At 44.6% G+C, this 72,089-nt stretch overlaps 1 protein-coding gene across 1 annotated transcript; it reads right to left on the bottom strand.

Annotated features, from left to right (window-relative positions):
- Positions 1-20,206: 20,206 nt before the first annotated feature.
- ETAA1 (ETAA1 activator of ATR kinase) lies at positions 20,207-50,853 on the bottom strand. Its single transcript, XM_073672175.1, has 6 exons — positions 50,492-50,853; positions 45,796-45,936; positions 45,207-45,283; positions 35,712-35,818; positions 32,732-34,515; positions 20,207-20,537 (listed from the first exon to the last, which is right to left on the bottom strand). Exons 1-6 carry the CDS (start codon positions 50,712-50,714, stop codon positions 20,413-20,415), a joined length of 2,457 nt encoding a protein of 818 aa, XP_073528276.1. The 5' UTR covers positions 50,715-50,853; the 3' UTR covers positions 20,207-20,412.
- Positions 50,854-72,089: the final 21,236 nt, after the last annotated feature.

Here is a 72,089-nt window from a genome sequence, read left to right as displayed (position 1 = left end):
TTCTCATTACGCCGTTTACCAATTGGATTTATTCTTTTTATACACTGATAGATCAGGCGATTCTGAATGCGACGATACCAAATGTGTATATTTGATTTTTTTTTTTATTGTTTTATTTTGAATGAGGAGAAAGAGGGGTGATTTAAAATTTTATATTTTTTTAATTTTTTTAATATTTTTAAAAACATTTTTTTTTACTTTTTGAATACTTCAATAGTCTCCATGGGAGACTGGAAGCTGCGATTATCTGATAGCCTGCGTGTAGCAGAAATGCTCACTGACTATGAGCGCCGACCGCTGGGCGGCGCTAATAGCCTCCCAGCAATAACAACCGTAGGGGTCTCCTGCAGACCCTGAATTGTCATGCAAACCCATTGGCGACCTGCTGTCATGTGACACAGGCGCCGATGGGCGGGACTAGTGATGCGGTCATGTTAAATGCTGCTATCAGAAATTGACAGCGGCATTTAACATTTTAACAGCTGCGAGTGGAACGTGATTCCACCCGCGGCTGCTAGGGGCACATGTCAGCTGATCAGATCAGCTATCATATCCCCGGAAAGGTCTGGGCTCATCGCCGGAGCCCGCGCCAAAGGGAGAGACCCGACATGTGCCGTACATGTATGGTACATGTGGAAAAGGGTTAAACTCACTGCTTTTTTATCTTCTGCAGAATTTGCTGCATAATCTAGAAACAGGCAATGCTTTAAAAATCTTGCAGAAAAAACAAGGGTTAATCTTATGCTAATTTATTTAATCTTGGCTAGTGGCTGAATGAATTCCCACCATTATAGCCAAGGAAGCAATGCTCAGCAATTTTTTGTCTTAAAGGGGTTGTCCGGTCCAAATCAATAAGTCTGCAGTCACTTTGTATGACTCATGAATCCTTCCAGTGCACAAACTGTGCGCTGTGGGGTTTCGTCGGTTTCTGAGAGAGGACCGGAGGGTATGCATGCGTTATGCGTACTCCAGGCCAATGGGCACAGCCTCGCTCTATACACTTGTATGGAGCAAGGCCATGCCCTTTAGTTGGCCACACCCACTTGATGGTGACATCACTAGATGGGGCGCGGCCTCGCTCAATAGAAGTGTATGGAGTAAGGCTACGCCCACTAGACGGGCCCTGGCCGGGAGTATGCATAACGCATACATATCCGCCGGGCCCGGCTCAGAAACTGGCGAATCCCCGCAGTGCACAGTGCATGCGCTGGGGGGATTCATACGTCTACAGACACACAGAGTGACTGCAGACTTGTCGATTTGGATAACCCTTTTAATACTGACAAGGCAAAGAGGGGAGGCAGCCAATTGTCTAACAGGTACACAAAAGAGAGTAAGGAGGAGAACATGTCTGAGGTCCTCATATGCACATAAAAACAATTTATTCATATATTTCTCATTTTTGGCTGTAATATAACACTAAATAAGATTAAAAAAAAATAGAAAATTATCCTCTTGATATTACCCCATAATAATTGTTAATTAGAGCTCCATGATGGATACATATGCCATGCAGATACACATAGCTAAGATACTACTGAAACTGCAACCATCAATAATAACAGGTAGCCTGGCATTTTAACTTCTTAGATGCCACGGTTAATGGCAGCCGCAGCATATAAATAGTTGCTATTGACCGCTGTTTGTTATTTTATACTTTACTGAGCCTATTTATTAATAATCTTTGAAATGAGAAAAGCCCTTTAAAATATTCTCAGATGAGTGGTACAAGATGAAAAAAAACAATGATTTAGAGATATTTTGTTGGGAGATGTTTATACTATATATGTCTATGAGTGGCTACTCAGTTATTGTGAAGGCAGTGCAACATATTAAAGGCTTTGGAGGATCAACACCCCAAAATACCGTGTCTGCAAATTGAGATTCTGATTTGACTTTTATTTCGTCATGTTGCAAGGCTCATTAAAGGGTTGATACTGACTTTTAGGATTTCTATTTCCAATAGGTGGCACTAGAGTTCAAGTCTGCTTCTTCTGTGAAGAGGAAATATGCATATTTAATTTCCCAGAGGAACATTGAATGGCCTATAAGTCTCCGTACACTTGCATGCCAGGCATGTCACTCTTCACAAGGAGATATGTTACCCTTTAGATGCAAAGTTGTTTTATATTTATTTGGGAGATAATGGAGGACTCTAACCAAATTCAAGAAAATGGTAAGAGTGCACTTATGAATAAAATTGCTGTACTAAAAAGAATAAAAAAGTCCACTAGCGTTAAGTCAAGGTAATAAAAACCTACTATTGTAAGTGTATTTCTCAACCATTTCTGAAATATATTACATAGATTTTTACTGCACTTCTCTATACTCTTTGGAAACACACACTAGGATCAATATAGCAAAAAAAAAAAACCAAAAAGCAGCAGAGAATCCATATAGAACTTCTAATGTAGCAGCAGAGGGTTTTGTTTAATATTTTTCTTTTTCTATTGTTTTCTTTAATATTTTCTTATTGATTTACTGGTTATACTCCAAAGACTACACAAGATCAATGAGAGGTGATCTCAGATCTGCTTACGTGTCACTGTGTACATTTCCTCTTTAAATTCCTCATAAAATCCCAGCAGGGTTTTGCTGAAGTAAAAATTCCAAACTAATCCACCGTCCACCAGTGTAGAAAAATATGGAGGGCCAGATACAGTGCCTACAAGTAGTATTCAACCCCCTGCAGATTTAGCTGGTTGACACATGCGGAATTAACTTGGCATTGTGACATTTGTACTGTAGATCAGCCTGGAAGTGGGAAATGCACTGCAGCAAATTTTTTTTTTTTTTTTTTAAAACGTTAAAAGTTAATTCAGAGTGTCATTTATTATTCAACCCCTCAAACCACAAGAATTCTGTTTGGTCCCCCTAAAGTATTAAGAAGTAGTTCAGGCACCAAGAATAATGAGCTTCACATGTGTGGATTAAAGATCTCTTTTGCCAGCCTTTTCTGACTATTTAAGACCCTCCCCAAACTTGTGAACAGCACTCAGACATGGTCAACATGGGAAAGACAAAGGAGCATTCCAAGGCCATCAGAGACAAGATCGTGGAGGGTCACAAGGCTGGCAAGGGGTACAAAACCGTTTCCAAGGAGTTGGGCCTACCTGTCTCCACTGTTGGGAGCATCATCCGTAAGTGGAAGGCTTATGGAACTACTGTTAGCCTTCCACGGCCAGGACAGCCTTTGAAAGTGTCCTCCCGTGCCGAGGCCAGGCTTGTCCGAAGAGTCAAGGCTAACCCAAGGACAACAAGGAAGGAACTCCGGGAAGATCTCATGGCAGTGGGGACATTGGTTTCAGTCAATACCATAAGTAACGTACTCCACCGCAATGGTCTCCGTTCTAGACGAGCCCGTAAGGTACCTTTACTTTCAAAGCGTCATGTCAAGGCTCGTCTACAGTTTGCTCATGATCACTTGGAGGACTCTGAGACAGACTGGTTCAAGGTTCTATGGTCTGATGAGACCAAGATCGAGATCTTTGGTGCCAACCACACACGTGACGTTTGGAGACTGGATGGCACTGCATACGACCCCAAGAATACCATCCCTACAGTCAAGCATGGTGGTGGCAGCATCATGCTGTGGGGCTGTTTCTCTGCCAAGGGGCCTGGCCATCTGGTCCGCATCCATGGGAAGATGGATAGCACAGCCTACCTGGAGATTTTGGCCAAGAACCTCCGCTCCTCCATCAAGGATCTTAAGATGGGTCGTAATTTCATCTTCCAACAAGACAACGACCCAAAGCACACAGCCAAGAAAACCAAGGCCTGGTTCAAGAGGGAAAAAGTCAAGGTGTTGGAGTGGCCTAGTCAGTCTCCTGACCTTAACCCAATTGAAAACTTGTGGAAGGAGCTCAAGAATAAAGTCCACATGAGACACCCAAAGAACCTAGATAACTTGGAGAAGATCTGCATGGAGGAGTGGGCCAAGATAACTCCACAGACCTGTGCCGGCCTGATCAGGTCTTATAAAAGACGATTATTAGCTGTAATTGCAAACAAGGGTTATTCCACAAAATATTAAACATAGGGGTTGAATAATAATTGACCCACACTTTTATGTTTAAAATTTAATAAAATTCAACTGAGCAACATAACTTTTTGGTTTGTAAGATTTATGCTTCTGTTCATAAAACCTACTCTCGTTTGCAGTTTGAAGGCTCTAACTTATTTGCATCTTATCAAACCAGCTAAATCTGCAAGGGGTTGAATACTACTTGTAGGCACTGTACATGACCATGGAACCACCAATTATGTAGTCAGTTATCATGTTCTGGAGGGCAGGTGGAATTTGTAAGGTAGTGAAACAACAAGTGTAAGTCATATTAATGAATTAAAGTAAAGAAAAATAATTACAGACATTCTCTTCATAGGAGATTACCATGATAAATGTAGAATTCCCTTCAGAAAAATCTCAGTGTCTCTCCTTGGTGGCTTACTTAGCATATAATTGTTCCATCATGTTAAATGCACTTACTGATGCCTGACCCATGCTAGTATATTCGTGAAAATGACTAACTAAGGCTTTGCTCACATTAGCATCATGACTTCCATTCTTAATAGTTTGTCTCACGAACAAAGTACATTTTAATTAATAGATCTTGGAATACTATTATGTTAGACAATTAGATGTGTTAAACAAATTCCTGTGTTGAGATAATCTTATAAATGTGACTCTGTTATGCACTGTGTAATGGCTGTGTCCCACCATGAAGAGCTGCTCCAGGTCATGGTTGGTGCATACCACAGCTACTGGCAAGGGGAGAAAAGCATAATAGAGCATACAGACAACACGACGGACTCACAGCTGCTTCTTTCTGTAAGGTAGCACATTTCCCTGCATGTTTTTATCACAGGAGTGAGTATTTCTGCCTTGTCACCAGTCTTGTGAGCGCATCCTATATCAAGTCAGTGACATAGGAGCCCGCCAGAGCTCCTATGTCACTGACTTGATTTATGATGAGTTCAGAGGGTTGAAGACGTGGTAGAAACACTTGCTAGTGTGGGAAAACCACAGGCAGAGAAATCTGTTACCTCACAGAAAGAAGCATCTGCTGTGTTATCTGTATACTCTCTTATGCCTTCTCCAATGTCTAGGAGCTGTGGTATGCATTAATTATGAACTGGAGGAGCTTTGTATAGTTGGATACAGCAAACAAGACAATGCATTGCAGAGTCGCATTTATAAGATTATCTCAGGAATATTTTTTTAACACATCCAATTATGGAACTTATATTATTCCAAGATCTATTAATTAAATATACTTTGTTTGTGGCACAAACCATTTAAAGTGCATATTCACTTGTGAGCTCATCTGATGATTACTTGTTATTTCTTTCCTCACTTTACGTACCTTGTCTGTTTTTACGCTCAACTCCTGTTTCACTGCAGGGCCTAAAATGAGTCTGATTTGGTCAAAGACACACCTCCTATCTCATCATTGGATCAGGCTGATCCGATTTGCAGCTCTGCCTCCTGTGATTGGCTGCTGGGAGTAAAAACAAAAAAAGTTTATTTCAGGCTAACAAGGAAGTTTGTGCATAGAAAATAGATTTTCACAATAGCAAGGCGGAAGTTTGGGAAAATCTACAGCATTTATATAATAATATGTGCAACAAAATCTAAAAAATAATAATAATAATAAATAATAATAATTGTTAATATTGTTGATTTGAATTTCACTGTGCAGAAGTTCAGCAATGGGTAAGTTTCATGTGATCTCACCCTAAAAGTTATACTCACAACTGGAAAAAAATGATAGAGTTTATGTTCTTCAATTAGTCCTGAAAAACCCAAATTGCAGTTCTGTTAAAAGTCATTTGAAGGTGGAAAATTCCTTTAAACGGCTAATTTAATATTCCAATCTGGAGGTTTGATTTACATTCTTTAATCTTTTCTGCTTTGTTCCACTTTAATGTAAAAACAGATAATTAGAAAAACAAGGCGCTGGTAAGTGTTTTGTTTCATGGATGCCACATAATGAAGATGATTCTTGAGACTAATTAATCCTTGAAATGATCAGTTGATCTATCTCATTGAGACCAATACATTTTTAATTGTTCATTTTAGTCAAGCATCATTTGAACAGAACTCAATTTGCAATTTCATTAGTGTACAAAAAAAAAAAAGAAAAAAAAAAAGGAAAAGGGCCCGGGGTCTATTCCTGGTAAAGGAAAAAAAATCTTTGGCAAAATTTCATAGCGGATGTTAATCCTGTAATTAATTCTATGTATCAAGCAAGAATTAATGTGCCTTTCAATTTCATCATATTTCATTGTGCCAAGAACTGCATTTTGTCGTACCTTCCCTTTTAGATTTTTTTTTTTTTAACAAGCTCAGCGGCACAATATCCAGGCAACTAATGATAAGCTTTGAAACAACATTCACAGACCATTTGCTTTGATGGCATTTCAAGGTTTCTTTTCCTCATTTAAAGCCTACTGTATGCAAAGGGAGAAATAGAGATTGTTAAACAGCTTTTAAAAAATGAACACTCAATGCGCCTTCCCTGTTATCTACAGACATTTGTGGAAGGAGCAATCCTGTATTCCTAACAGGTCGCGACTCATTTACAATATGTAAATGTAAAGGACTCGGAAAGTAGAGTGATTCCCTATCTTCTATCATTATAGGATTTTTAAGTCACAAATTCTGTGCTGATTAGTTTCTCAATATATGGACAAAATCATAGTGACACCTACACCTTACACCTAGGCGAGATTCTATGACTACCCATTCTGAACTATAGCAAGGATGTCAAACTCAAAATCACAGAGGGCTAAAATAAAAAGCTTGGACAAAGTCGAGGGCCAACCCTGATATTTGTTAAAAATGTCTACAATTGAGGAAGTTTTTCCTTCTCAAATATAACGATGAACCTTTTCATAGGGAAACAAACTTAAAGGGGTTGCCCCTCCAACAAAATACATTTTAATTAAAAGATCTTAGCATATTGGAATAATATAATATGTTATGTAACCGCAGTAAAAAGCATATGGCTTAATGGTCCAATTTAACCCCTTTACCCCCGAGGATGGTTAGCACGTTAATGACCAGGCCAATTTTTACAATTCTGACCACTGTCACTTTATGAGGTAATTACTCTGTAACGCTTCAACGGATCTCCCTGATTCTGAGATTGTTTTTTCGTGACATATTGCACTTCATGATTGCGGTAAAATTTCTTCGATATCACTTGTGTTTATTTGTGAAAAAAATGGAAATTTGGCAAAAAATTAGAAAATTTTGCAATTTTCAAAATTTGAATTTTTATGCCCTTAAATCAGAGAGATATGTCACACAAAATGGTTAATAAATAACATTTCCCACATGTCTACTTTACATCGGAACCAAAATTTATTAGGGGGCTATAAGGGTTAAAAGTTGACCAGCGATTTCTCATTTTTCCAACAAAATTTACAAAACCATTTTTTTAGGGACCACATCACATTTGAATTCACTTTGAGGGGTCTTTAGGACAGAAAATACCCAAAAGTGACACCATTCTAAAAACTGCACCCCTCAAGGTACTCAAAACCACATTCAAGAACTTTATTAACCCTTCAGGTGCTTCACAGGAATTTTTGGAATGTGGATGAAAAAAATTAACGTTCAACTTTTTTCACACAAATGTTACTTTAGACCCAATTTTTTTTATTTTTGCAGGGGTAACAGGAAAAAATGGACCCCAAAATTTGTTGTGCAATTTCCCCTGAGCATGCAGATACCCCATATGTGGGGCGCACGACAGGGTTCGGTGAAAATTTTCACATTTTTTCCGCAAAAATGTTTTTAAGCCCCCAATTTTGCATTTTCATAAGGGTAACAGGAGAAATTGCACCATGCAGTTTGTTGTGCAATTTCTCCTGAATAAGCAGATACCCCATATGTTGGGGAAAACCATTGTTTGGGCGCAAGGCAGGGTTCGGAAGGGAAGGAGCACCATTTGACTTTTTGATTGCAATATTTGCTTGAATAATTAGCGGACGCCATGTTGCGTTTGGAGAGCCCCTGATGTGCCTAAACAGTGGAAACCCCCCACAAGTGACACCATTTTGGAAACTAGACCCCTCAGGGTGAGCACCCTGAACCCCCAAGTGCTTTACAGAAGTTTATAACATGGAGCCGTGAAAATAAAAAAATCAAACTTTTTCCACAAAAATGATGTTTTAGCCCCAATTTTTTTATTTTCACAAGGGTAAGAGGAGAAAATGGACCCCAAAAGTTTTTGTGCAATTTCTCCTGAGTACGCCAATACCCCATATGTGGGGAACATACAGTGTTTTGGCGCACGGCAGAGTGCAGAAGGGAAGAGCACTGTGTGACTTTTTGAACTCAAAATTGGCTGGAATCGAGAGCAGACACCATGTCGCGTTTGGAGAGCCCCTGATGTGCCTAAATAGTGGAAACCCCCCACAAGTGACCTCATTTTGGAAGCTACACCCCTCAAGGATTTTATCAAGTGGATAGTGAACAGTTTGAACCGAGGTACGACAGAATTTGATATTAGGTCATCATATTGAATAAGTTGTCATTAGTTTTGAGCGCAAGTGCTCGCTATTTGAGTTTGCATCGGGTACTCAGGTATGCACCATGTATCGCGCGTGCTCAAGTGACATGCTTGAGTCCCCGCCCGCATGTTTCACGGTCACTAGACACCCAAAAAAAAACCATGATCAGTGCATACCCGAGCACCCAATGCAAACTCAAGTAGCGAGCTCTTGCGCTCAACACTAGTCACCATATCGTCATCTTTTTTTTTTTTTACTTTTGAAAAAAATCCCAACCCTAACCCCAACCCTAACCCCAACCCTAATACAACCCCAATCCTAACCCTAACCCCATCCCTATCCCAACCCTAACCTTATCCCAACCCTAACCCTAGCCCAACCCTAACCCCAAGCCCAACCCTAACCCCAACCTTAAGCCCAAGCCCAACCCTAACCCCAACCCTAACCCTAGCCCAACCCTAACCCTAGTCCAACTCTAACCCTAACCCTAGCACAACCCTAACCCTAGAGTTTATTTTTAACACCATTCCTCGTGCGGTACAAGTGATTGGACGACTTTATTCTTTGGGTCGGTGCGATTACAGCGATACCAGAATCATAATCGGGTTTTTATTATTGACAGCTGTCTCACACTAAAAAACACATTTTTTTGCAAAATCTAGTTTTTGCATCTCCATATTTTGAGAGCTATAATTTTTCCAGATTTTGGCCGACAGAGTCATGTGACAGCTTGTTTTTTGCGGGATGAGTTGACATTTTTATTGGTACCATTTTCAGGCACGTGACATTTTTTGATCGCTTTCTATTCCGATTTTTGGGAGGCAGAATAAACAAAAACGAACAATTCAGGAATTTTTTTTTTTTTTAAATTATGCTCTTCCGCGTGTGGTAAAATTGATAAAGCAGCTTTATTCTTCGGGTCAGTACGTTTACAGCGGTACAACATTTATATCTTTTTTTCCATGTTTTGGCGCTTTTACACAATAAAAGCTATTTTATAGAAAAAAAAATTTTTTTGCATCGCTTTATTCTGAGAGCTATAACTTTTTATTTTTTGGCTGATGGAGCTGTATGGCGGCTTGTATTTTGCAGGACAAGATGATGTTTTCAGCGGCACCATTTTTATTTATATTCGTCATTTTGATTGCGTGTTACTCCGTTTTTTGTTTGGCGGTATGATGATAAAGCATTGTTTTTTGCTTCGTTTTTTATTATTCTTTTTTGCCGTGTTCACTAAAGGGGTTAGTTAACGAGTGGAACGCGGCGATACCAAATATGTGTATTTTATTGTTTGTTTGTTTTTCAGAATAATATTTATTGATGGGTACATTATATTTTTATTTTTGGTGGATTATTTCCTTGATTTTTTTTTTATATTTTTATTTTTTTTTTTTCATTTTCTAACACTTTTCTAACACTTTTTTTACTTTTATACTTTGTCCCACTATGGGACTTTCACTTTTTTTACTCTGATCGCCTGTATAGCATAGGGATGGAGCACCATCCCTGTGCTATACAGGCTGTCAGTGCTGCAGATGCAGAAGATACTTTGGTCATGCACTGCGCATGACCAAAGTATCTTCCTGCTGTCTGGTGACCCGGATGTTGTCATGACGACATTGAGTTGTCATAGCAACATCCGGGAAGGCGTGGCAGACAGCTTTGGACGCCGGCAGGAGAGGTAAGTATCGCGATCACCCCCCCTTGTCCCCGCAATGCTGCGATCGACTTCAATCGCACCATTGTCGGGGTTAATGTACCGGGAGCGGTGCGGGACCGCTCCCAGCACATAGCACTGGGTGTCAGCTGTGACAATCAGCTGACACCCGGCGGCGATCTCGCCCGCACAGCCTGTGTGCAGGCGAAATCAACAGGGCATACTAACACGTACCTGGCTCTTAAGTCCTAGGGTGCAGATACATATTAGTACTTCCTGGGCTTTAAAGGGGTTAAATAAGTAATAACAAAGAATTAAAAAACCTTGAATGATGCAGATATGATGCCAACAAAAAGATAAAATATGATGCCAACAAAAGTGCCCCCCACACACAGTATGATACCCCCACAGTGAACTCCTCCATAGTAACCTCCACGCACACAGTATTATGACCCTACTGTACCCCCGAGCCTCAACCGACCTGGCAAAGTATGGTGACCCCAACACAGTATGATTTTTCAACTGCAATCCCCACAGCCCACCATACAGTATAATGACACCACGTAGTCCTCCATACAGTATAATGGCCCCACATAGTGCTTTATACAGTATAATGGCCCCAAGTAGTGCTCCATACAGTATAATGGCCCCACATAGTCCCCCGTACAGTATAATGGGCCCCACATAGTGTTCCATACAGTATAATGGCCCCACGTAGTGCTCCATACAGTATAATGGCCCTACGTAGTGCTCCATACAAAATAATGGTCCAGCCTGGCGTTTTGGGCCAGATATGCTGACCCTGAGGGCCAGATTTGATCCGCGGGCCAGAGTTTGACATGATCTATAGGCATTAATATGGAGTTAGCTTCCCTTTTGTAAATAGAATAACGTCTATTCTTCTGAGAAGGCTTTCTCTTTGGGTATTTTTACCCAGTCATCCAGAAGAGCATTTGCAAGGTCAGACACTAATGTTGGATGAAAAAGCTGGTGTGACATGTGTATTAGAGCCAGCTCTTCCTGTCTCTGCTTCTGTCTCCGGCCACCGCCGCACTCTTATTGCAGGAGAGGTAGGGCATGGGTTCTAGCTCTGTGTCCTCTGGGTACTTGTAGCTCTGTCTAGGCTGGGAGATATAGAGTTAACTTCTGTCAGTGTTGCTTCCTGCTGGGTGGGGCTGCAAGCTATTTAAACTCCTGAATTCCTGCCCTCCACTGCCAGTTATCAAATGACTTGCTATATTCCCAGTTGACATATTTGATTTTGACCTTGGCTCGTTTTTGACTATTCTTCTTTTAGGATTTTGTACCTACACCAACCTCCTGGTTCTGACTTGGCTTCCAGACAATTCTCTTGCCTCTGGTTCGCTCCTCTGGACAGCAGCTCTTCAGTGGAAGCTGCTGAAAAAAGGAAATGGACTGCACATCCAAGGATCATATGTTGATCTAATATCGCTGAGCATAACTGAAAATGAGGTTCTTCTTAGTTTAACATTCTGATCAATATTCTGAAGCAATCCACTGGACCCAGTGGTAAGACCAGATCCCTGTACTGGTTTTAAAGGCTGAAGACCGGGGTTCCTCTGGAAACTACCAGATGGAGTGACTTTCTCCAAGTGTGTGAGATAGCGCTTTTTAGCCTGCAGCCTCTAACAGATGTATCAGCCGGGCTCAAAATCTCCATTCTAGTTCATCCCAAAGGTGTTTGATGGGGATGAGGTCAGGGCTCTGTTTGGCCAGTCATGTTCTTTCACACCAAACTCACTCATACATGTTTTTATGGACCTTATGTACTGAGTACAGTCATAAGGAACAGAAAATGGCCTTCTTAAATGTCATGAAATGCTGAAGCATTAAATTTACCTTCCCTGGAGCTAAAGAGCTATGGCCGACCACTTAAAATTACCCCATTAGGGTTATTCTTCCTAGACTCAACTCTAGCATAATGTAGTCAAGCAGGTAACATTCTCATGGCATTTGCTAAACCAAAACTCATCTATCAGACTAGATAGGAAAGCATGATATGTGACTCTGCAGAAATGGTTTCCACTGCTCTAGAGTCCAATGGTGGAAGTTCCTGCACATATAGAGCTGGCAGAATTGTAATGAGGAAGAACCGCTCAGCCTAAAAAAGTGGATAGCAAGTTACAGAGCATGTGAATCTGGACAGTCCTCAGACTGCCGTGATCATGAAAATTAGCTTTCACTGTTCTGCTGTATTTTTAGTGACCATTTTCAATAATTCGAGTAGGTCATGTTTTTAACCCCTTCCCTTTGGAGCCAAATTATATTTTGCCCTCCTCTTTTTCCAGGAGCACAACTTTTTTATTTTTCCATACACATAGCTGAATTTTGGCTTATTTTCTGTTGGGCTAGATGATGAAATACATTATTCACTATGCCATAAATGGCACAGAAAAAGCAGAAAAAAAAATCTAAGTGTGGTGAAAAAAAAAAAAAAGTGATAAAGTGGTAAAGTGATTTATACAACTCAGTATATTTTTTATACTTGACTGTTTTGTTGGTGCTTTGTAAAATAAGGAAAAAAAATGGCCTGTGTAAATATTTTCTGGGACGTAATTCTTTTACTTATTCTCTCGATGGAATCGTGCAAGAATATTTTTTCAGGGTGAGCTGGATTATTTATTGGTACTGTTTCGGGGTGCTACAGTTTTTTGCTCACTTTTCATTCTATTGTTTTGGTGATGGTGAGGTGATCGAAAAACATCAATGTGGACTTTTTATTTCTCACATTTTTTTATTCCAAGTTATTTTATATATTTATGAAACATTTTTTATCATATTTGTTCTCAACCTCCTAGGGGAATTGAGTCTGCAATCTTTAGTATTGCAGTATATGGCAAAATTAACCCTCTACCATGACTGTTAATTTTACCAACCCATTGGTATCCTGAGATTGGGTGTTGGGAGGGAAGGGTGATTTAAAAGACCCTCCTTCAGAATCTAGCCACTTAGATACTGCTGTCATTAATAGACAGTGGTATTTCAGTGGTAAAACATCAGTGATCAGAACTTGCCACTACCGATTGCTACTGTTAGGCTATGTTCACACTAGGCATTTTTTCAGCATTTTTTTCTGCAGCAAAACCTGATCTCTTGGCAGGAAAGCAGCTGCATCTAAAACACAGGTTTTGGTGTGTTTATTTGGTGCATTTTAGGGCAGTTTTCAGGATACCAAAGTTCAGCTTTGCCACCACCGAAGCATGAAAACAGGTCACCAATGCAAGAAATATGTGAAACCATATTAACCAGAATTACAAATGTAACAGTGGGGGAGGTGAATTGTTCAGGAATAGTTTTTCTAAGACATTGGCAGTGCATTGACTTTGTAGGACACTATTCATTTTCACACTATGGTCTGCCATTGAGTTGCTCAGAGATTGTTCAATTTCAAACATCCTTGGGCCACATGTAGGCAGCACGGTGGCTCAGTGGTTTGCACTGTAGCCTTGCAGCGCTCGAGTCCTGGGTTCAAATCCCATGGAGGACAACATCAGCAAGCAGTTTGGATGTTCTCCCCATGCTTGTGTTGGTTTTCCACCTTCTGCTTCTCCATCCCATTGGAAAAATAGGAATAAATCCAATCGTAGTCCAACACTTGTTAAAATAGTGGCATCTTCTTTATTTTTCCCCATTAATTATGAGCAAAGTCGTCAGGTTTCCTTTCCACTTGAAACCAGTGATGTGGGGAACAACTTTAATAGGCAGGAAGGCATGAGATAAGCTGTCCAACTACAGTGGGTACGGAAAGTATTCAGACCTCTTTTAAATGTTTCACTCTTTGTTTCATTGCAGCCATTTGGTAAATTCTTAAAAGTTCATTTTTTTTCTCATTAAAGTACACTCTGCACCCCATCTTGACTAAAAAAAACAGAAGTGTAGAAATTTTTGCAAATTTATTAAAAAAAAACAGAAATATCACATGGTCATAAATATTCAGACCCTTTGCTCAGTATTGAGTAGAAGCACCCTTTTGAGCTAGTACAGCCATGAGTCTTCTTGGGAAAGTTTTTCACACCTGGATTTGGGGATCTTCTGCCATTCTTCCTTGCAGATCCTCTCCAGTTCCGTCGGGTTGGATGGTGAACGTTGGTGGACAGCCATTTTCAGGTCTCTCCAGAGATGCTCAATTGGGTTTAGGTCAGGGCTCTGGCTGGGTCAGTCAAGAATGGTCACAGAGTTGCTCTGAAGCCACTCCTTTCTTATTTTAGCTGTGTGCTTAGGGTCATTGTCTTGTTGGAAGGTGGATCTTCGACCAAGTCTGAGGTCCAGAGCACTCTGGAAGAGGTTTTCATCCAGGATATCTCTGTACTTGGCCGCATTCATTTTTCCTTCAATTGCAACCAGTCGTCCTGTCCCTGCAGCTGAAAAACACCCCTATAGCATGATGCTGCCACCACCATGTTTCCCTGTTGGGATTGAATTGGGCAGGTGATTAGCAGTGCCTGGTTTTCTCCACACATACCACTTAGAAAGATAACCAAAAAGTTCTATCTTCATCTCATCAGACCAGAGAATCTTATTTCTCATAGTCTCAGAGTCCTTCATGTGTTTTTGACCAAACTCTATGCGGGCTTTCATATGTCTTGCACTGAGAGGCTACCATCGGGCCACTCTGCCATAAAGGCCCCACTGGGCTGCAGTAATAGTTGACTTGGTGGAACTTTCTCCCATCTCCCTACTACATCTCTGGAGCTCAGCCACAGTGATCTTGCTGTTATTCTTTACCTCTCTCACCAAGACTCTTCTCCCACGATTGCTCAGTTTGGCTCAACGGCCAGGTCTATGAAGACTTTTGTGGCCCCAAACTTCTTCCATTTAAGGATTATAGAGGCCACTGTGCTCTTAGGAACCTTGAGTAATGCAGAAATTCTTTTGTAACCTTGGCCAGATCTGTGCCTTGCCACAATTCTGTCTCTGAGCTCCTTGGACAGTTCCTTTGAGCTCATGATTCTCATTTGGTCTGACATGCACTGTGAGCTGTGAGGTCTTATATAGACAGGTATGTGCCTTTTCAAATCACGTCCTATCAGTTTAATTAAACACATTTGGACCCCAATGAAGGAGTAGAACCATCTCAAGGAGGATCACAAATAAATGGACAGCATGTGACTTAAATATGAGTGTCTGAGCAAAGGGTCTGAATACTTATGACCATGTGATATTTCAGTTTTTCTTTTTTAATAAATTTTCAAAAATATCTTCATTTTTGTTTTGTTTTCAGTCAAGATGGGGTGCAGAGTGTACTTTAATGAGAAAAAAAATTAACTTTTTAGAATTTATCAAATGGCTGCAATGAAACAAAGAGTGAAAAATTTAAAGGGGTTTGAATATTTTCCATACCCACTGTATATATAGTTATCTCCCTTCCCCATAGACGTTATTGAGCTGCATGTAACATGATACCTGAGTGAGCTAAAAATCCATCTTATCTCTTAAGATGGATTGAAGCAGCATTTAAAAGTTAATATTGAGTTCAGAAGAGTGGGACAAGTGGCTAAACCCCGAGAATGGAGCTCTGCAGAGCTCTGTCTTCAATGGAGCAGATTAGCACATGCTGAACCTCCATTTTATTCATTGTCTATGGGATGGATGGAAAAATAAGAATGCTGAACTCTGTTTTCTAAGGCAATCCCATTGACAATGAATGGAGTTAAGGGTCCACTCCACTCAAGAAGTATCATAAATAAAGCAGTATGTGTAACCTGCTTATATGGATGTAAACCCTTCAGATACTGAGTAATCAACCCAATAATATTACAATATACCCACATAATTGATCACATGTACTTGTAAATTGTGGCTCAAACCGAGTTCATAAGATAAGGCACAGAATGAGACATCAACATCTTTCAATTTCGGTAAATATTGTGGTGTTGACAGTGGTCAGACTTCACCGAATCATATGAATGCCCTTGACCACATCTAATATTAAAGTAGAATACAAACGTATGTGGGAAAAAAGGAAAGCTCACCCATTTATTGGAGATGTTTGGGTTTCCAACAGCACTACAGTCCTCCAGATCCACAATAAGCATCCAAACACAAGCCCTATTAATTCCTCTGAGGGCTGTTAAGGCCCTAGGGTTCCCAAAACAAGGGCAGTCCCCAACTTTCCCTATAAGTATATCTATACCTATACCCTTCCTTTCGTGCCTCCCAACGTGCTGTGATATGGATTGGTAATACAACTGTACCCATGAGACCTTCTAATAATGAGGCCCTCAACTCCACCACTATGACCCTAGCATCCCCATTTATAAAGCAGGACTTAACCATCTCAAAAGTTCTCTCGCAGTGCAAAGAGACTTTTCTCTTCTGTACAGTCAATATCGCTTATCGTTACAGGAAAGGCAGCGTTTGTAGGTGAAAAGCCATGCAATTAGCAGACTTTTTTTTCCCCAGTCGGGCTTTGAATGACTTGTGAGTATTTTGCTCTACATAATTTTTAATCTTTCAAATGGTGATAGATCATTTGTGCTCAAGTTGCAGTATATCAGAGAACAACCTACAGTGAAAGAACAAAGAGGCCTGAAAATTCCTCTTAATTCGTATTCTCTGTGATATACTGTCCTATATTATTACAGCCAGGGCTTTTGATGTTAGAGAAATTATGCCAGCTTTGTAGATAAAATTCAAAACCATTACTTTACAAAATGTAATATGCATGACTAGTAATTACAAGAAATACACTACGCCGAAACAGATTACAGAGTCACGCGGCGCTCTAGACTATTCGCTCCTGTTGAAGGTGGCTGAATAAAGACACCTCTTAAAAGGATCGTCCTTGGCAAATCAAATTTACACATTCTTTAACGGATTACTAAACTATTCATCATAATCTTTGTCCGAATAGGATATTTCCTAAAGGCAACACTGCGCTACTTGGTCATGGTTTATCAACAATACATATGCTTCTTAGTAAAAGAGACCAAATTGACTACATACATAAACCGCTGAAAATTGTTCAACAATACACTATAATGTCTGGAAAAACTATACACAACTGCTAGGACTCCATTCTTTTATTTACATTCTAACACTTGCCACTGTAAAAGCATGCAGTGGTATACACTGGCGCCGAACCATTAAGACTGGCGCTATCTAAAGACTTTCTATAGTTTTTGTGCGATATCGACACACATTGGATGTTTCCATATGTAAAGGTCTTCATACTTCTTAGGTGAACATGGGTCAACGAATGATCGTTCATCAATGTCTCCAGAGATCACAGCCTTCTTTGGCCAATATTGGATTTTTCTTGGCCTGATGATTCAGTTGATGGTCATCATCAGTCTAAAAATTCCAAAATGTCCAGTCTGTATTTTGACCGATTCAAATTGCTCATTATAGCCGAAATTGGCCACTTCATTTGAGTTTTAGATAGTACTTACAGGCTCCCAAAGTTTTCATTATGACATTTTGTTAGGTTTCCGAAATTGATTACTCCACGAGCGCAGAGTATATTAGCCTCAATGACGGTGACCACACCAAAGCAGTAGGAGTCAAAGCAAGGACAACTTAAAGTGAACCTGTCACCATTTTTTTGCGATATAACCTACAGCCAGCACATTTCAGCCCCATATCACAGCAGTTTATAATGCTGCACATACTGTATGACTCCAATTTGCCCAGTAATGCAAAAAAACTTTTATTCTACTCACCTACGGGGCAGTCCGGTGGGCTCCGCTGGTCTTGGTCCGGTGCCTTCTCTCTTCTTGCGGTGCCGTCCTCCTCATGTGCTTGAGAACGACGCTCCGTTCGCCATCCACACAGTGTTCCACTTCACGCCTCCGCGCACTTCTCTCTGCCCTGCTGAGGGCACAGCAAAGTACTGGAGTGCGCATGCATCAGAAAAGGTCAAGAGCGCTGGAGCATGCGCACTGCAGTCGTTTGCTCTTCCTCGGTAGGGCAGAGAGAAGTGTGCGCAGAACCGCAAAGGCAAACACTGTGACTGGCATAGGATGCGTTATTCACACGAAGCACAGAGGGAGGACAGAATTGTAAGAAGAGAGGAAGCACCGGACCAAGACCAGAGGCGCCCATCGGGCCGGATTGCCCCATAGGTGAGTATAATAAAAGGTCTTATTTTTGCCTTGCAGTGCGTATTGGAGTCATATTTGCAGCATTATAAAATGCTGCCACATGGGGCTGAAAGGTGGCGGCAGTAGGTTATGTTGGAAAAAAATGGCGACAAGTTCCCTTTAAAAGAATTGTCCACTTTACAGACAAGAATTAGGAAATACATTAAAAACTTAGCTGGGAAATGCATAAGCATTATCAGATCTTATCCACACTGTACAAATAAAGGCCCTTGGCTGTCCATCTCTGCAGTCTAGAGGTGGTAATATCCCTGTCCATACAATGAAACATGGTTGCAATCAAGTGATATATATTGAATATACCACATACCCACTCCCTTTTGCTGTCCTTACTTCTGCTTAATCAGCACGGTTATAGCTTGCACAGACACAGGATATTCTGCATTTTTGCAAGCACTGGACACTTTCTCTTCAACTTTGGGAACTTCTATACAAGTGAATGGAGACTCACATGTGGGGCTATAAGTCAAGAGCTGGAACAACCCTTTTTAGGCCACTTTGACAAGGCAATGTTTCGCATCATTATTCAAACCAGTTAAAAGAAGTGGAACAAACACACAGAAAAGATAGCAAAGATCAGAACCTCCTGTGCTACGAATGCACTCCTGGTTTTCACTTATAAATAATAAAGGAAGCAACTGACCAAAATAATTTGTCTAAATGTTACCCTCAACAGTGGGGTCACCAGATTTCACAATACAAAAGGCTTACATTATTACACAAACCTTAGACCTGATGAGGATGAAGTACTTACTTTGATAATCCATGTAAGAATGGCTGGATATCCTGACTTCAGCATAGAGGGAGAGGGTTCATCAATCCAAGTTTATTTACTCTCTGCCCACTCAGGCTGACAGCTGCAGCTTGTAGTGAGCAGTGTGAGATCTCAGCATGGAGGGGGGGGGACAATGAGGAGCTGTCAATTAGACTAGGTGGGTGGAAATTGAATTTACATAAAAAATTATACAGACATTTTGATGAATTTGAGTAAATACATCAGTTTCATAATGTTTAACATCTATTTAATAATATTTGGACTTTGTTTTATAAAATCTGATAACAGATCACCTTGAAACTGCGTATAAATAAGACCTGTCAACCAAGGCTAGCTGGGAGAAGAGACAGCAGAACCTTCTCTCTATGCCTGGCTCTTTTTCCATTTTATATGCACCCTAAGCCCTCTGAAGTAAAGTTTGGTATGCTTATTAAGAGGTACACACCTGTTAATAAATTTGGCACGTGTTTTGGTCAGTTTCTGCCCAAAAAAATAAAATGATGCTAACTCTGAGCTGGGGTAGATTTTTCTGTGATATATTAAACACATTGCAGAGTTTTTTTAATTTTTTTTTTTTACTAAGGTCTAATAATTTTTATGAAAGTCCCAAAGCCAAAAGACTCAACTTTTTTGTACAAATACCCTCTGCGCTAAATATTGCAACTTTTTGATGCCTGAAAACAGGCATAGAGGGAACGATAAACCCCCCTTTGTTTTCTCTGTTCATTTTAATGAGGGAGCCAGTCAGCCTGTGATTAGTGTGACATCAATTTGCTGACAGCTTCCCTTTAACGAAGAACCCTTTCCATACGGCTCATTCGAAAGCAATAACCCATTTAGGACTCCTCTCTTGAAACCAGAACAGAGTTGCTAAGAACATCTCTGGCTCTGGAGCAGCTATTTTCTACATTATTTGGGTATCCATTGTCTCCACCAGAGTTTTAGAATGTGGAATCCTCCAAGAGATTTTCCGCATCTGCAGGACTGAGAATATTCGCACAGCAAGGTCAGTAAATTAATGAATATATTTAAAGAATGTAAAATCAGAAACTTAAAAAGGTATTTATTTAAACAAGAAGTTTTAATTAACACAAGTTTCGAAAATAGAACAACGCGTCTTGTAGGAGTGTTTTAGGAGTAGATGATGCATACAAGTCCGCACGGTTTAGTCCTGAGCATAACAGGCCACTTTATTATACATTAATGGAAACAAAGTTTACCACTGTAAACATTACAGAACATACTATAATAAAATAGTGTTTCCTGTGAATTCTACATGGAATTTCTCACAGAGAAATGATAGCTCTAAACAAGATAAGTAATACAACAGTGGGATAAGACTAGGTGGGCGCAGTGTCACAGGAACACGCTCGCGCTTTCATTTTCCTCCTGGCCAAAGCTTCCTGTTTTTTCCTCTCAATCTCTTCCATGGAACATTTCTTCTGTTGATCTTCAGATATAAGAACTGAAATAAGGAAAAAAAACAACAACTTTAAATTAAACATTTCTTCATTAGTAAGCTTCATTTTTCTAAATTTATTACTGTATAATTTTTCTTCATTTTTTCAAGCCAATACATATAACAAAGGAATTTTTGCCAATGATTTTCGTACTTTTTTTTTTTATACTGGTCTCGTTTTACCCTTAAACACCTATTAATTGAAATCTTTGTGCTATTACAGTTGTGTGGAGACCTAATATGTGCTAATTTTTTATTTTTCCCAAAAAGGTTTGAGCAAGAAAATACATTTTAATCATGGTTTTTAATTTTTCCTTAAAGTTAACCTGTCATGTGCCGGAGATATGTAATTTTTTTTACCAGGTGTTAATGTCACTATTCTCTTATATAGGACGTTACTATTCTTTTGCTTCTGTCCCTAAGATAGAGCCCCCCTCTTCCCTGTATGTAAATCTAATCTTATTAGACAAATGGGGCTGGTCATCAACTATTTCTCTGTAGGCTTCTTCTTGACGACCACCCCCAACTGGCCAAGATGGCTTCAATCATACACAGAGAAGAGAAAGCAACATCTCAGAAGAAGGGAACAAAAGAAAAACAATACTAGATTCAGGAGAACAGCAACATGTACACCAGGTAAAAAAATATATAAAAATACAAATTTATGTTAAGCAACATGTCCTCTTCAATATGAACTAATTTACACAACATGGCCCTGAAAATGTAATTTTTATTGTATAGTTCTTCATAGTAACTGTAGAAAGCAGTCGTAGGGAAAAACAGGACTCTGCCTTAACATAAGTCACTCTGCTCTGCTATACCGGGAAGACAACTTGCGATCATGTGATCACAGAGTCCAAAAAATGTACATGCAATGTCGATGCCGCTATTCACTACACTGCACTCACTGAGCACTATGTAGGCTGGAAAGGTGAAGACAGCAGCGCTTATAAATTGTTAAACTGCAGGAGTTAACGCACAAAGGTTAAAAGAGGTTGCTGCATCATCCGGACCTGAATCGTCCACCGTTAAAAGATGGTGGGCGATCGTCATGTGGTGCGTTCTTTTCAAACTCCTCCTCAATATAGTCAAGCAGTGAGGAGAAAATAAAAGACATAAAACCCCCTTTCTAGCATTCATCAGGGTTGACAAGCAACTGTGGGAAAATCCCATGAAAGAGGTTGTCCACTGCCTTTACATTGATGGCCTATCCTTAGGATAGGTCATCAATATCTGATTGGCCGGGGTCCGACACCTGACACCTCCGCCGATCAGCTGTTATTGGCGGCCGGAAGTACTTACTTGCGAAGCTGGTCGTCTATATGTAGTGGCCGTGGGTTGGTACTGCACATCCGCCTCCTAGTCAAATCAATGGGAGGCGGATATGCAGTACCAAGCCTCCGCCACTACAAGTAGACGACCAGCTTCACAAGTAAGTACTTCCGGCTGGCGGCCGCCACCGATAACAGCTGATCGGCGGGGGTGTCGGACTTGGCTGATCAGACATTGATGACCTATCTTAAGGATAGGCCATCTATGTAAATGTAGTGGACAACCTCTTTGGTCAGACCAGACATGTATTGTCATATCTGTTGTGGTAATGAGCTAAAATGGGCTGTTTTGGAACAGTGGACACGAAGTTCAGAAACCAGTTTTTCTGAAGTCTTCACGGCCCTCATTCCCCAAAAGCCACTAGAAATTAGCTTCAGAGTCAGTATAAGTGGACAAACTTCCAACCATAGGTGAGAGCAGAGGACAATCTTCTACTCGCTCAATTTGAGACAAATGTGACATCAACTATTCTGCCCATCCGAAAGAGTAAAAACTATTCTTGGCCCCACAACGCAACAGGATTATTTTACATAAAATATTAAGTGGTTGGCATATTTCATTAAATTCAGTGTGACAGGCATAATAATATAAGCAACTCCAGTCATATTACTATTATCTGGCCAGCTTCTATAACTACATTGTGACCACAGCCCTGGGAACCATCTGCAGTAAACAATTCAGAGGTGTCCTTATTATTATTATTAGGCAGGTGTGGAAAAATGCTGCAAAGTAGGAATACTTTCCAAAAAAGAAGTGCTAGCTGTAGCGTCGGCGTCCCTGCCCTCTGCTAGGCAGGGACGCTGTTCCCCTCACCTCTCCGCTCCGAGCCCGGCGTCCTTCTCCCGCTCTGCTGGCAGCGCGCGCTCCTTCCCGGCCACGGTGCTTAGGGCGCGCGCGCGCTCCCCCCCTCTTAAAGGGGCCGCGCGCGCCATTCTAAGGAGTCCCCGGCCAATGGCCGGAGGACTTCACCATATATAAGGCACCTCCTCCAAAATGGAGGTGCCCGAGCAATGTTGTTGCACTGTTCACTACTCTGCTTCAGCCCTCAGGTCCCGTTTCCAGTTACCTGCCAGTTTCCTGCCAGATTGCTGTCTGATTCCTGCCTGTTATCCGCTTACCTGCTTGCTAGCCTGAGGTCCGACGGTCTGCCTTCCGACACCTGTCAGTCTGTCTATGGACCAGCTTGCCCGCTCACCTGCTACCTGTCTGCTAGCCTACCTGGAGGCTCCGCCGTCACGTGCTGTGACCAGCTGCCAGTCCAGAGACTTTTGCCCGCTCACCTAGGAGCACTCATCTGCTACCTGTCTGCTAGCCTACCTGAAGGCTCCGCCGTCATGTGCTGTGACCACCTGCCAGTCCAGAGACTCTTGCCCGCTCACCTGGGAGCGCTCATCTGCTACCTGCCTGTTAGCCTACCTGGAGGTTCCGCCGTCACGTGCTGTGACCACCTGCCAGTCCAGAGACTCTTGCCCGCTCACCTGGGAGCGCTCATCTGCTACCTGCCTGTTAGCCTACCTGGAGGCTCCGCCGTCACATGCTGTGACCACCTGCTTATCCAGAGACTCTCGCCTGCTCACCTGGGAGCACACATCTGCCTGCTAGCCTACCTGGAGGCTCAGCCGTCACAGGTCGTACCTACCCTTTACCCAGAGACTGTCCCGGTCACTTGCCGTGACCTCCTGCCCGTTCACCCAGAGACTGTCCCGGTCACTTGCCGTGACCTCCTGCCCGTTCACCCAGAGACTGCCCGGTCACTTGCTGTGACCTCCTGCCCGTTTACCCAGAGACTGTCCCGGTCACCTGCTGTGACTACCTGCCTCTCTTCCCTGGTCGCCACCCGCTTCCTTACAAAGACCGCCCCCTTGTATAAGTTGCTCAGAGGTTCCACCTCCCAGACCCGTTACAGTTTGCTCGGGCCATGGAACCCGGTGGCACCCAAGCTCCCTCGCTCTCGGACCTTTGTCATGAACTGTCCCGTCAGAGGTCCCAACAGGAGTCCATCCTGAGTCACCTGCGGAATGTCAATTCTCGCCTGGACACTCTGACTGCTCCACCAGCAACCACCGCTGGTGTCTTGACTCGCAACTCGGCAGCTCCGCTGCCCACCAATACCATGGTATCCTGCTCCGGACCCCGGCTTTCTGCACCTCCTCGCTTCGGAGGCGACTCCGCTCTGGCTCGGGGCTTCATAAACCAGTGCACTCTGCACTTTGAACTCCTGTCCCACCAGTTTAACTCCGACCGGGCCAAAGTAGCCTTCATCATGTCCCATCTCACGGGGGAGGCACTGGCTTGGCTAAATCCTCTATGGGAGAGAGGAGACCCCCTGGTGTCCGACTTGCCTGCCTTTCTCACGGCTTTCCGGAAAGTCTTCGACGAACCCGGACGGAAGACCTCATCCGCATCGTCTCTGCTACGCCTCCGTCAGGGAAGTCTCACCGTGGGCCAATATGCCATACGGTTCCGTACCCTTGCCTCGGATAACGACACTCTGGTGTCTGTCTTCTGGGAGGGTCTGTCCGGCCGTATTAAAGATGAACTCGCCGGTCAGGACATTCCTACCACTCTCGATGACTTAATAACTCTTGCCACCCGGATTGACCTACGGTTCCAGGAGCGTGCCAAAGAGGTCACCCGTGAGAGGAGGTTTCCACGTCTAGCTCCTACCTTCCAGAAACCCGTCACTCCCTCCGTTTCTCCCCAGGTACACTCTCCTGAGCCTATGCAGGTCGACCAAACCAAGATGGTCAAAACCCGTCAGGACTTACGCCGTGCCGAGGGGAGCTGCTTCTACTGTGGCAGCAAGGAGCACCGGATCCGTACCTGCCCGGAGAGGTCGGGAAACGCCTGTGTCTAGGTTCGCTCAGAGAGGTCGACCTAGACAAGAATAAATCCTCTCCATCTCTGCTGCTGTCAGTCTCAATTATCTGCGGGGAGAACCGTTTTTTCGAACTAGCCCAACTTGACTCTGGAGCAGCCGGGAATCTTATTTCACAGTCCCTGGTAGAAAAACACCGCATTCCCACCAAACCTCTGGCTGTGCCCTTATCTGGCGCTGCCGTGGATGGGGGCCTCTTACCACGTCCCATCCAACTCATCACCGAATCCATTACTCTGCAGGTGGGAATGCTGCATTCTGAGAGCATCTCTTTTCATGTTCTGCCTGGACTCTCTCACGCCCTCTTACTAGGCCTACCTTGGCTCCAGAGACATGCACCCGTGCTTGACTGGAAGACCGGAGAAGTCCTTTGTTGGGGACAGGACTGCCATAAGACTTGTTTGGTTCCCGTTCATCCCGTCCGTCCTTCTCCTACCCCAACTAATCTACCTGGACTTCCGATTCCTTATTGGTCATTTGCTGATGTCTTTAATAAAAAGGAGGCAGAGACATTACCCCCTCATAGACCATACGACTGTCCGATCGACCTGTTACCCGGTACTACGCCTCCCCGTGGGCGTATTTACCCATTGTCCGCTGCTGAGACCCGGTCGATGTCCGAATATATTGAGGAGAATCTGGCCCGGGGATTCATCCGGAAATCTACCTCCCCGGCGGGAGCAGGCTTCTTTTTCGTTAAAAAGAAGGACGGCTCTCTCCGTCCCTGTATAGACTATAGAGGCCTTTACCAGATCACGGTGAAGAATAAGTACCCCCTTCCGCTCATTCCGGAGTTATTTGATCGTCTGAGGGGGGCTAGCATCTTCACCAAACTGGACCTCCGTGGGGCGTACAACCTGGTCCGTATCCGTCAGGGGGATGAATGGAAGACTGCATTCAACACCCGGGACAGCCACTATGAATATCTGGTAATGCCCTTTGGTCTCTGTAATGCTCCTGCCGTCTTTCAAGAGTTGGTCAATGACATCTTCCGGGACCTTCTCTACTCCTGCGTAGTGGTGTACCTGGACGACATCTTGGTCTTCTCTCCGGATCTCCAGACTCACCGGAGGGATGTTCGTCAGGTCCTGCTCAGGTTCAGGCAGAATCACCTCTTCGCTAAATATGAGAAGTGCCTCTTTGAGCAGACCTCGCTTCCGTTTTTGGGCTACATTATTTCTCAGACCGGCCTCCGAATGGATCCAGAGAAACTGTCTGCCATCGAGAAATGGCCTCGACCGGAGGGGTTGAAGGCTATTCAGCGGTTCCTGGGCTTCGCCAACTACTACCGCCTCTTCATACCGCACTTCTCTTCCCGGACTGCCCCAATTTCCGCGCTCACCCGTAAGGGCACTAATCCCAAAGAGTGGACGCCCGAAGCAGAGGAGGCCTTTCTTTCCTTAAAACAGGCCTTCTCTTCCGCCCCGGTGCTGCATCGCCGGACGGCAACAAGCAGTTCTTCCTGGAAGTTGACGCCTCCTCCTCTGGAGCCGGAGCGGTACTTACCCAAAAATCGTCCTCCGGGAGAATGGTAACTTGTGGCTTCTTCTCCAAACTCTTCTCCTCTTCTGAGCGCAACTATTCCATAGGAGACCGAGAGTTATTGGCCATCAAGCTGGCATTGGAGGAGAGGCGTTACCTACTCGAGGGGGCTCTTCACCCGGTAATAATCTACACTGACCACAAGAACTTGGCTTACCTCCAGCATGCCCAGAGACTTAACCTGCGCCAAGCCCGGTGGTCCTTGTTTTTTGCTCGCTTTGATTTTGTTCTTCATTTTCGCCCGGCTGACAAAAACATCAAAGCAGACGCCTTGTCCCGATCCTTTCTGGTGTCCGATCTCGAGGAAGAACCCAAACATATCATCGATCCCGCCAGAGTAATGCAAGTGGCTCCCGTGAGTCTAAATCGTCTCCCTCCCGGTAAGACGTTCGTTTCAGTACCTGATCGGGAGAAGATCCTACACTGGGGCCATTCGTCTAAACTAGCTGGCCACGCCGGTCAAAAAAAGACCCTCCAGCTTATTACCCGGCACAAGGACGTAATAGACTTTGTTTCTGCCTGTGTGTCCTGCGCCCGCAACAAAGTCCCGAGACACCTGCCAGCCGGTCGCCTCCTTCCGCTTCCTGTGCCTGCGGCCCCCTGGCAGCATATTGCTATGGACTTCATAACTGATCTCCCCGTCTCTGCCGGTTGTACGGTCATTTCGGTGGTCGCTGACCGCTTTTCCAAGATGGCTCACTTTATTCCCCTGCCAGGCCTCCCGTCTGCACCCGAGCTGGCTAAAGACTTTTTCCGCCACATCTTCCGTCTTCATGGCCTGCCCCTCCACATCGTGTCGGATCGTGGGGTACAGTTCACCTCACGTTTCTGGAGAGCCACTTGTAAATTGCTAGACGTCACCCTGGACTTCTCCTCCGCTTACCACCCACAGTCTAATGGTCAAGTGGAGCGGATCAATCAGATCCTGACCAGTTACCTCCGGCACTTCGTTAATGCCCACCATTCTGACTGGGTGGATCTCCTGCCATGGGCCGAATTCTCTTACAACAATCACGAGAGCGAATCTTCCTCCAAATCCCCGTTTTTTGTAGTCTTCGGTCAGCATCCTCGGATCCCATTTCCCGTCTCCACCTCGGTGGATAATCCGGCTGCGGAATCTCTTGTTAACAAATTTTCCTCCTTGTGGGAGAGTACCCGGTCCGCACTCCTTCAGTCGTCCGAGCGTATGAAAAGACATGCTGACAAAAAACGTCTGGATCCTCCTCAATTTCGTCCAGGGGATAAGGCCTGGCTCTCGTCCAAGTATGTCCGGCTCAAGATTCCTTGACCGGAGGACTTCACCATATATAAGGCACCTCCTCCAAAATGGAGGTGCCCGAGCAATGTTGTTGCACTGTTCACTACTCTGCTTCAGCCCTCAGGTCCCGTTTCCAGTTACCTGCCAGATTGCTGTCTGATTCCTGCCTGTTATCCGCTTACCTGCTTGCTAGCCTGAGGTCCGACGGTCTGCCTTCCGACACCTGTCAGTCTGTCTATGGACCAGCTTGCCCGCTCACCTGGGAGCGCTCACCTGCTACCTGTCTGCTAGCCTACCTGGAGGCTCCGCCGTCACGTGCTGTGACCACCTGCCAGTCCAGAGACTCTTGCCCGCTCACCTGGGAGCACTCATCTGCTACCTGTCTGCTAGCCTACCTGGAGGCTCCGCCGTCACGTGCTGTGACCACCTGCCAGTCCAGAGACTCTTGCCCGCTCACCTGGGAGCGCTCATCTGCTACCTGCATGTTAGCCTACCTGGAGGTTCCGCCGTCACGTGCTGTGACCACCTGCCAGTCCAGAGACTCTTGCCCGCTCACCTGGGAGCGCTCATCTGCTACCTGCCTGTTAGCCTACCTGGAGGCTCCGCCGTCACATGCTGTGACCACCTGCTTATCCAGAGACTCTCGCCTGCTCACCTGGGAGCACACATCTGCCTGCTAGCCTACCTGGAGGCTCAGCCGTCACAGGTCGTACCTACCCTTTACCCAGAGACTGTCCCGGTCACTTGCCGTGACCTCCTGCCCGTTCACCCAGAGACTGTCCCGGTCACTTGCCGTGACCTCCTGCCCGTTTACCCAGAGACTGTCCCGGTCACCTGCTGTGACTACCTGCCTCTCTTCCCTGGTCGCCACCCGCTTCCTTACAAGGACCGCCCCCTTGTATAAGTTGCTCAGAGGTTCCGCCTCCCAGACCCGTTACACTAGCATTTTATTAATTGATTAAAATTAACTATTCAGTTAATAATCAAAAGGGAGATTTAAATCATATCAATATTTGGTGTGACCAGCCTTTGCCTTCAAAATAGCATTGATTCCTCTATGTGCACTTGCACAAAGTCAGAGATTTTGTAGGATTAAAGTCAGGTATATGATAATGATATGATAATTAATTACACCAAATAGATTATAATGCACACAATTTTTGAAGGAACTCGGCAGGGAGGTTGTTCCAAACATCTTGCAGAACTAATCACAGATCTTATGTGGATGACACTTGTGCTAATCCTTCTGTCTCTTCGTGTAATTCCATACAAATTCGATGATGTTGATATCAGGACTCTGGGGGGTGTATCATCACTTCCAGGGTTCTTTGTTCTTCTCTACACTGAGGATAGTTCTTAATGACATTTGCTGTATGTTTGGGGTTGTTGTCTTGTTGTAGAATAAATTTGGAGCCAATCAGAAACCTCCCTGATGATATTGCAGGATGGATAATTATCTATCTGTATTTCTCAGAACTGAGAACACCATTAATCCTGACTAGTGATGAGCGAGTATGCTGTTAACCCTTTCGGCGAGCATTCGGGTGCTCGCCGAGTATCTTCAGCATGCTCGGATGTTATGTTTTAGTCACTCCATGCTCATGATTTGCGACTGTTTGACAGCTTTAATACATGTGAGGAATGCCTAAGAAACACGCTGAAGATACTCGGAAAACACCCGAGCATGCTCGTAAATCTCGAATAACGAGCATACTCGCTCATCACTAATCCTGACCAAATCACCAAAGTTTTTGCATGTGAACCAAAGTGTTCATCAGGCTTTTAACCTGATGAAGGTTTTGATTTAAAATTGAGAACACATTCGGTTTAGCACTTTAGATTTTATTGGATTCTTTTGTTTTAGATTTTTGTAAAATGAATAAGATAATTTGAGAAAAGAATCAGGATCTACGCATTCTAATACAAGCTGACAGCGCCCGATAGAACTTCATTCTTCTACTATTTAGAATTCATGTCGAAAGCATTGATTTTGGCAGCAGTTCTTCGATGTTCTTCTGGCCAGACTTCTCCAAACAGCAGATGGTTGTTTTGGGTCCCCTTGGTTTTTGCCAGTTCTAAGCTGATGGCACTGCTGGACATCTTCAGATTTCAAAGCAAAGTAAGCACGATGTGTCTTTTTTCTGCAGTACTTTCCTTGGCTAACCCAGTGTCTACGGTCCTCACTGTTGCCCATTTCTTGAAGCTTCTTCAAAAGAGCTTGAACAGCATATCTTGAAACCCCAAGTTTGCTTTAAACCCTTCAAGACATATGATGTAAACTTACGTCATATGTCGTGTCCTTGCCTTTGATGTGGGCTTGCTGTTAGAGACATCATGTGCCTCTAACAGCTGTGTGTGGAGCGGAGCTCCGTCCACGGCTGTTAACCAGCTAAATCCCACTGTCAATTTCTGACAGAAGCATTTATCATGAGCTAGCAGGGGGGTACGTTGTTCCACACTCCCATTAGGATGCCGGTGACGTGATCTGCTGAAGACCTCCTGGCGTTCATAGGAGATCGTGATTTTCACGATACATAGCACAAGAGATCAGACAATGCCAGCTTCAAGTCCCCTAAGGGGAATATTAAATACAGTAAAAAATTAATTACGTTTTTTCGCCGCTGCAGCATTGCAATTAGAGGTGATCAAGACGTTGTATGTACCCTTCAATGGTATCATTAAAATCGGCAGCTCAGGGTGCAAAAAAATAAGCCCTCACACAGTCCCATATCCGAAAAATAAAAACGTTATGGGTCTCGGAGAATGTCGTCAAAAGCAAAATTTCCTTTTTTTTTTATAAATTTCCCAATAATTTTTTACCACTGAAAAAACAAACAAAAAAAAAACTACACATTTGGTATTGTACTGACCTGGAGAGTCATACTGCCACGTCAGTTTTACCATATAGTGAACATGGTAAATAAAAAAATAAAAAGATCAATTGTGAAATTACACTTTTTTGTAATTTGAATGCACTTGGAATATTTGCTTGTTTTCCAGTACACTGTGTGGTAGAATAAATGGTGTCATTCAAAAGTACAACTCATCCCGCAAAAAAACAAGCCCTCATACGGCTATACTGATGGAAAAATAAAAAAGTTATGGCTCTTGGAAAAAAGGGAGGAAAAAATGAAAACAGAAAATCGCCATGTCATGAAAGGGTTAAAACATCTGCCTGGCAGAGACCTTGCAAATGCAGTATAACCATCTAATGCCTTGTTGCCAAGTCTTGCCATGGTGTATGATCTGTGTATTGAAACTATCTTCCACAACCTCACCTTTGCAGCAGAGATTGGCTGTGCTTCACCCAAAGTTTAAGCCTCTAACACAGCTGTTTCTGTTTTAGTTAAAAAATAAGAGGAATATCCACTGAACACTCAGTTGATGCAAGTAAAAAAGTTTACAGAAGACAGTGCACAGCAATAAGTTATAAGTGCTCCTTGGGTGAGAACAGCGTGACATTTCTAAGAAAACTTTTCCAAACAGTCGCTGGATGGAGGGCACTTGTGGGCATGGATGTCTTCTAAGGTGCTATACAGCACCTGGTGTAAGTCTGCAGATGAACTTGTAACCTTGAGATTGTTGATATTTTTCAACAATTTTGGTTCTCAAGTCCTCAGACAGTTCTCATCTCCTCTTTCTGTTCTCCATGCTTAGTGTGGCACACACAGACACACAATGCAAAGATTGAGTCAACTTCTCCCATTTTTATCTGGTTTCAGGCATGATTTTCATATTATCTATACCTATTACTTGCCACTGCTGAGTTTGACGAGCATCACAAGCTTGAAACAAAGTTGTTTATCCACGATTTTGGAAAGGTGTCAACAATTTTGTCCGGCCCATTTTGGGGTTTTGTGTGAAATGATGTCCAATTTGCCTTTTTTTCAGTTTTTTTGTGTTGTTCCAATACACACAATGAAAATAAATATGTGTATAACAAAACATGTGCAATTGCAATAATTTTCTAAGTGAAATACTTCATTTTCTGGAACAATTTCAAGGGTGCCAACACTTTCGGTCATGACTGTATGTGACATACTAACTAAAACTTTTTACTTGCATCAACTGAGTGTGCAGTCGAAACTCCTTATTATTACTTGGGACTCCACTCCCATTCCACTTGCACCTCGCATTCAACAAGTGTGTGCTCTCCGTATTTTCTACTCTGTTTTAGTGAACAACTTTCTTTCAATCTACACATGAAAATGACCATTATCATCCATTTTGTATAATACATCTAACTATAACCCTACAAAATCTCTGACTTTGTGCCAATGTAACAAGTAGAATTGATGCTATTTGGAGGGCAAAAGGGTGCACACACTAAATACTGATTTGATATAATTTTCTCTTTTGTTCATTTAGTTTTCAATTTGTTAATTAGTTAAAGAGGTTGTCCACTACTTTTACATTGATGACCTAACTTGAGGATAGGTCATCAATGTCTGATCGGCTGGGGTCCAACACCCAGCACTCCCGCCGATCAGCTGTTATCGGTGTCAGCAGCGGAGGCCACCGTCCGGAAGTACTCACTTGCCAAGCAGCATCTTCTGGTAGTGGCCGCCGAAGTGTGCTGCACATCCGCCTCCTATTGATTTGACTAAGAAGTGGATGTGTACTACCAAGCCTCAGCCACTAGAAAAAGACGGAGCAGCTTGACAAGTGAGTACTTACAGTTGGCGGACGACACCACCAATAACAGCTGATCGGCGGGGGTTCCAGACCCCAGCCGATCAGACATTGATGACTTATAGGCCATCAATGTAAAAGTATAAAAAAATCTATTTTTAAAGCATCCTTATTAGTGATGAGCGAGCATGCTTGTTTAACCCTGTTAGACAGCAGTGACACATGTAGGGATTGCCTAACAAACAGGCAATCCCTGCATGTGTCATGGCTGTCCATCAGCCGTGACACATGCAGCCGCAGTGGCACAAACATAGATGCCAAGCACGCCACAAATACTCGGCAAGCTCCTGAGTGTGCTCGTTTAAAGGGTTAAACGAGCACGCTCGCTCATCACTAATCCTTATATTGCAGCATTTTTTCTAAAACTTTTGTACAGTACAGTATATGTAATCATTTTTGGAATATGGTAACTTTGGAAATCACAAGCCGCACTTTTCATATATGCATTCACAAAATATAACATATTGGTCCCTCTTAGATTCTTTTTCCTCCCCATACCTTTTGAAGACTGTATGGCCGACATAGAAATATGCCTTTTTGTTGAGGATGGCTGAGGTTTGCTTCGACTGTCTGAGTTAGTGGGAAAAACAGGAGCGCTCTTGTGCAATCTGTCACCAAAACTCTGCAGACGAAGATCCTTGGGAGTGCTCCAGTTTCCAGCTGACTGAGCTGTGAGGATAGAGGAGGCCTGCGATGGTTTTATTCTGGTAAATGAATACTTTGAAGGTGCTGCTTGGTTTGTTCCACCACATGTCATAGCCAGAGACTTTCCTGGATTCTGAGTGCTGGTAAGAAGCACATTTTTACCCTCCCCTCCTGACGGTACAGATTTACACCTGCTGGAAGTCTGGGTGGCCATTTGCAAAGAACCGTTTTGATAAGCGTTTGAGCAATTTCCACTGAAAGATGTTGGAGAGACCCCTCTGTTATTTGACTTATTTGTCCCGAAAGAGGAGCTTGCAATCACAGGACTTCCATTCTTGCTTTGATGACTGCTTGGTTGTTTGGCAAGCATTTGGCATGTAAAATTTAGCAACTGAGGAGTTTCCTTCTTACAGTTTTCTTCATTGAATTCCTGTGCTTGAGTTAATCTTTCAACATCATCACAAACTTGATACAGTAGATCATCATCATCTTCCTTCTCTTCCCATAGACTATCGGACTCACAAAACATATCGAGGACTTCATCAGAGAACTTAAGGTCATCCCATTCATCATGCAGGACGGAGTCTTTAACGTTCGTTGCCCTGGTCTGTGGCACAGCTTGAACACATGATTTCTGTGAGGATTTCATCAAAGTGCTATTTGTACTAAGTGCCTTGCTCTGAACATTATTTTTTGACATCTGACCACCTGTATTTGTCTGAGGTCGGGAAGGCATCTGAGTTCGAGTAGTAGAAAAGGCTTTTGAATTATTTGCGTTACTTTGAAATGTATTAACACCAGTCATTTCTGTGCAACATAACTTACTGGGTTTTCCTTCAGATCCACCATTTACTTTCCTTGGCACAAACTTAAAATGATTAATCTTGCTATAAGAAGACGGAATAGATGTGACTTTAACCCCCCCTCCAGCACGATGTGCACTGGTGTGTACAGGTATATCAGGTGGCATATTATTTTTAGGAGTAGCAATTAGTTCGGGATTTTGAGTAACCTGCATGATAAAAGAATCATCTTCAAGGAGATCATTTCCCCAGTCATCCTCAAAGTCATCTTGGCTTCCTAGAACTGACTGGACGGTTTCTTTCTCTTTATCATTGTTCAGCTCAGGACATTTTCTTACACCTTGATTTGCGTTTGCGGAGATTTTTGACGCTTCATTACACGGCTCTGATCTTTTAGAATTTTCAGAACATAGTTCCATCTTGCTGTGCTCGATCTCTTCACGGATATTGCTCCTCATATTTACTGCAGCGTCCTGCCCACTGAGAGAAGAAACGTCGGATAAACCTTGGCTTAAGAAGCCGCTGTACTTCTGCGTCGATGAATCAAACAAGTCATTAAAAACAGCTTCTGCATCCTGGTCCACAGACTTCTGACTGCTCCTCTGTGGCGCTGGGGATCTCTGACTAACAGATTTCAGCCCCACGGTAACATCATCTCCTCCAGGAACGTCCACCAGGAAGGAGTTATCTTCATTCACAGCGTTGCATTCACTGAACATTTCATCTTCTGAATTTGCTGAATGTGCCTCGTTTTGATCTTTTTGCCTCACCAGATTACTGTCTAATTGCTTTGCCAATCTCATGAGTTTTTCTTCTGTTTGTAAAACCTTTGCCCTATAGCAAAGAGACCAAAAAGTTTAAAAATTAATATGTACATACTTTGAAATATTATATGCTGGCAGAGGCCTGCTAGAGATGGCCGATTGGTGGGTGAAAGAGGACAAGAACCTCCTGCTGAGCAGAAGAGGACGTCCTGTGCTTACAATTCACTATATGGTAGCAGGCAGGACAGAAACAGGAGACGGTCCTCAAAAGTGGACACCCTCTACAGTCCACCCTATCCCTACTGTGCATGTCTAGTCACTTTTCCTGATAACCTCTGTTGTTCTTCTGCTGTCTCCTACTGTGCTCCTAGTGCTCTTCAGTCCAACATGGCTGGTGCTGTGGCATGGAGAGGGCCTCCCACCTTGTGTGCTGAGGGATGGATATTGTGACGTAATAAGCATTGTGTCCATCCCTCAACACATGAAAGGATGAAGTGATTTAGACATACCACTCTGCTCCCTATGACTCTGCGCCAGCCATGTTGCATTAAAGAGGACCAGAACACCAGAAGCAGAAGAGAAGGCAGGTCATCAGGGAAAGGAAAAATGTTTAGTCATTTTTTAGGGATACGGTGGGAGGTCACTTTTTTAAAGTGGTTTTCCATGATTTTTTTTAAGAACTCTTGTTACTTATCATTAAAATTCCCCCACTGCACCGGAGGAATTATTGACGTCCTGCCAGTAACCTGACCTCAGGGGCCAAGTGCTTGATGGTCGCGACATCATCACTTCTGGTCATTGTGGAGACTACAAGGGTGGCAGCAATGAATCAAGTGGGAAATCAAGTGGTAAGTAACACTTTCTTTCGTTATAACAATCCCCTGCTAATTTTTGAGTCCTGTTTGACGGCAAGTTCACGTGTCTTGGATCTGCCAAAGAGAAATCCAACACATATGTTACAAAGTAATCCAGTGAAGAAATCCAAGACTGACCCTGGGATCCACAAGAGGAATACAAATCCTTCTGTGTAGAATCCATGAGAACAATGCACATTATCAATCTTCTCACAGATGATTTTTTTTTCAGCTCTAAACAAAAATCTGCGCAGATTTTTTTTCCAGACAGGTATCAGCAGATTAGATGAGGCTGAATCCAAGTCTACATCCTGAAGGTGTGGTCAAGACCTTATTTTTCTTTATAGAAAAAGATCAATGTCTGCTCTATTACATGATGTTTCTCCTGTGAATGAAATCTCTTTATATGTACCTGTGCATTCTAGTTCTACTTCGAGCTACTACCGGGGTACAGGGTATAGCATCCTCTCCAATCCAAATACCAAGGTATGGTGAATCTGAGCTTGAAGGTTTTTCATTCTAAAAGAGATAACAATAATCTTTAATGGGTGGATATCTAAAAAAAAATAGATTATTTGCAACACACTAGTAGAAAACAACAAGACTCAAAAAAAAGATTTTTACATTTTCACTCACGTCACATGTTCACACAAAAAGGAAATTAAATGTTATGTTGGGCTTAGCGGGGGAAGAACGGTGCCGGGCAAAACAGGCAAGTAAGTAGCAACCACCTGTTTTTTAGAAAGTCCTGCATATCCCCCCTTTCGTACACAGCCATGCCCTCCTTTTCTAGAATAACTCTTTAGAAGCAGCAGAATCCTTTCCCTTTATCTGGGCTGTATAATACATAGGAGCATCTTGTTACATGGCTGACCGAGAACAGTATGTATTGTGAAGTGCTGTTCAGGCTCTTTGTGGTGGAAATGAAGAAAATTTTGCATTTTGCTGATTCACTGCCCAATGAGATGCATTGGAGAAATAATTCACCACATTTGTTACTTTTGCTGAATTTATAAGACAAATAGGTAAATGAATTCTCCTGTTGTATTCCATGGACCAGTCAGTTGACAAAACTGTGAAACAGACCAAAACAGACCAGATCTTAGCCCAAGGCTCCACTGGCCAATCAGATGCTGAATATATAATGACTATACATATATATATATTATGTACCATATTTTTCGGACTAGAAGAAGCACTCCAAATTTAGAGGAGGCAAATAGGAAAAAAAAAATAATTTTTAATGTGAAAATGGGGGTCCATCTCATAGTCCGAATTTAGCTTACCGGGGGCGGGGGTGGAGCAGGGTTCACAGGAGGCAGGAGAAGGGTCGTCGCTGCAGGAAGCCGGCGGTGGCAGGACGGAGGCAATACTGCGGGTCCCGGGCTGGGAGGAGGGGGTGTCACAGCGGGGTGAAGCAGGAGTCATTGATTTCTAAGAGGTGGGCTTAAGGAAAATGGTGCCAAAGGGGGCGCATTCGCAGATTGAGATCTTGGCTAGTCATTGAGCAGAGATCTAAATCTGTGCATGCGCCGTCACCAGCGCCATTTTCCTGAAGCCCACCGCCAGGAGATCAATGGCTCCTGCCTTGCACTGCTAGGAAACCCCCTCCTCCCAGCCCAAGACCCACAGCATCGCCTCAGTCCTGCCGCCGCCGTCTTCCTGCAGCGTCAACCCTGCCTCCGGACTCCCCTCCCCCGGTAAGCTACATTCGGACTTTAAGACGCACCCGAATTTCCTCCTAAATTTGGGGGCAAAAAGGTGCATCTTATAGTCCGAAGTGACATCTTCTTTCTGAGGACCATTCTTCTAAAATGGGTTTTATTGTATGTGCATTCACTTTAAGCATATAATATATATATATGTACAGACCAAAAGTTTGGACACACCTTCTCATTTAAAGATTTTTCTGTATTTTCATGACTATGGAAATTGTACATTCACACTGAAGGCATCAAAACTATGAATTAACACATGTGGAATTATATACTTAACAAAAAATTGTGAAGCAACTGAAAATATGTCTTATATTCTAGGTTCTTCAAAGTAGCCACCTTTTGCTTTGATGACTGCTTTGCACACTCTTGGCATTCTCTTGATGAGCTTCAAGAGGTATTCACCGGAAATGGTTTTCACTTCACAGGTATGCCCTGTCAGGTTTAATAAGTGGGATTTCTTGCCTTATAAATGGGGTTGGGACCATCAGTTGTGTTGTGCAGAAGTCTGGTGGATACACAGCTGATAGTCCTACTGAATAGACTGTTAGCTGCTTTTTTCTTGCCATAATACAAATTCTAAGTAAAGAAAAATGAGTGGCCATCATTACTTTAAGAAATGAAGGTCAGTCAGTGCGAAAAATTGGGCAAACTTTGAAAGTGTCCCCAAGTGCAGTTGCAAAAACCATCAAGCACTACAAAGAAACTGTCTCACATGAGGACCACCCCAGGAAAGGAAGACCAAGAGTCACCTCTGCTTCTGAGGATAAGTTTATCGGAGTCACCAGCCTCAAAAATCGCAGGTTAACAGCAGCTCAGATTAGAGACCAGGTCAATGCCACACACAGTTCTAGCAGCAGACACATCTCTTCAACAACTGTTAAGAGGAGACTTTGTGCTGCAGGCCTTCATGGTAAAATAGCTGCTAGGAAACCACTGCTAAGGACAGGCCACAAGCAGAAGAGACTTGTTTGAGCTAAAGAACACAAGGAATGGACATTAGACCAGTGGAAATCTGTGCTTTGGTCTGATGAGTCCAAATTTGAGATCTTTGGTTCCAACCACCGTGTCTTTGTGCGAGGCAGAAAAGGTGAACGGATGGACTCTACATGCCTGGTTCCCACCGTGAAGCATGGAGGAGGTGTGATGGTGTGGGGGTGCTTTGCTGGTGACACTGTTGGGGATTTATTCAAAATTGAAGGCATACTGAACCAGCATGGCTACCACAGCATCTTGCAGCGGCATGCTATTCCATCCGGTTTGCGTTTAGTTGGACCATCATTTATTTTTCAACAGGACAATGACCCCAAACACACTTCCAGGCTGTGTAAGGGCTATTTGACCAAGAAGGAGAGTGATGGGGTGCTACGCCAGATGACCTGGCCTCCACAGTCACCAGACCTGAACCCAATCGAGATGGTTTGGGGTAAGCTGTACCGCAGAGTGAAGGCAAAAGGGCCAACAAGTGCTAAGCATCTCTGGGAACTCCTTCAAGATTGTTGGAAGACCATTTCCGGTGACTACCTCTTGAAGCTCATCAAGAGAATGCCAAGAGTGTGCAAAGCAGTCATCAAAGCAAAAGGTGGCTACTTTGAAGAACCTAGAATATAAAACATATTTTCAGTTGTTTCACACTTTTTTGTTAAGTATATAATTCCACATGTGTTAATTCATAGTTTTGATGCCTCCAGTGTGAATGTACAATTTTTATAGTCATGAAAACACAGAAAAATCTTTAAATGAGAAGGTGTGTACTGTATATATATCTATCTATAATATAACCGGGGATGTGTGTCTCTGTCTGAAGCCTTTATAGACTGTGCAAGCGTGACACGCCTACGCAGTCTGGCTCCAGACAGAAGCAGGCATCCAGCCGTTACAGGTAAGAGGAGTGTATGGCGCTGCAGATCGCAGTATGCGTAGACACTGAACCTGAAAGAATACCGCGATCTCCGGCGCCATACTTACATACTTACCTGACCAGGAGGAGCGTTGCCACGGCGCCTCTCTTCGCCGGAGACCGGGGCAGGAGTGAGGTGTCGGATCGGCGCACGCGCAAAGCGCTATCCGGCGCCATTTTACTGAAGGCACATTTGCAGTGTGTCTTCAGCAAAATGCCGCCGGACAGCACGGTGCTCCAGCGCCGCACTCCTCCCCCGGCCTCCGGCAGACAGGACGCAGCAGCGCTGGCGCACAGAGACGAAAGGTGAGTATCAGTGTTTATTTTTTTGTATGTGTGTACAGCGTGAAAGGGATGAGGGGGTCACACATACCAGGATTGGGGGGTGAGGGGTCCACACATACCAGGATTGGGGAGTGAGGGGACCACACATACCAGGATTGGGGAGTGAGGGGACCACACATACCAGGATTGGGGAGTGAGGGGACCACACATACCAGGATTGGGGAGTGAGGGGACCATGCATACCAGGATTGGGGGGTGAGGGGACCACGCATACGAGGATTGGGGGGTGAGGGGTACCATACATGCCAGGATTGGGGGATGAGGGGTACCATACATGCCAGGATTGGGGGATGAGGGGTACCACACATACCAGGATTGGGGGGTGAGGGGACCACGCATACCAGGATTGGGGGGTGAGGGGACCACGCATACCAGGATTGGGGGGTGAGGGGACCACGCATACCAGGATTGGGGGGTGAGGGGACCACGCATACCAGGATTGGGGGGTGAGGCGTACCATACATGCCAGGATTGGGGGGGTGAGGGGTACCATACATGCCAGGATTGGGGGGTGAGGGGTGCCACGCATACCAGGATTGGGGGGTGAGGGGGACCATGCATACCAGGATTGGGGGGTGAGGGGTACCACACATACCAGAATTGGGGGGGTGAGGGGACCATGCATACCAGGATGAGGGGTACCAGGCATACCAGGATTGGGGGGTGAGGGGACCATGCATACCAGGATTGGGGGGTGAGGGGTACCATGCATACCAGGATAGGGATGAGGGGTACCATACATACCAGCATAGGAATGCGGGGCACCATGCATACCAGGATAAGGATGAGGGGTGCCATGCATACTGGGATTGGGGATGAGGGGTGCCATGCATACTGGGATTGGGGGTGAGGGGTGCCACGCATACCGGGATTGGGGGTGAGGGGTGCCACGCATACCGGGATAGGGGTGAGGAGTACCACGCATACCAGGATTGGGGATGAGGGGTGCCACACATACCAGGATTTGGGATGAGGGGTGGCACGCATACCAGGATTTGGGATGAGGGGTGGCACGCCTACCAGGATTTGGGATGAGGGGTGCCACGCATACCAGGATTTGAGATGAGGGGTGCCACGCAGACCAGGTTTGGGGATGAGGGGTGCCAAGCATACCAGGATTGGGGATGAGAGGTGCCATGCATACCAGGATTGGGGGTGAGGGGTGCCATGCATACCAGGATAGGATGGTGGAGACAGGATGGGGGCAACGCAAATATCAGGAGGGGGCCAGCACATACCAGCATGGGAGACCATATACCTATAAAAATGCTCGCCACCCGGGTGTAGAACGGGTTCAATAGCTAGTGTATATATATATATATATTCACACTTGTGCAAATGGTTCTTTCATACGTGGTCCAATGAGTAGAAATATTTCATACAGAGATCCTTCACTGATTTCAAAATCTTTATGTATTGTCTATTTAATAAAGATGAGGACATTTTCCAGCATAAAGATTGATCAGTCAGGTACCAAAATCCATCACATTGGTTTACAATTAAGATTTAGCGCTCTTTAGCTTCCTATAGACTACCACCTTGTGTGTGATATACATTAGACTGGAATTTGTGCCTGAAAAGTGGTCACATCATAAATTTGTCACATCTTACGGCTCAACAAAGTCGAGGTCTCTAATCTAGATACGTCTGCAAAATATTTAGCAAGGCGGCAACATCTGTTCTTTTTGGCACAACGGATTAATAAATGTGTCGAAAATGATTGGGCCGGAGCTAGTGCTGAAATTCTCACACAACAGAGATGGTAAATCTGCCCTATACATTTGCTAACAGATGATTTTAGGAAAATAGTTTTGAAATTTAAAAAAAGACAAGTTATCAAACTTGGGTGTTATTCCAGTTTGGAAAAAAAAGGCTTAGGGGCGATCTTACTACAATGTACAAATATATAAACCTACACCTGGATAAAGAATATCCAAAAAAACACTAGCAAAAACAATATAAAACCATTCACTTTTTATTGAAGTAAAGATTATAAACCATGTACCATAACCAATAGGGATGGCACATGCATGAGGATTGTACAAAGTGGCTTGTTCAAGTGAAATATATATGGATTAGTTCACTGCATGTAACTTTCTGATACTGTTAATGGGTAGAATGATATTGTCATGTCTCCAGCTAGGTTGAACAATATATGCATTTTGAATATTTGTATGAATGTACAAATATATGAAGAGACAGTACAGGGATCTTTTTTTAATTATCTTTTTACACCTACACCTGTAACAGTGACAAGGGGGCATCATCTACGTCTAGAGGAATGAAGATGTAATCATGATCACAGAGGCGGATTCTTTACTGTAAGAGCAGTGAGACTATGGAGCTCTCTGCCACATGATGTTATAATGGTTGGTTCACTACAAAAGTACAAGAAGAGTCTGGATACCTTTCTTGAAAAGTATAATATTACAGGATATAGGAACTAGATTCTGTGATGAGACATTGATCCAGGGAACCAGTCTGGAGGGAGGGAATTTTTCCATTATTATGGTGCAATTAGCATCTGCCTCATGAGGTTTTTGCCTTTCTCTGTCAAACTCAAACACACAGAGGTCCAAAATGAAAAACTTGGACAAAGTCGCAGGCCAATCAGTATACAGTATAATGGAACCCACACAGTGATCCATGCAGTATAATGGGCCCCATATAGTCCTCCATACAGAATAATGGGCCTAACATAGGCCTCCATACAGAATAATGGGCTCACACAGTCCTCCATACAGAATAATGGGACCCACACAGTCCTCCATACAGACTAATGGGCCCACATAGTCCTCCATACAGAATAATGGGACCCACACAGTCCTCCATACAGAATAATGGGCCCACATAGTCCTCCATACAGAATAATGGGCCCCACACAGTCCTCCATACAGAATAATGGGCCCCACATAGTCCTCTATTCAGAATAATGGGCCCCACATAGTCCTCTATTCAGAATAATGGGCCCCACATAGTCCTCTATTCAGAATAATGGGCCCCACATAGTCCTCCATTCAGAATAATGGGCCCCGCATAGTCCTCCATACAGTATAATGGGCCCCGCAAAGTCCTCCATACAGTATAATGGGCCCCGCATAGTCCTCCATACAGAATAATGCGCCCCGCATTGTCATCCATACAGAATAATGGGCCCCACATAGTCCTCCATACAGTATAATGGGCCTCACATAGTTCTCCATACAGTATAATGCAGGGGCGGACACAGACTGTAGTGGGCCCCTGTGCAAGAATTTTTTTGGGCCCCCCCCCTGCCCTTCATAGGGGGCATGAAGGGCCCCCCCCCCCGTGCATATCTCATCCCCCCGTGCATCCCTGATTCCCCCCACTCCTAGTTAATTAATTGTATTTAAGAAAAATAAAACTTGTTATACTGTACTTACCCCCAGGGCCGGCTCCAGGTTTTTGTGGGCCCTGGGCGACAGAGTTTCAGTGGGCCCCTTTAACACATACCATGATTCATGATGCACAGATACCACAGAGAAATATATATATATATATATATATATATATATATATATATATATATATATATATATATATATATATATATATATATATATATATATATATATATATATATATATATATATATATATATGTCAAGGCCAAGGATTTCACTTACATTACATGAGCGATATCTATTGTAAATTTTACAATAGCTCAGAAACCGGCGAATCCTCACAGCGCAAAGTGCAGACCGGACAGTATAGTCCTCCATACAGTATTATGGGCACCATATAATGCTCCATATACAGGATACTGACCCCCTTATAATGCTCCATACAGGATACTGGTCCCCATATAACGCTCCATACAGGATACTGGCCCCCATATAATGCTCCATACAGGATACTGGTCCCCATATAACGCTCCATACAGGATACTGGTCCCCATATAAAACTGCATACAGAATACTGGCCCCCATATTATGCTCCATACAGAATACTGCCCCCCATATAACGCTCCATACAGAATACTGACCCCCATATAACGCTCCATACAGAATATTGGCCCCCATATAACGCTCCATACAGAATATTGGCCCCCATATAACGCTCTATGCAGGCTGTTCCCCCCCTTATAATGCCCCATTACACGAGCGATATCTATTGTAAATTCTACAATAGCTCAGAAACCGGCGAATCCTCACAGCGCACAGTGCAGACCGGACAGTATAGTCCTCCATACAGTATTATGGGCACCATATAATGCTCCATATACAGGATACTGACCCCCTTATAATGCTCCATACAAGATACTGGTCCCCATATAATGCTCCATACAGGATACTGGTCCCCATATAACGCTCCATACAGGATACTGTCCCCCATATAACGCTCCATACAGAATACTGACCCCCATATAATACTCCATACAGAATATTGGCCCCCATGTAACGCTCCATGCAGGCTGTTTCCCCCTTATAATGCCCCATGCAGGATGACACCCCCCTTTTAATGCCCTGTGCAAGATGTCACCTCTACCCCCCCATAAAATGCCCCATGCAGGATGTCACCTCCCCCCCCATATTAAGCCCCTTGCAGGATGTCACTTCCCCCCTTTTCAATGCCCCATACAGTATGTCAGACCACCCCCTCCCTTATAATGCCCCATGCAGGAGGTCACACACCCCCCTCCTTACAATGCCCCATGCAGGATGTCAATTCCCCCCTCCCCCTCTTATAATGCCCCATGCAGGATGTCAATTCCCCCCTCCCCCTCTTATAATGCCCCATGCAGGATGTCACACCCCCTCCCTTATAATGCCCCATGCAGGATGTCACTTCCCCCCTCCCTTATAATGCCCCATGCAGGATGTCACTTCCCCCCTCCCCCTCTTATAATGCCCCATGCAGGATGTCACTTCCCCCCTCCCTTATAATGCCCCATGCAGGATGTCAGTTCCCCCCTTCTCCTCTTATAATGCCCCATGCAGGATGTCACTTCCCCCCTTCCCCTCTTCTAATGCCCCATGCAGGATGTCACACACCCCCATATAATGCCCCCATGCAGGATGTCAATTCCCCCCTCCCCAATATAATGCCCCATGCAGGATGTCAATTCCCCCCTCCCCCTCTTATAATGCCCCATGCAGGATGTCACACCCCCTTCCCTTATAATGCCCCATGCAGGACGTCACACCCCCCTCCCTTATAATGTCCCATGCAGGACGTCACTTCCCCCCTCCTCCTCTTATAATGCCCCATGCAGTATGTCACCCCCCCATATAATGCCCCATGCAGTATGTCACACCCCCCTCCCTTATAATGCCCCATGCAGGACGTCACTTCCCCCCTTCCCCTCTTATAATGCCCCATGCAGTATGTCACCCCCCCCATATAATGCCCCATGTAGGATATCACACCCACTCTCCCCCCACCATATAATGCCCCATGCCCCCATACATAAAAAAAAAAAATCAAATACTCACCTCACTTGTTACCTGATGCTGATCGGACTCCAGCATCGCAAGCATCTTCGCGCTGTGACAGCTCAGGAGAGATCGCGCGCGGTGTAAACATATCACAGCGCCCTCTGACCTGAGACGTCACAGTCAGAGGACGCGGAAGACGCTGCGGAGGCACGGGGAGGGGTAAGTATTGTGCCGACACAGTCACATGACCGGAGATGTCCCTGCGCTCAGCATGGGGCCGCCGCAGGGTACTACACTACACATCCTCCTGATTTGAATAGGAGGAGGATGTGTAGTACTAAGCCTCAGCCACTATCAGAAGACAGCCAGCTCCCCAAGTGAGTATTTCTGGCCGATAACAGCTGATTTGGGGAGGGGTGTGTGCCAGGTGCCGGAACCCAACTGATCAGACAATGAAGACCTATAGTAAGGATAGGACATCAATGTAAAAGTAGTGGACAACCTCTACGTCTACCTTCAACCTTAAAAACTGAACAATCAGTTAGTTACCTTTGGGGCAATTCTATTAACTATATCCGATATGTCAACCATACATTTATTTGCAGCCAGTTTCTTTCTTCCATTTTCTGCAAAAAAAAATTAAGAATTAAAATCATACATATTAGGACGCTCATATCCTTTTCCAATATAAGGACATTTACATCACAATCAGAAGGTTCTTCTTACCAATAAATGTACATATATGCCATAGTGACCTTGCTGTCTTGGCTGTATTTCTACTACTATGGATGGAAATCAGTAGAAACTCTGCTCTCTGTCGCATAATCTCTCATCTACCACAATCAATACTGACTGCACAGTATGGCAGAGAAAACCAAGGCGCTTCCCTCTGGTAAGGCTTTATTCACATTGTAACAAATCTGACCAAACCCTGTCTGACTAAATTGCCTACAAAGTATGAAGAACAAAGTCTAAAAGTTACATGAGTTACATGTGGATTTGTTACAGGCTTCTTTATGGATTTCAAGGGTGAAATCTGCGGTGAATATCAAAAGCGTGAATTAAAATCTGCACCACAGGTCAATTTCCACATGGATTTTTACGCAGCGTGTAATAGTAATGTTACAATTCCTGTTACCTAATTTAAAACTTGTTGGTGAATGAGGGTCCCAGAAAATGTCCTGCTGCTGATCAGTATCATTCGATGGAGAATTGATGGAGGATGTCCACGGCTTACATCTGGGGAATTGCTGGGGAGTCTTCTTGTTTGTACCTGGTTCTGAAGGATTAAAAGTAGACGAATGAGTATGAAAAAAAAGTGAAATATGGGTTGCAGAGCTGATAAGATTGAAAATAAGACACAAGTTGGTTAAAAATTCTTATAAGGCAGATGCCAATAAGAGGGAAAATTCCTTCCCAAGTTCAGTTATACCAATCAGAACAAATTGCATCTTCAGAAATCTAGTATCCACAGCCTATTTATTATGCTCACTTATATAACATCATCATCACTGTCCCCATTGGGGCTCACAATCTAAATTCCCTATCAGTATGTCTTTGAAGTGTCGAAGGAAACAGAAGGAAACCCAAGCAAACAAGGGGAGAACATACAAACTCCTTGAAGATGTTGTCCTTGGTGGGATTTGGACCCAGGACCCCAGTGCTGTAAAGCAACAGTACTAACTACTGAGCCACCATACTGCCTATTATACAACTATAATATAATGGTACCAATACAGCAAGCATTTTGTATACTAATCATGATGAAGAATCGGTTAGAGTAAGGCTCATTTAGACGTCTTCTTTTATTTTTTCGTAAAAAAATGGTTCTGGTTCGATCAATGGTTTTGTTCAGTGTCATCAGAGTTTGGTCACAGTTACATCAGTTTTTCCAGAATGAGGAAAATAAAAAAAGGTTTCTCTACTTTCTCCTATCTAGCAGATTATGAAATACGGACAGCACTTGGGTGGCATTCGAGTGCTGTCCGATTATTCTACACATCCATAGACTTGCATTGCTAATTTTGACCTTACACTCACATCAATATCGGGCACGTCTCTAAGATTTTGAGTGGACCAATCAAACATGTGAACAGTCCCATTTACTATAATAGGTACGAGTTCTATCCATGAAAACACAGCTAGAACTCATGAAAAACTGACGTGTGAATGAGCCCTAAGATGTGCCAAGTTTATTAAGAGGTGTTCGCATTACTCAGCATTACTGCAGCACATTTTTGTAGCAATTTACACCACTTTCGCGGCATGAATTACGATGAATTTGTTGGCTGCGCTCCCACTTTTCAAAAGCTGCCGGAGCTGGCTGAGGATGGCACAAGAAGGAGAAAATCTGCAAAACTTTTGCGTAACTTAGGAGCGCTGCAAAAAAATAGCGAAATTCTAAACAGTTTCACTCCAGAATTCTGTTCCAAACTGTTTGCTTAATCAACCCCAACATTTCTATGAAAGGCTTGTGCGGGTTTAGTAGCTGATCCCATCATAACAGACAGTGCCAGGCGTTAGATGTGTAGCAATCAGGATGGAAATGCCCTATTAAGTATTTTCTGAAGAACACAGGCCGTGACTACAATCAATGATCTATAACCTTTCACAGTGGAATGATGCCTAAGGTCACGTTCACAACACATCGGCAGGCCAGTGCCCTGACCACAATTCCTGGCTCAACCTCAGGTCTTCTGATCTGAACGAACAGCCACATAAATGCCTGTGAGGCGGCTTGTTCAGATCAGGAGACCTGCGGTCGGGATAGGTATTGCAATTTAAGCATGGTCTGTATCATATAGGAGTGTCAATGCTTAAAGAGTGACCGTGGTTTTAATTTTTATTTCATAAATCAATAGTACAAGTGAAAATGAGAAACTTTGTAATATATCTTATCAGAGAAAGCTGCTTCTTTTTCTGCCAGGACTGATTTTTTTATTTTCAAAATTCTCAATTCACAGGTAAAATCTGTACTCAGTGAAGACAGATTATTACATTACTGAGATGGGAGATGGCAGCTGCTACTGATAAGATTCTATACAGATGGAAGAGGGATGAAGAGACAGGAGATCTGCTTCTAGCTACTCCCTCCTCCTCCACTCCATAGAGAAGTAGACACTACTACTTGCTACAGATAAGGCTGTGTGCACACAATCAGGAAATAGCAGCGTTTTGGACCCTGTGTATTTTTGATGCCTCCAAAACGCTGCGTTCAATCACGCAGTTAAATCTGCATGTATTCATTGAACAATGTGTATTTAACGCATCCCGTTAAATCCACATTGGGGGGAGTCTAAGCAGTGTCAAATAGAAGCACAGCGGGTGTGGGATTTCTATAAATCCATCCACTGTGCTTGTATCGTAGAACGCAGTGCTTTGGATGCAGCGCAGGTGAGCTCCATCCAAAATGCAGCGCAGGTGAGCTCCATCCAAAATGCTGCTATTCTGAGAGTTTATCTCAGTAATTTAAAAATCTGTCTTCGCTGAGTAGACATTTTACCAGAAATAGAGAATTTAAAAATAAATGATCAGTCCAGGAGAAGGAAGCAGATTTTTATAAAATATGATCCAAAGTTGCTTATTTTCACGTATACTATTGACTTATGCAATAAAAATTAAAATGACAGGTACTCTTTAAAGGGTATATCCAGGACTTACTAAAAAAAAAAAAAAAAATGTGCCTAAGGACTAGCAGATAAAGATGATTCATAGGAACAGTAGAGGTATAATCCGTATAATTATATGCAAGATATCATGACCAAATTAAATTATTGGCTACCTATTACTGGACTATAAATGGCCAATCGTTATGGACAAGAACGGAAACCACAGCACAGGGAATAGGACGATCAAAGAGGCCACACGATTTTTGTAAGCTCAATAATTCTCCTTGCTGAAAACACATGACCAATCGGCCGAGCTGCACCGCTTATCTGTGTGGGGGACTCAGGAGAGTGGTTTGTCGAACCAATGGCCGACAGTTATCTCCTGTGTATTTCCAGTTTAAGTCCATACGGGTCAATCGGGCTGCAAATTACCCACATAGCAAAACCTCGAGAATCAGAGCAGAATCAGTGAATTTTGCTGTAGATCTGAGAGAAATCCACAACAAAAATTACTTGTGGCTCTTAACCTTCCTCTCACAGTTTTCATCATTCCCTGAGACGTCATCCAGAGGTCAGTTTTTGTCACAAACAGGAAAGAAACAAAACAAAACAACACACGTCTTCCTGGAAATTGCAATAAATCTGCTGCGTATCCGACCCGCGTGCAGATATCTGTATCCATCAGGAGTCTGGGAAAGCTGGGGAATACATTAGACGGCACCCAGCTTTCCCAGAAAGGACAACTCAGAGCTGATACATCATTCTAGGGGGCTTTACACAGCAGACATGTACATGAGCACTATACTGGTGTTATACTGGGGTTGTACTACGTTTATTGAGTGTATACTTGGGGTACAATGAGTTTAGATTGAGGATTGTAATGGGTACTTTGGGTTTATACTAGTTATATACTGGGATTATACTGGGTACATACTGTGTTTATATTGGGATTTGGAATGAGTACACACTGGTGGTATACTGGGTACACGCTGGTGGTATACTGGGTACACACACTGGTGGTACACACTGGTGGTATAATGGGTATGCTGGTGGCATACTGGGGGTACACGCTGGTGGTATGCTGGGTACACACATGTGGTATACTGCGTACACACTGGTGGTATACTGGGGGTACACACTGTTGATATACTGGGTACACTGGTGGTATGCTGGTGGTATAATTGGTACGCACTGGTGGTATACTCGGTACGCTGGGTACACACTGGTGGCATACTGGGTACACGTTGGTGGTATACTGGGTACACACTGGTGGTATGCTGGTGTTATACTGGGTACACACTGGTGGTATGCTGGGTACACGCTGGTGGTATACTGGGGGTACACACTGGTGGCATACTGGGGGTACACACTGGTGGTACACACTGGGGGTATAATGGGTATGCTGGTGGCATACTGGGGGTACACGCTGGTGGTATGCTGGGTACACATGTGGTATACTGCGCACACACTGGTGGTATGCTGGGGGTACACACTGGTGGTATACTGGGGGTACACACTGGTGGTATACTGGGGGTACACACTGGTGGTATACTGGGGGTACACACTGGTATGCTGGGTACACACTGGTGGTATACTGGGGGTAAACACTGTTGGTATACTGGGTACGCTGGTGGTATACTCGGTACACACTGGTGGTACACTGGGTATGCTAGGTACACACTGGTGGCATACTGGGTACATGGTGGTATACTGGGTACACACTGGTGATATGCTCGTGTTATACTGGGTACACACTGGTGGTATGCTGGGTACACACTGATGGTATGCTCGTGTTATACTGGGTACACGCTGGTGGTATGCTCGTGTTATACTGGGTACACGCTGGTGGTGTGCTGGGTACACGCTGGTGGTGTGCTGGGTACACGCTGGTGGTGTGCTGGTGTTATACTGGGTACACTGGTGGCATACTGGGGGTACACACTGGTGGTATGCTGGTGTTATACTGGGTACACATGTGGTATACTGGGTACACACTGGTGGTAAGCTGGGTACACACTGGTGGTATGCTGGGTACACACTGGTGGTATGCTGGGTACACACTGGTGGTATGCTGGGTACACACTGGTGGTAAGCTGGTGTTATACTGGGTACACATGTGGTATGCTGGGTACACACTGGTGGCATACTGGGGGGTACACTGGCTTGTGCACAGGTGACCGGTGACGCCCCCTTCTTCCCCTCCCCCACAGCTGCTCACAGGTTTACCCTCTTCTCTCTGGCTCCCAGCAGACACAGACGCGGAGGTGTGAGCGGACAGGCGGGCGGCTCCGGCCCTCGTAGTGCGGGGCAGCTTCTTGCCGGGCTTCTGTGGAGTCTCCCTGTCACAGTCGCTCTCTCGGTCTTTGGCGACTTTCCGTTCTCCGAGGTCCCCATCCTCCTCACATATATGCCGGGACCTATCCCTGAGCTGCCTCCTCCGGCTCGTCATGTCCCCGGGATGCTAGTAATTCGGGGCTGTCCGTTAATGTAATAATTACGCGGTATAACACCGAGGCCCACTACAACGGCGCCGCCATCTTGCCTGGAACGGAGCTCTGATTGGTTAGTCGGGAGAGGGATGTGATTGGGCAGCTCTGTCATGTGACCGGTGCGCTGTGGAGAATAGATCGTACATAGAGCGCAGCGCGGCGGAAGCCGGCCGGTAACTCTGTCGCTGCCGGACTGGGCTGTGTCGGTCCAGTGAACGGCAGTGCTTGCGTTTTGTCAGCAGCCTGTCTGCACAGACCTATTCTGTAGATTAACCGCACCTTATTTATGTTTTTTGACATCCATACCTTTCTATTTTAAAGGGAACCTGTCACGTCCTAGCTGCCCTCTAGACTGCCCCCATAGCGTTGTTAGTGATGCAATGTGCATCTGCAATGTGCATCACTAACAAGCTGTTTTCATGAAAATCAGTGGTAGCATAATGATGTTATATAGTGATGAGCGAGCACTAAAATGCTTGGGTCGAGCAAATTGGAAGGGTGCTCGACCCAAGCAACGAGCCCAATGTAAGTCTATGGGAAACTCAAACATTTTTCAGGCCGCTCCCCCGGCAGTCTGCAGAGGGCCTAAAAATTGCCCAAATCGATGGGAACAGTGCTCAAATGACATGGGAACAGCATGGGAAAGACCCCTGTAAGCATTTCTGACTCCCTGGTCACTGTTGTCAACAACGTTGTCAGAGGTATTACGCCACTTTTACGGACTCACAATAAAACATACAAAAACAAAACCAAAATGGATTTTCCTGGGAAATATGTTAAGGAACAACCATTCAAAGGTAATAATAATAATAATAATAATAATAGTTTATTTTTATAATAATAATAATAATAGTTTATTTTTATAGCGCCAACATATTCCGCAGCACTTTACAAATTTTAGGGGGGACTTATACAGACAATACAGAATAAGCATATCTCATATCGAAAGGAGTGAGGGCCCTGCTCGCGAGCTTACAGTCTATGAGGAAGTGGGGGAGACACAAAAGGTAAAAAGTACATATATTGTATAATGCAGCCTTGATATACTGAATAGGATAAATAATAATACATGGACTGGTCGCCAGCCAGTATGTGTGCAGTCCTGACAGAGGCTTTTATGTGCATGGTTGGTTTGAACCCGAAGTTGAAGAAGATTTTAATATGGGGGAAAGCTGGGATGGACAGAGTGTGTTTAGGTGATACGCCAGTCTAAAGAAATGTGTTTTTAGGGTTCGCTTGAAACTGTGGGTATTGGGAATTAATCGAACTGTCCTGGGTAGTGCATTCCAGAGAATTGGCGCAGCACGCGAGAAATCTTGGAGACGGGAGTGGGAAGTTCGGATTATGGAGGATTTTAGTTTCAAGTCATTTGCAGAACGGAGGGCACGTGTAGGGTGGTAGACTGAGACAAGGGAGGAGATGTAGGGGGGTACTGAAGCATGGAGCGCTTTGTGGGTAAGCGTGATAAGTTTAAAACGAACTCTATATTGGATGGGCAACCAATGCAATGACTGGCACAGGGAAGAGGAATATGATCCTGGCTGCTGCATTCAGGACGGATTGGAGAGGGGAGAGTTTAGTAAGAGGGAGACCGAGTAGTAGAGCGTTGCAATAGTCAAGACGAGAATGAATAAGAGCGACAGTAAGAGATTTTGCCGAGTCAAAGGTGAGAAAAGTCCTGATTCTTGAGATGTTTTTGAGGTGTAGATGACATGAACGAGCGAGTGATTTGATGTGAGGAGTGAAAGAAAGATCTGAATAAAAAATGACCCCAAGACAGCGGGCTTGTAGCTGGGGAGTAATGGTTGAGCCACAAATGGAGATGGCAATATCGGGCACAGGTAGATTAATGGAGGGAGGAAAGACGAGTAGTTCAGTTTTTGACAGATTCAGTTTTAGGTAGAGGGAGGACATAATGTTAGACACAGCAGAAAGACAATCACTGGTCTTTTGTAGTAATGCAGGGGTGATGTCCGGAGCAGAGGTGTATAATTGGGTGTCATCAGCATAGAGATGGTACTGAAAACCGAATCTACTGATTGTTTGTCCAATAGGAGCGGTGTATAAGGAGAAAAGAAGGGGGCCTAGGACTGATCCTTGAGGAACCCCGACAGTAAGAGGAAGTAGGGAGGAGGAGGAGCCGGCAAAAGACACAGAGAAGGAGCGGTCAGAGAGATAAGAGGAGAACCAGGAGAGAACTGTGTCCTTGAGGCCAATAGTGCGGAGCATAGTGAGGAGGAGCTGGTGATCCACAGTGTCGAATGCTGCAGAGAGATCCAGGAGAATCAGCAGGGAGTAGTGACCATTAGATTTAGCTGTTAGTAGATCATTAGAGACTTTAGTGAGGGCAGTTTCAGTAGAATGTAAAGAGCGGAAACCAGATTGTAAAGGGTCAAGAAGAGAGTTGTCTGAGAGATAGCGGATTAGACGGGAGTGGACCAGGCGTTCCAGGAGTTTAGAGATAAAGGGAAGATTGGAAACAGGTCTGTAGTTGGCTGTGCAGTTCTGGTCGAGGGATGGTTTTTTAAGTAATGGTTGTATGTAAAGGTAATGACTTGTATATAAAGCAAAATAAATAACCAAAATCAAAAATACTCCTCCACACCTTGGGCTATGTTCACATGTAGCGTTTTTGATGCGTTTTTGCATTGCTTTCAACCAAGACAAATGCATTCACCAGGAAATGTCATTTTAATATTTTACAAACTTATCTGGCCATGTGGTGTGTGACACATCATCAGACACATGCATACAGTGCTGAAGAGACATGGGAAAAGCATGGGGAAGACCTATGAAAGCATCTCTGACTCCCAGGTCACTGCCTAGAAGTGTGCCCATCATAAATGATCCTTGGCGCATGCGAAGATGCCTCCCGCCATGCACCTGTCGTTGCAGACTTTCAACAATCACCGTCCACGTCCTTGTCCCACTGCAGCGTTCAGTTGTCCCTACCCCATTCCTTGGAATGCAAGCGCAAGTATGCAGCCAGCCACCCACCCTCCCACAGGCTGCAATACTATACTGCCAAATTTTTGACAGCTGCTTGCACTTGAAATGTGGCCTTTTAGGCTCGTGGAGGCGGAAGCTTTTCATAACATCATTCCAGTTGGAGCCGAGTGTCCATACTCGGTCTCCAGCCGCCGCTGTTTCTCCCGGTGTCATCTCCGCCTTCCACAAGCACGGGTCCCACAACATTACCCGTGCCCTCCCCAGTGCACTTATTGGGAAGGACTGCCTAACCACAAACACGTGGACAGGTGAATGTGGCCAGGGATGGTACGGAGCCAGTCAACAGCTTTTTTTTGCTGAGTTGTATTTCACCACAGGCATATTCTTTAGCTTGGTGAAAGGACTTGGGAAACCATATCTACCCAGCTGTCATTTCTCCCAGGAAGTCCTCTAAAGCTGCTTTCACTTGAAATGTGGCCTTTTAGGCTCATGGAGGCGGGAGCTTTTCACAACCTCATGCCTCGTGTCCATACTCGGTCCTTAGCCGCCACTATTTCTCCCGGTGTTGTCTCCTCCTTCTACAAGCGCGGGTCCCTGAACATTACTGCTGGTACATTTCTGTGCGAATCTGCTTGCCTCCTACCAGCCTGGAATATTTCCAATAAGCTATGGTATGGCGCCATGGTATTAGCACTGCCCCCAGTACCAGTAGTGAAGCCTTCCCCAATTTCCTTCTTAGGAATTTTATTTGGTAGACTGAGTGGCTGCCCAAATACATTTTGTCACACAGGAGCTGAAGATAGAGTGGCAGTAGGTGCAAGTTTCTCCAGCCTGTTAGATATCAGAGGGGGAGCGACAGCACATTGGATCAGTGGTTAGCACTGAAGCCTTTCAGCGCTGGGATCCTGGGTTCAAATCCCAGCAAGGACAACATCTGCAAAGATTTTGTATGTTCTCCCCGTGTTTGCCTGGGTTTCCACCTTAGTAAAAAAGCAGCCATAGAGTGTCCGGGAACCTTCCCACACACTTTTCTTAGCCAGGACTGCTTCTCGGCAGGGTTGAACAGTCCCACCAGAGAATCCTATGGTGTGCCCTGGCTTCTACATCAGGAGAGTTCATGATAGCGCTAACTTTGCAGCTGCTGAGCGGGGGAGAAAGATGAGCCCTCAGAATCAAATCCTCTGGTGGGCACAATGTATTTCACTGACACTGCTTCTCAGTGGTGGTTGTATTTCACCACAGCCATATTCTTTAGCTCAGTGAAAGGACTGGCATAGAGGGAAACCGTATCTACTCCGGCTATCATTTCTCCATCACCAGGTTCCGCCCAATGTCACACACGACCATGCCTGGCTGTATGTTCAGCTGTGAGAGCCACAGATCAGGCTGTTGTGTTACAGCTTTCAACAACTCTGCAGCGCTGGGCGGTTTGTCAATTAAGCATTAAGCATGTTATCTTCTGCACAGCCTGTTGCCGCTTGGCCAAGGCAGTGCTGTCAGCTTGTGACTGATGTAGTCATTTCGGAGATGGAGGAGGAGGTGCATGAGCTGAACAATGTGATTACATTGTTGTTAAATTGGTGACGCTGTTTTTATACTAAAGAAAGATCCTACTGTTTTTTTTTTTTTTACGTTATTTTTTAAGGCAAATGCGTTCACCGGGAAATGTCATTTTAACATTTTACAACCTTATCTGCCAATGTGGTGTGTGACACCTCATCAGACACATCCTGTTTCATTGATGATGGAGGGACTCTGAAAGACACATAGAGCAGGGCCACAGTAACGACAAGTTCCCATTAGAAAGGAGAGAGTCTCCCATAGTGTTGGCCTATGCATTGAATGCAAGGGATGCCAAAAATTTGGAGGCACTTCAATGCCCCTTGGAAGAGACGTGGAGGAGGGCCTCATAAAAAAATGTTCCCATTAGAAAGGAGCGGGCCTCCTATACTTGTAATGCCCATGCACAAGTGTATGGGCTGACAAACTTTTATCCCTGGGGGGTATACATGAACATACTGTATAAAAAATTTTTTTTACGGGCATCATAAACACCCTTTAAAAAAACTATGTGGGTGTTGCATCACGGACCACGATCACCCTGGTGATATGGTGGTGGAGTATGAGGAGAAGGAGGAGGACAAGAGCAAATAGCCAAAATCAGGAAGCGTATACCCATGTGTGGGTGTGAAAAGGTGCATGGGAATACACCTCCCAAGAAAAGACACTGGATTTGAGTTTATGTTACTCTGCCATCATTCGGTTGTATTGAGAAGTCTGGCCCAATCCAGCCCTTGTTCATTTTTATAAGAGTCAGCCTTTCAGCATTTTCAGTTGACAGGCGGATGCGCTTATCTGTTATAATTCTACCAGCGGCACTAAAAACCCGCTCTGATAAAAACGCTAGCGGCACAGCAGGCCAGGACCTCCAAGGCATAGAGAAACAGTTCATTCCACGTATCCAGCTTGGATACCCAATAATTATAAAGCACAAAGGAATCACGGAGGACGTTGGTACGGTCTGCAAGGTACTCCCTCAGCATCTTCCCAAACTTTGCACTCCTTGTGAGAGTACCCCGCGCCTCAGGGCCTGTGCAATGGGAGGGTCTGAGAAAACTCTACCAGAACTTTGACAGTGTTCCCCTGCCTCTGCTGGATTGAATTTGTGTCTCTCTCGTCTGTACTCCTTGGTTGTCCAACGAAGTGTGCCCTCTGCCGCCAGCGTTTTCAGATGGGAATTTTTTTAATAGTTCCGCAACAAGGGCCTTCTGGTACTGCCCCATTTTTGTAGACCTGTCCGCCTCAGGAATAAGAGATATAAAGTTCTCCTTGTAGCATCGGTCTAGAAGTGTCACCAACCAGTAATGACTGTCACCCAAAATTTTGAGAATGCGAGGGTCATGGGAAAGGCAGCATAACATAAACTCAGCCATGCGTGCCAGACTACTAACAGGCAAGACTTCCGTGTCCTCACCAAGAGGATGACTGACCATGCTCTCTTCCTCTCTGTCCTCTGGCCATCCACGCTGAACAGACGGTGTGACAGCTGTGCAGGTAGTACCGTCTATAGTGCATGAAACTAGCTCCTGCCCTTCCTCCTCCTCCTCTTCCTCATTGTCACCCAATCCACGTTTGGATGAGATGAGGCTGGGCTGTGTGTAATCACCCTGTATGGTTCCTTGCTCCATCTCATCGTGCTCCGCCTGCAATGCATCCTCTTTGATTGTGAGCAGAGAGCGTTTCAGAAGACATGCGAGATGGTGACGCTAATTATGGCGTTATCGCCGCTCACCATCTTGGTGGAGTCCTCAAGGTTTTGGAGGATGGTACATATGTCTGACATCCCTGTCCTCTCCTGAGGTCTTATGTGTGGAATCTGAACTGAATACCGACGGCCTTGTTGATGCTGGTACTCAACAACTGCCCTCCTCTACTCACAAATCCTTCCCAACATCTGCAGTGTAGAGTTCCAACGCGTGGGGACATCACACACCAGTCTGTGAGCCGGAAGCTGCAAACGCTGCTGAAACATAGCAAGGGCGGCAGAAGCTGTAGCTGACGTTCTAAAATGGGCACACAGGCGGCGTACTTAAACAAGCAGATCCGGCAGCTCCGGGTAGAATTTGAGAAACCGCTGAACCACGAGGTTAAACACATGGGCCAGGCATGGTACGTGTGTGTGAGCTCGCCTCCTCTCAGAGCCGCCACCAGGTTCCGGCCATTGTCACACACGACCATGCCTGGCTGTAGGTTCAGCGGTGTGAGCCACAAATCTGCCTGCTCTTTCAGAGCTGTCTACAACTCTTCAGCATTGTGCTGTTTGTCACCTAAGCATATTAGCTTCAGCACAGCCTGTTGCCGCTTGGCCGAGGCAGTGCTGCAGTGCTTCCAGCTTGTGACTGATGTGGTCATTTCCGAGATGAAGGCTGAAGAGGAGGAGGATGAGGTGCAGGAACTGTAGACTGTGGGTGCAACCCTGATTGACCTAGGGCCCGCAATCCTTGGCGACGGGAGGACGTGTTCCATCCCAAGGTCCGACTGGGTCCCGGCTACCACGATGTTAACCCAGTATGCCATCAGTGAGATGTACCGTCCCTGCCCACAAGCACTTGTCCACGTGTCCGTGGTTAGGTGGACTTTCCCGGTAACTGCGTTGTTGAGGGCACGGCTAATGTTTTGGGACACGTGCTTGTGTAATGCAGGGACGGCACACCGGGAGAAATAGTTGTGGCTGGGGACCGAGTACCGAGTGACGGCCGCCGCCATCAGGTTGCGGAATGCTTCCGTCTCCACGAGCCTAAAAGGCAACATTTCGAGCGCAAGCTGTCGTGAAATGTGAGAATTTAGTAGTGTGGCCTGTGGGGCGTTGGCTGCATATTTGCGCTTGTGTTCCAAGGACTGGGGTATGGACAACTGAACGCTGCGCTGAGACAAGGACGTGGACGTGCTTCCTGATGCCCATACTTGAATGTGCAACGACAGGTACAGGGCATGCAGGAGGCATCTTCGCATGCACCATGGACATGGTATTTTCTTACATGCACAGCAGAGGAAGAAGCAATGGTGCCACCCGCAGACACTTTTGCTGGACCCTGGGGTTCGGCCCACAAAGTCGGGTGCTTTGCTGCCATGTGCCTGATCATGCTTGTGGTGCTCAGGCTGGTCGTTTTGCCACCCCTGCTGATGCTGGCCTGGCCGGTGGTGCAAATGGCCTTTTTGAGGTTATTGGCAGAGGCTTTAAAAAACAACCAGACTCAGGAAGACCTAACAGTTGTACTGGCATCTTCCTTCGTGTTTGTGTTACGGGGAACTGTTGCCTGCCTTCTGTCTGCGGCCACCACACTGCTTCTTCCTGCCTGTTGGGGTGCTCTGCCTCCCTCCCCCTGTGTGCTGCTGTCCTCGCTCTGCATGTCCTCCTGCCAGGTTGGATCAGTTACTATATCATCCACCACCTCGTCTTCCACTTCCGCACTCTGGTCCTCCTCCTGACTTTCTGGCAATTGTGTCTCATCATCGTCCACCTCTTGTGACACTTTCCCACCGTCGCCTTCGTGTGACCGTGGCTGCTCAAATATTTGGGCATCGCTACACGCGATCTCCTCTTGCCCCGCTTCAAGTGGACCGGGCGAGAGGCCCGAATCTATAAATGGAAAAATGAACAGCTCTTCAGAGTGTCCAGGTGTGGGATCATTTGTCTCCGGGCACTCGGCATGGTGGGAGGAAGGAGGATCAGATTGAGGAATATGCGGTCCAGACTCACGGCTACTGAGACTTGACCGTGTGGAAGACAGGGTGGTGGTGGTGGTGGCTAAGTGACTGGAAGCATTATCCACTATCCAACCAACAACCTTTTGACACTGCTCTGGGTTCAATAGTGGTGTGCTGCGGTCCCCTAGGAATTGGGACAGGAAGGTCAGGCTAGAAGATGTGGGTATTTGTTGTGGCACAATTTCAGCTTGCCCACGGCCTTGTCCTCGGCCTCTGCATGCACCATCACCATCACGTCCAGTTCCCCTTCCCTTGCCACGTGCATTGCCCATTTTAAATGGAGGACAGTATCTTCCAAGCTCACTGCAAATGACTGAGTTTGGAGCAAACTCATATGTGATCCGTGTGACGGAGAAAACACAGTTTAAATAGCTGGATTTCTAACGCTGTAATATGGAAAGGACCTTGCTGTATTCTGCAGTGTCAACAAGCAAATGGCACAGAAATACTGTGTTCTCTGTATTGCTTTTTAAGCAAATAATGAGGATTAAGATCCAAAAAAAAGTATTCCTGGCCCCTGAGACCTGGGCCTTTGTATAGAAATATCTAACAGCAGCAGAAGGCAGAATTGTAATGGAGCCTCTTGTGCTATATGCACTGCAGTCTGCTATATACAATGCCTGCCTGCCTATATACATTGCCTGCCTGATATCTCTGCAGATGGATTAGATAGTCCTCAAAAGGACTGTTTGTTAAGATGGATATGTGAAATGTACGTTTTTTCTCCCTACACTACGTTATACACAAGCAAATCTCTCCCTGATGCAGCAGCACCTCTTCCTACTCTGCCTGATTCCGGAGTGACTGTGACGAGCATGGCGGCGCCTGGTCTGACATAGACCTGATGACGCTGTGCGGCCGGCCAATCACTGTAATGCCACAACCACCATGGCTGCGGCATTACAGTGCATGGCAAACAATCCCTGCATGTTCATTGGCGCTGTAAAGAGCGCCAAACATGCAGGGAGGGGACCCGAGCTCCCGCCGAGCAACCCTGGAAATACTCGGCGAGCGCCGAGCATCTCAAGCAGTGAGATGCTCGGGTGAGCACCGAGCAGTAGCGAGCATGCTCGCTCATCACTAATGTTATAACTTTTTATACACTTTGTCCTACCTGCTCGTATTCAGTCATAGGGGTGTGATTCTCAGATTCAGTTATAGGTGGGCTCTGTGTTCAGTTAGTGCTGGCGTCACCCATGATATTTTAATACTGCTCCTGACAAGTGCTATGTTCGAGGGACGCATGCGCAGTGACACTGCAGCGGTAACTGCACGATACATTGACCGCGCACGGGCCAGGAGCCACGGGTCACAGCGTGGTCTGGTGATCACACAGTCTCAGTGCGCATGCACTGGACCAGCGGCCCGACATCTGCAAATGCGCATGCGCTCCTCAAACCTAGCGCTTGCCAGGAGCAGTATTCAAATATATGGGCGGCTCCAGCACTAACTGAACATGGCGCCCGCCCATGACTGAATCTGAGAATCACTCCCCTATGACTGAATACGAGCAGGTAAGAGATAGTATATAAAACGTTATAACATTATACTACCACCGATTTTCATGAAAACAGCATGTTAGTGATGCACATTGCATCACTAACAACGCTATGAGAGCAGTGCACATAGCAACTAGGACGTGACAGGTTTTCTTTAAACGTTATCGTTTATGTGTGAGGGTTTGGTTTATTTTATTTTTTTATTCATTTTATGGTGCATTTTTTTGTTTTTTTAAGCACAGAAAATGTTCATTTTAGTTTAACAATTCCACTTCTTTTATATCTCCAGTGGAGGCTCCTTTTAGGAAAAAAAATGCAAAATGCTGCTCTGAATTTTCTGATAAAATGATGGAAAACCGACATTAAAGTCAATATTGTCTACTGGGGGTCGATGGTGCTGTGGTGGGATGACTCATATGACTTCAAAGAAATGAATGGAGATATACGGGCAGAGGATCTGTCCGAGGTTGTGGTGTTGTGCCTCGCTACACGACACCACGCCGGCCTCACTACACGACACCACGCCGGCCTCACTACATGACACCACACCGGCCTCGCTACACGACACCACGCCGGCCTCGCTACACGACACCACGCCGGCCTCGCTACACGACACCACGCCGGCCTCGTTCACACCACCGTGAGTCACGCACCAGTCTTATCAGTGGATTGCACAGACAACACGTGCCCATTTTAATCTAAGGGCTGGTCACATGTCTATGGTTCTTTGAGGACCATATGGCTGCAAAAAATCAGAGACGTGTCTATTTTTAGTCGGAGTCACTGATCAAAATTACCCCCACAATGTCATGGTTCAATGAAAATTGCTGATGTCCAGTCCATGATTAAAGGTCCAGGGCTGGGGTACAAGTCTGCAGACTCTCTATGTGACTGCAGACTTGTGAGTCCTCACAGCGCACAGTGTGCGCACTGTCAGGAGCGACAGGCGTGTGACTGCAAGTTTGTGATTTGCATACATGCAGTTATGTGCCGACTAGACGTTGCCGGCTCACTCATGCAAGTGTATTGAACGAGGCTGGAGACGTCGAAGTGTGGCCTAAATCGCATACTTTTGGTCACATGACTGTCTTCTCGTAGCATGGGACAATCCTGATAGTGCGCACACATAGTGACTGCTGACTTTATATACAAGCCTGGACAACCCCTTGAACATTAATGGGTAAGAAAAGTGTGAAAATTTTTTTTTTTTTTTGGAATATGAGAAAATCACTGTTGAAACTGATTTTTTTTTGTCACTTACTTAAAGAAAATAGACATCTGAATGAGGCCAAATCCACCAGGTAGGTGATAAAGATGAGGGAAGAGACGTAGGATGGTGCAGCACTCGGGTGAATTTTGTAGGTGAGAGTGATCAGTTTTATGTTGTACTCTGCATCGGATGGGCAACCAGTGCAGAGACTTGCACAGGGTGGTGGCACCGGTGTAGCAGCTGGACAGAAATATATGCCGGACTTCTGTATGAAGGATAGATTGGAGAGGACAGAGTTTAGTGAGAGGAAGACCAATAAGTATTGTATTACAGTTAGGGCTGTGGAGTCGGTAAGCCAAACCTCCGACTCCTCAATTTCCATGACTCCAACTCCACGACTCCGACTCCCTCATACATGGCTCATGTTTAAGTGATAAATTTACTGTAGCATTCATCTCAGCTAAAAGTCTAGACCCTTAGATCAGGAATAGGACAGACATTTATAGGACATTTCATAACTTTCCCAAATTCTTATGAAAAAATATTCCCCTCAAACTGCTACCCAATTTATTATATTTTTTAGGAGTCGGAGTCGGTCCATTTTATTCTGACTCCACCAAAATGGACTTCGACTTCGACTCCACAGCCCTTTTTACAGTAATTAAGATTGGAGTTAATCAGAGCAATAGAGTTTGTACAATGTCAATGGTAAAAAAAGAAAAGGTGGAAACCCCTCTAAATGTCGGCATCTCAAAGGAGGATGGGTATTACATTTTTTTTTGTATGTTGTCCAGATTTATACAATAGGCTGAATTTTCTAATTGGGACCAAGGTAGATTATAGTGATGGAAAGCAATCACACATATGCTTAAAGAATCCTATGGATCCAGGCAGTAGTAAATGATTGGCGGTCAATACAATGCATTTTTCCTGCCATGTCTACAAGGCACTCCTGTATGGCTTATCCAAAATCAGTTATGATTAATCTACTGATCTCACCACTACGACATAAGGGAAGATATCCTAGGAGTATGATTCCATGGGAAGTACAGTATATACAGCAGATCTTCAGTCCTTATTGTCCTGGTGAAAACTCCACTTTATCTTTCAGCAGACCTAGCAAAATATTGCCAGGTCAGATTTACCATATAGTGAACATGGTAAATACAAAAAACAACTATGGAATTGCTCTTCTTTTTTTTTGCAATTTCACCACATTTGTTTTTTTCCCGTTTTCCAATACACTCTATTGTAAAATCAATGGTGTCATTCAGAAGTACAACTCATCCTGGAAAAAAACAAGCCCTCATACGGACATACTGACAGAAAAGGAAAAAAGTTATGGCACTTTGAAGATGGGAAGGAAAATCCGAAAAAAAATGGAAAATGGGCCTGGGTGAAGGGATTAAAAAGAGGCTTTAATGAAGTTTATTAATATATATCTCAAAATAAAATAGTGCAGCCAATAAGGTTTTTAAAGGGCTTGTCCAGTACTGAGACATTAAAGACCTATTCACCTCAATGTGATCTGAGCTGCAGTACCCGACAGGCATCACCTAACACCTTGTGCTGCAGTTTCTGTAAGTATCACAGGTACACAGCTGTGTTGTTCCAGATCCATACACTGCTGGCTCTCTATACTCTAGGTAGCAGGTGATGGGTGGGGTGCCAGGGCGTCGGACCCACGCCTATCTGATTAATAACCTATCCTAAGGATGGCATTCTGACAACCCCTGTACTATATATATTATAATTCTCAGTGCCAACCACAAATGCAGTGTGAGCACATATTTCCAGTTCCCCTTAGGGTATGTGCACACAACATACTTTTCTAGGCGTATTGGTCCTGGAATTTTCCTTAAAAAATAAAAATGCCATCGAAAAGGCACCTTGTAACATGTGCATAGTGCACAGTAATGTCAAAGTGACATTCAGAGACAGTGAAGCTATTAACCCCTTCACCCCCGAGCCTTTTTTCACGTTTATGACCGGGCCAAATTTTACAATTCTGACCAGTGTCACTTTACGAAGTAATAACCCTGGAATGCTTGAACGCATCCCACTGATCCAGAGATTGTTTTTTCGTGACATATTGTACTTCCAGATGGAAGTAAAATTTCGATATATTGCGTATATTTGTGAAGAAAATGGAAATTTGGCGACAATTTTGTAATTTTCAAACTTTTAATTTTTATGCCCTTAAATCAGAGAGCTGTGTCACACAAAATAGTTAATAAATAGAGAGCCCCTGATGTGCCTAAACAGTGGAAACTGCCCAAAAGTGCAGCATTGCTATGCCTTATAACTGTCAGTGCTGCACTGACTTAGTTAGATCATGCACTGCGCATGATCTAACTAACTCTCTAGTGCCTGGTGACCCAGATGTCATCATGGCAACTATCAGGCATCCGCGAATTCAAACAGGGAGCCCGATCCAAGAGCAGAGGGGGCTTCCTCCTTCTGCTTGCCTGCTAAATGCTGCGATCGCTAGCGATCGTAGCATTTAAGGGGTTAAAGTGCTGTGAGCGGTGCGGGCACCGCTCCTGGCACTGAGTGCCGGGTGTCAGCTGGCAGAATCAGCTGACACCTGGCGGCGATCGCCTGCTCACAGTCCCCTGTGCGCAGGCGATCGCCCTGACGTATATATAACTCATCAGTCAGGAAGTACTTCTCAACCATGATGTGTTTATATACTGCAAATATCATGAAGGGGTTAAAAGAAGTGATATACGGCATGGAGTAAAAGACACCACTGGGGGAGCCAATGCGAGAACGAAGGCAAAGCCGCCAGCGTAGCCGCTTCTGGAAAATGACTGCATGCGTTCTTCCTGAAGCCTGATTTGCAAATTGTCTCTTCAGAGAGGAAGAGGACTAAAACTCTAGTGCCAGCTATTGGAGGTAGCAATCCTACAATCAATATCGACCCTTTAACGAGCCTTGTCATATGACTTAGGATAAAAGCCAAACCAGAATCTCAATTTGCAGACATGGTGTTTCATGGTATTGTCCCTCATCAGTGCCAAGTGTGAGATCTGGTTTGGCTAGGTGAGAGGCGTCTGACCTGCTGAAGCCTGGGAACACTCGGTGACTGCACTAAAAGACGCTGTGTGAACATAACCTTACTAATCTGTGAGCCATAAGTGCCCCTGATAACAGGGCCAACCACCATCAATGAATACATTATCATCCACAATGCACGGCATCATCCTTCTGTGTGTAGCACCAGAACATGCCAGTCTTCTATTTACATACACATCTATGGTGAAGCTTTATTGCTGTGTGTTATATAAATGTATAGAGTGCGACAGACGTGTGTTAGTTGCCCATATACACATGTGTTTGCCATACTCCCTTCATCTCTGTACCATTAATGTAACGCCACTTTCATACATCTGGAATACAGTAAAACTCCCAGCTAACTAGCCTGTACTCTATTGATAAGATGCTGTATCTTAGAATTTGTCAGCCCTGACTTTTTAACTTTCATGCTTTTAAACCCTCATTCTTTATCTCCCTAAGACAAGAAGGACATCAAGTTCCAGCATTCACTAGGATAGAAGTTAATGAAGCAGAACAAGCTCAGCTGTCTTTGATGGCCCTTAACCATCTGGTAATCTTATTAGAAAACAGTCTCCTTTTCTTCTTTGACTTTTCCATTTCACTTTTTGTCTTCCATCCACTTTTATAACATCATTTTGTCAATTTTCGATTCCTCGTTTCCCAGCAAGCATCCTTGTGTGTTTTTGAAAAACAAAATATTGGCACAAGCTGCGGATTAACAGGATCTCGTGCCAAAAGACTCGGAAGAAGGTGAATGCTGTTGACTGTATAGCTTAGTCTGGGAACATTTCTCCATTGACACAGCCGGGATTTCTTGCCAAAGTACGAGAGCTTCAAATCTCAGTAGCGCGGTCCAAAATCTGATAAAACAGTTACTAAACCGCAATATGTATAGGCTGTAAATCAACACCTTGGAGTTCTGCGCGGTTTGTCCTTTATATAAGGAAAATGCGACATATATTGGACTTGTGTTTCGTGCACTTCTCTGCCAAAAAGAAAGGGCTGTTGGATACAGGTGTCGTGTCGTAAAATAAAAGAAGCCCTTATAAGAGATGAACGCTGCAGATCTGCAGAACATTTTTTTACTTTATTGTTTACTATGTGCATGACATTTTCTATTTTATGTTATCATCATATTTGGATTTCCCCCACGCCGCTTCTGAAGGTTTAACATTATCATCCTCTACATAGAACAGCTGTGCTTTATCTCCAAAAAAAAAAGCAAAAAGTCAAAGGACAGCTCATCAAAAGGATGAACAATTCTTTGGGATTGATTCATATTTACACGGACAATAACGAAGTCTTCCTGTAAGAACATATGTCGGGCATTCCACTCCGCAGCTGGCTGCATGCATGTTTCCAAACCACTTTTATAGTAAAGCACAGGAAACCATTGGATGGGGGAGTTAAGTCATTCAGTAACATATGTTTCATGTATTCTTTTCTTCTTTTTTTTTCGTCTTCTTTCCTCTTTGTCAGTTTTACAAACTTTTGCCTCAAAATATTATTCTACTCAGGTTGTCTATTTGAAGTAAAATGATTTTTAGTCCAATTTATGGAATAGAAACCTGACTTGGATTTGCATGAGATTTTTTTTTCTTGTAAAATATTTAATCCAGGAACAGACAGCTATTATCATGTCTTTACTTGTAGAATCTGTAAAATGACCGTTGTGATTGGTGGAAAAATAACACGAGAGGAACAGTAAGTGGTGTCTGAAAGCATCTTGTAATGAAAACTGGCTTGTGGTCAGTCATATACATTTCCTGCATGGTTTTATCAATTTTAATCAGTTTTCCTTGTCTGCTCTCCTTCTCCTAAGTTCAGTAACATCTTGAATAGCTATATGAATATTAGTGTTGAGGATGTTACCTTCCCTCAGTCTTGACCAAGTCATTAGAGTGTTCTGAAAATGTATTTATAGATATGAAGGATAGTAATAACTTCCTACAATCCAGTTGGTTACCTTGTCATAATCTTTAAGAATATCTTATTGGGCTAAATTATCATGGCGAGGTTTAGTGACATCATCCTGTCCCTCTTAAAGAGGATCTTTCACCAATTTTTGCCTTATAAACTGTACATTACTGCACATAGTAGCAAGAATGTAATTAAAAACGTGTTTTATTGTTTTTTTTCACTCTGTTGTGTAGATACAAGGCACTATGGGCACTGTCCGATCATAAAATGGCAGTATGAAAAAGACGCCCACATTTCAGACCTTAAAGGGCACCTGTCAGCAGGATTGTGCTTAGTAAACTACATACACTGTCAGGTGGGCGACATTACACTGATTAAAATGATACCTTGGTTGAAGAAATCCGTCCTGTGGTTCTTGTGTAATCTTTACTTTTAGTTTGGAGATAACGATATACTCGTGCTTTGGGGCAGCCTATTGGGGGCACTCTATCTGGTGCTCTGCTTACATCTGTTCATCTGTTCATATTCATTCATATGACAGCTCACTGTGCCTTCACTGACCTGCCTCCTATTTTACCTATTCCCACAACGCTCCTCACTCTGATGCTGCGGTGAGGAGAGTGAGGAGTGTCGCGGGAGCAGCCAATGACCAAGGATAAGTATTGCTGTTAGGGCTCGTGCACACATCCATTTTCTCTCCATCCGAGAAAACCATTCAAATTATTCTGATCAGAAAGTTTCTCCACCCTTTCCATTCTTTCAGTCTGTGAAAAATTGTGATCCGATGTTTTTCACTGAACCATAGACTTACTCTACCGATTTTGATCAATCACTGGGATCAGAATTGGATGAGTCTCTGACGCACAGCCACTTATAATTAGTGTTGAGCCACCCCCGTAGTGTTCGAGTTCGGTTCGGTTCGTCGAACACCCGTGTGTTCGCCGAACTGTTCGTCGAACTGTTCGTCGAACACCTTCGAACACCGTTAAAACCAATGGCAGGCAAACAAAAACACATAGAAACACATAGAAAACACCTTCAAAGGTGTCCAAAAGCTGACAAACTGCTCAGAAGACATAACTAACACATGGAAAAGTGACAAGTACATATAGTCATGCGAAAATAAAAGAGGTGGAGGAGTAAAAGGAGGGGGAGACACAGATATAGGCATGTCATGCCCTTCTAAAATCCAAAAAGTGAGAAGCCGACACGGCCAGTCCGCTCCTGCCCGTGCCACCTCCGTGTCGCCGGGTTTGTGCCAGAGCCGCGGTGAACCCTGACGGCCAGCCCCCCTCTCCCAATACTGGTGCCTGTCCGCTGGTGGGTCGAGCGAGCCCCCCTGTGGTGGAGGCAGCTCTAAGCTTTTTAATTTAAATTGTCTCACTAATTTGAATGAATACACTTTAAATCCATTTACAAGGATCTATTGGAGGGCAAGTCTCATGCCAGCAGCCGCATAATTCCAGCTCCAGTAGCGTCCACTAAAGCTGCTGCAGTTAAAAAGCTTTTATAAGGATCGAGCTCGGCTGTCCACCGCAAGGCATCCTACTGCCAGTCCCAGCCCCTATGCCTTGGGGTGCCTCCTGATGCTCTTCACTGAGTATCCCGTGGTCCCGAAGCATTTCCTTTGAAAAAATGAAGTGTCCAAACTACAGGTGGTGTAGCTTGCTTAACAGCCGGGATAATCCGCTGACTAGCAGACCCTGCTACTAGGCACAAAGTATTTCCTGGGCTAGATGCAGTTAAAAATTTGTAATTAGATACTCTCGTTGGATGCTGAGAAAGCATTCCATAGAGTCTCCTGGCACGCCATATATGATTCTCTTAAAAAGCTTGGGGTAGGGGTCTAGGGGACCCTTTTAGAGCCAAAATCACGGCCCTGTATCGCAATACGTCACCTAGGCTGAAGATAAATGGAACTGTAGCACCCTGAGGGCTCGGTTGCTACAGAGGTATTGCACCTCACCCAGAGGTGTGATATCTCACTCTCAGGTAAGGATGTAGTGTGGATCAGGACCCGACACCTGCATGCATTACACCACATTGCCGTGGGGCAGGGCGACCAATATGCCCCTGAGATGGGCACGACAGTCCCTGTCCCTGGCTGGAGTGGGGGGAGGGAACACTGAGGAAGGGGAACCCTGTAGTGCAGGAGCAGGGCGGAAGCAGTTCCTGGGTGCATTGAGAAGGAAGTATAAAAGGTGGGCACCATCTTAGTTCAGTGCAGAGAAGTCTGAGCAGAAGTGGCAGGGAGCAGGGGCTCTGCATGAGCTCTGCTCCGGAGGCGGGCCTAGTAACAGAGGCCCAGGCCTGGAAGAGGGAGAAGGAAGGAGGAGGAGCGGAGAAGGCTCCAGGAACGAGGAACGAAGGGATCTCAGGGGTGCGGACGGGCGAGTCGCCACCGCACGCCAGAATCCACCTGCGTGGAGGGGTCAGGCCAAAGGGGGAGACCGGTCCCCGAAACTAGTGGAGGCAGGAAACGACCCTCAGCTAGAAACAGGAGGCTGTGACATTTTATGTGGCGCAGCCCCTCGCTACACCTGCTAGGAAGGCACCACATAGGGTCAGGGAAACTGGCGCCAAGTTTACCAAGAGGAGGCCCGAGGCAGCCGGACAGAAGGGTTGGTAAGAAAGGCCAGACAAAGGACACACAAAGGGGGTCCTGTGAAGCACTCCAAAGTTATCTGGGAGTTGTCTGAGCCCCTCACCTGGTGAGCACAGTACGACGTGGGCAGCCGTTACCTGCAGACGTGGTCTGGATAATAAGAACTGTGAGTAAAGGCCCTGGACTGCATCACTGACTCCGTGTCATTACTGCTGCTGCCCTGCACCATCACCCCCATCCTCCGCATACACTGCCCTGAGGCTATACTCCTCCCGTGGGGAGTTATGCTACGCTCTGCTGCACCCACAACACCAGCCTCAGCGGTCTGCCCTGGAGCGGCGGTTCACTCTGACCGCAATCCACGGGTGGCGTAGTCGGACATTTAAACATCAAAACCACATAAATAGTTCCGCCACTGGTTTGACCGCCCTGAGCCACGGAACCGGGTTGCCGCCACGGAGACTACAACCACCAGCATCCACCAAAAAGGGTCCGGCTCCGGGTGTCCCAAGGCCCAGGGGGCGCGTCAGAACATTTTCATCACCTTTCACAATCACCAATGGGACAAGGCAGGGATGTTCTCTGTCCCCTCTCTTATACATCCTAGTGACGGAGCACCTGCTCTCATCAATTCGCCATAACCCCAATATTAGGTGGATTGAGGTGGGAGGCACCGAGTACAAGTGCTCTCTATTTGCTGATGATGTCCTAGTATATATCACTCAATCACATATATCCATCCATGCTGTTATGGCTGAAATAGATCACTTTGTTACATGGTCAAATTTTAAAATCAATGCAGCGAAGTCTGAGGCCCTCGATGTCTCCCTCCCCAAATCCATATAGGATTCCATCCAGTCCAACTTTCCCTTTGCCTGGCCCTCACAGGGTATCAAATACTTAGGAATTCCTATTCATAGAGACCTCTCCCATCTATGTTATCTTAATTTTGGGCCCTTTATTGAACAACTCCATACAGACCACGGTTGGCAAGTTAGAACTGTAAGATTCACTACGTGAACCACTGGTGTTTTGTGGAAAAGCACATGTACACTGTGTTCCAAATTATTATGCAAAAAGTGTTTAGGAGTGATAAGGGAAGAATTTGTTTGTTTGTCAGTTAAACTCATTGATGGTGATGTGTGTCAGGGCTCTTTATATCACTGTAAGCAATTGCAGACACCAGTGCTAATTAGTTTGGCAGGTGTGTCCAATGAAAAGCAAGACTACTTAAGAAGGCTCTCTCACATTATTCAGCAGCCTACATTTTCTGCCAAAATGGGAAAGAAAAAGGATGTGTCGGCTGCTGAGAAGCAACAAATTGTGGAGTGTTTAGGTCAAGGCATGACTACAATCAACATTGTGCGATGATCAGGATGAAGTGTCTTGGCAATCAAGAAGTATGTAGCTGATTCACAGTACACACGTGTGCGTGCTGATAAGGGCAAATTGAGGACTCTTTCCTACAGGCAATTACGTCAGGTTGAAAGAGCAGCGGCAAAAAAGCCTTGTCATAGCAGCAGACAAGTTTTTGAAGCTGCTTGTGCCTCCAACGTCCCCCGAACAACAAGATGCAGGGTCCTTCAGAGGTTTGCAGCTGTGCATACGCCATCCTGTCGACCTCCTCTATCCACTTCACACAAGCAGAAACGGCTCCAGTGGGCCAAACATTACATGAAGACTGATTTCAAAACTGTTTTGTTCACGGATGAGTGCCGTGCAGCGCTCGATGGTCCAGATGGATGGAGTGGAGGATGGCTGGTTGATGGACACCCCACGCAAACACGGCTACAGCGCCAACAAGGAGGAGGTGGAGTAATGTTTTGGGCTGGAATCATGGGGAGAGAGATTGTCGGCCCCTTTAGGATCCCTGAAGGCGCTAAAGATGAACTCCATAATGTATGTGGATTTTCTCAAACAGCACTTCCTGCCATGGTTCAAGAAGAAGAACCGTGTATTTCACAGCAAGATCATTTTTCTGCATGATAATGCACCATCTCATGCTGCACATAAAACATCTGCATCTCTGGCTGATATGGGCATAAAAGGGGACAAACTTATGGTGTGACCCCCATGCTCCCCTGACCTCTACCCCATTCAGAACCTTTGGAGCATCATTAAAAGGAGTGTCTATGATGGCGGAAGGCAGTTCACATCTAAGCAACAGCTCTGGGAGGGTATTTTGTCCTCATGCAAAACAATTGAAGCAGAAACCATCCAAAACCTGACAAATTCAATGGACGAGAGAGTTCAGAAGCTCCTTTCGAACAAGGGGTCCTATGTGAAAATGTAACATCACCTAGAATAAAGTTTTGAGTTGAAAACTGTTTGATTTCAGTTTCTAACAACCTGCTAATGCTTATAATTTCAAAAATGACCATTTTTTTGGTCTTTATTAAAATGAAAAGGTTGATCGAAAAGTTTGGGGGATCTAAGAGTGTGGCAACCCAGTAGTCATGATTACTTCGAATTCTGACAATATGAGGGTCATGCTGCAGGTAGTGCAGCAAGAAGGCACTTATGTGTCTTGCGCATCTCGGAGCCCCAAAATTATTTTCCGGGCTAGATGCAGCTAAAAATTATTTTTAATTTTAAATCTGGTGGAGCTTATTATAGATGGCCTAATAGGATCAGTGCTGCACACTGCTACAAAGCCCAAATTATTTTCCAGTCAAGATACAGATAAACATGATTAGTAATTTGAAAGCTTAAAACGGTTGGTAGGGTGATTTTAAACAATCATCAAGCTTTTACTCTCCCCAGGATGACACAGGGGTAGAAAAGTCGTTTCGGATCCATGATTTGTTCATCTTTATGAACGTGA

The sequence above is a fragment of the Phyllobates terribilis genome, unplaced genomic scaffold, assembly GCF_046119375.1.
Source record: "Phyllobates terribilis strain yellow unplaced genomic scaffold, ASM4611937v1 Scaffold_3__8_contigs__length_932513732, whole genome shotgun sequence".
NCBI classification, from domain to species: domain Eukaryota; kingdom Metazoa; phylum Chordata; class Amphibia; order Anura; family Dendrobatidae; genus Phyllobates; species Phyllobates terribilis.
This window is presented reverse-complemented; position numbering and strand designations above follow the sequence as displayed.

What these genes read in the sequence shown, in the direction of transcription:
- ETAA1 (XM_073672175.1), bottom strand. Translation starts at nt 50,714, where the DNA reads ATGACGAGCCGGAGGAGGCAGCTCAGGGATAGGTCCCGGCATATATGT. An exon ending in TTAATAGAATTGCCCCAAAG is followed by an intron (nt 35,819 to 45,206) that starts GTAACTAACTGA and finishes TATCTCTTTTAG; the next exon opens with AATGAAAAACCTTCAAGCTC. An exon ending in GGCCATACAGTCTTCAAAAG is followed by an intron (nt 20,538 to 32,731) that starts GTATGGGGAGGA and finishes TCCTTATTTCAG; the next exon opens with TTCTTATATCTGAAGATCAA.